Source organism: Nelumbo nucifera, chromosome 4 (genome assembly GCF_055504915.1).
Source record: "Nelumbo nucifera cultivar China Antique chromosome 4, China Antique-T2T, whole genome shotgun sequence".
Classification (NCBI taxonomy): domain Eukaryota; kingdom Viridiplantae; phylum Streptophyta; class Magnoliopsida; order Proteales; family Nelumbonaceae; genus Nelumbo; species Nelumbo nucifera.
Genome location: NC_142652.1, coordinates 25228746 through 25300393, shown reverse-complemented (window position 1 = coordinate 25300393; position 71648 = coordinate 25228746). Strand labels below are relative to the sequence as shown.

At 37.2% G+C, this 71648-nt stretch overlaps 5 protein-coding genes across 12 annotated transcripts; 2 read left to right on the top strand and 3 right to left on the bottom strand.

The window, feature by feature from the left end:
• The first annotated feature begins 3853 nt into the window (after window positions 1-3853).
• LOC104603026 (uncharacterized) lies at window positions 3854-15014 on the top strand. The gene is made up of 13 exons (XM_010266934.3): window positions 3854-4204; window positions 4297-4394; window positions 4484-4570; window positions 4670-4838; window positions 4983-5624; window positions 6975-7117; window positions 7216-7410; window positions 7497-7587; window positions 8156-8324; window positions 12209-12319; window positions 12446-12542; window positions 14200-14309; window positions 14755-15014. Exons 1-13 carry the CDS (start codon window positions 3980-3982, stop codon window positions 14772-14774), a joined length of 2157 nt encoding a protein of 718 aa, XP_010265236.1. The 5' UTR covers window positions 3854-3979; the 3' UTR covers window positions 14775-15014.
• Window positions 15015-20284: 5270 nt separating this feature from the next.
• LOC104603027 (uncharacterized) lies at window positions 20285-23712 on the bottom strand. The gene is made up of 5 exons (XM_010266935.3): window positions 23031-23712; window positions 22855-22899; window positions 22480-22755; window positions 22181-22362; window positions 20285-20843 (listed from the first exon to the last, which is right to left on the bottom strand). Exons 1-5 carry the CDS (start codon window positions 23257-23259, stop codon window positions 20634-20636), a joined length of 942 nt encoding a protein of 313 aa, XP_010265237.1. The 5' UTR covers window positions 23260-23712; the 3' UTR covers window positions 20285-20633.
• A 6766-nt stretch (window positions 23713-30478) lies between these two features.
• On the bottom strand, window positions 30479-46927 carry LOC104603029 (uncharacterized). Of its 8 annotated transcripts, none has more exons than XM_088904183.1 (8): window positions 45815-46927; window positions 43337-43633; window positions 43134-43235; window positions 42742-42822; window positions 41749-41807; window positions 41347-41428; window positions 41089-41233; window positions 30479-31064 (listed from the first exon to the last, which is right to left on the bottom strand). In XM_088904183.1, exons 1-5 carry the CDS (start codon window positions 46746-46748, stop codon window positions 41779-41781), a joined length of 1443 nt encoding a protein of 480 aa, XP_088760309.1. In that variant the 5' UTR covers window positions 46749-46927; the 3' UTR covers window positions 30479-31064; window positions 41089-41233; window positions 41347-41428; window positions 41749-41778. The 8 variants fall into 8 exon arrangements, with proteins under 8 accessions (XP_088760309.1, XP_010265239.1, XP_088760306.1 ...); XM_010266937.3 differs by having other exon boundaries at window positions 41089-41193; window positions 41305-41428; window positions 43134-43259; window positions 45815-46926; XM_088904180.1 differs by having other exon boundaries at window positions 43134-43259; window positions 45815-46926.
• An 8061-nt stretch (window positions 46928-54988) lies between these two features.
• On the top strand, window positions 54989-56748 carry LOC104603031 (zinc finger protein WIP6-like). The gene is made up of 2 exons (XM_010266942.3): window positions 54989-55940; window positions 56120-56748. The coding sequence occupies exons 1-2, from the start codon at window positions 55539-55541 to the stop codon at window positions 56573-56575; spliced, it is 858 nt and encodes a 285-aa protein (XP_010265244.1). The 5' UTR covers window positions 54989-55538; the 3' UTR covers window positions 56576-56748.
• Window positions 56749-67301: 10553 nt separating this feature from the next.
• On the bottom strand, window positions 67302-68365 carry LOC104603032 (allene oxide cyclase, chloroplastic-like). Its single transcript, XM_010266944.3, has 2 exons — window positions 67889-68365; window positions 67302-67796 (listed from the first exon to the last, which is right to left on the bottom strand). Exons 1-2 carry the CDS (start codon window positions 68255-68257, stop codon window positions 67395-67397), a joined length of 771 nt encoding a protein of 256 aa, XP_010265246.1. The 5' UTR covers window positions 68258-68365; the 3' UTR covers window positions 67302-67394.
• Window positions 68366-71648: the final 3283 nt, after the last annotated feature.

Genomic DNA, 71648 nt, shown 5'->3' with positions numbered 1-71648 from the left:
TTGTTGTTCCCATGCCAAAGGATTTCAATCTCCCTCCTCTAGACATGTATGATGGGTCTTTCGATCCAAATGACCATGTTGACACCTTTCAGTCCCAAATGACACAGGTTAGCGAGTCCTGCATATGCGTGTCCTTTTCCACTACTTTGAAAGGAGTGGCCTACACCTAGTACCGGAACCTCGCGCCAAGATCGATAAGAAGCTGGGCGCAGTTCGTGCAGGTCTTTGTCTCCCAGCAAGAGATGCCTATGAATTCAGGAAAGCCTCATCGGCATAGTGCAAAAGGAAGGGGATACCCGACCTAGATCCCACGGTACGCCTGTTGTCGTTGTGGACTTTGTGAATAGATTCTTGTTCCAAAGTGTGAGTGAGGGAATGACCATTCCCTTAAACGAGAAATGCCATTTAGAATGAAAAATGGGAATTCAAATCCATTCAACCAAATAGTTAGAATTAGAATAGTCTAATTCAGTCCCCTAAATCAAACGGACCATTAATGTTTTTTTCATAAGCGATATTGGCTGTTGAAAATTTTAGATTATAATATTAATCTTACCCCAAAACCAAGTTTTATTGCGTCTCGTTCCCAACTTGGATCCTTTTGAGAGGGCTTCTGCATTGGAGGTGAGTTACATTGATTGAGTTGTATCGTTGAGCACCTTACCTATGTTTCGGACAATCTCTAAAGTAGCTTTAATTCACAGTAGTATTTCTTTTGTTCGGAACACTAATATTCGCTTTCCAGATTTTCACTAAATACAATTTTCATGAAGTCCGTGTGAAGCCAACATCGAAATGCAAGAAGCGGCATTCAAGAAACCCTTCCAAACGGGCACTATATTGGATCGGTTAAGTGAACTCTTTTCACCATGGTTTTAAAAAATGATCCGGAAATATAATAATTTTTGTCACCGGTTTTTAGGTCGATAGTTCGATCATCCGATTTGAATGGATGGTCCGTTCTAACAATAAAAATAAAAAAACGGCCAAAACTGTTGAATGGATCGATAGGTTGATTGCCTAGTCAACAGGTCATTGATTGATTCAATAGTTTTTGGCTAATAACCAGGTTTGGGGTAAAGTGGAACCGATTGCTTGAACAGAATGTGACTCTTTTTTGACATCTCTCCTTTGGTTGAGATTAGGGGTGAGCATTCGGTTAAAAATCGAATTGAATAAATTGATTTTTTTTTAAAACCAAAATTGAAACCGATTTTCAATAAAACTGAAATAACCGAACCAAAATTTTTGGTTATTTCGGTTAAAAACCGAATTTAGTTATTATTATATATTATAACCTATAATATATTATAAAATTTAATTTCATTGTAATAGATTATATATAATATATTAATATATAAATATATAGCATATTATATATATTAAATATTAAGTATTGTATATTATATATTATATAATGAATTTTAGCTAATTTGGTTTTTTCGATTAATCAAATTTCTAAATCTGAAAACCAAAACCGAATTAACCGAACTGAATTTCTCAAAAACCAAAAAAGAAAAAAGAAACCAAAATTTTCGATCGATAATTCGATTTTAGCTGAATAATGCTCACCCCTAATTGAGATGATGGTGTAGGACTATTATTCGAGCCTTTGTATATTTTCTTTAATTCAGAGGGTGGAGTAGGACTGTTACTTGAGTGCTGGTGCTGGTATTATCCAGTATCCTACTATTTTGCATATTGGATTCAATAGGGGATTGGAATGAACATGGGACACCTGCTATAAGGTTTGGTTGTTTCTCTAGATTTTTAATGCTGTTTGGTCTTGGTACTCGCTTAAGAATTTATATGCTTGTAGGGATTCATAGTTTTCTTGACGAACCAATGCAATGCATTTAGTTGTCTCGTTTGTTGGCAGTGTGGTTGAGGCCTGATGGTGAATTTTCCGAATCCAAAATGGACGTTATGGGATTCACTATACAAATTACAAGCTATACCTTATGTTTGGGTGTGAAAGCTTTGTAATGGGATGATTTGATGATTGATTGGGGTGTTTTGTTGTGGAAGTTTGATAGCAAACTCAGAGGGGTTTTTATTTGTATGTTTCACTTTCATACGCTGTCTCATGGAGAAACCCTTGGCCTCCCCTAAAGCTACACCATATCTGTTAATTGTTTTCCATTCTTGTGGGAGATTTTTTCATTTCAACTTTCTATTGGAGGCATGTATCCTCATTTTATTTGACGTTCTCTAGAGGATTCATGAATTTTCTCTCCCGATCATCGATTGCTTCTTTTTTTTTTTACTGTTTATTTGTTTATTAGTCACTTTGCACGGATGACTTATTTGTGTATGTTACTTCATGGTTGTATTACGAGCATTTGTTTGGATGAATTTTGCCTTATTCAGGCTTACAAGAAAGAGCCATTAATCAATATTGATCTCGATTATCAAGGTCTTAGGGAAGGGTGGATTGAATACGTGATCGCATCGCCCTCAAATTCAAACCCATATGTTGATGCCTGTTGGGCTGAAAAAAATATTTCTATTTATTATTGTTCATAAATCATTTTTCGTGTTTTTATCATTTTTTAACAGTTTATTCAAATTCAACAGAAATTAATCGGATCGGATAAGATTCGGTTATGACCCCGAATCTAAACCCGATTTCATCCGTTTGCATCCCTCTCCACTGTTTTCCATAGCCTCCGTTCATCATTGTGGTCTGAACACGTGGAGCAGAGTCCTCCGGTAACACACTTTCCACGTGGCAAAATTATAAGTGGTTGACTTGAATAAGGGTTTATAATCTGATCTTTATTTTTTTTCTTATTTTTCATTGTTTATGGATTAGAAAAATAATAAATAACAAGGAATTAAGGAAAAAGGAAGCCAAGTCTAGAGGTGTAAAGTGGGGCTGTGTCGGGCTGGCACGGCACAACCTGTGGGCGTGTGTGGGCCGTGCCGCCCTCCCCAGTGAAAAATTTGGGGGTTGGCCTGGCATGGCTCACGACCCAGGCTAGTGCAGGCTCGTGCCATGCTGTGGACTGGGCTAGCCCGCGGGCTGAGCCTTGGGTTAGATCGGGCTGTGCATCAGGCCAAAGCTATTTATTTTAAAAAAATGATAAAAAACTTAAAATTTGAATTTTATATGAATTTTGTGTATAAAATTGATTTATATACAATAATTAAATAAATTAGTATAATAAAATAAAAGAATATTTATTTTCTTAATTTATTATATACTATATATTATTATATAATTATAATTTATATAATATTATATAAATATATAAATAATATATATGGGCTGTGCCAAGCCACACTGGGCCGGGCTACGGGCTGGGCCGTGCCGGCCCATGGACCTAAAACCCCAGGCCCAGCACGGCCTGCATGGTCGTGCCGGGCCTGACACGGCCCATAGACTATCGTGCCGGGCCGCGGGCGGCTCGACTCGATATACACCCCTAGCCAAGTCCCGCGGGCCGCGGCTTTGGCCTTCGGGAATACCTTCCATGACCGATACGGCAATACAAATAAGACCGGATATTCCATCTTCCACCTGTTAAATTGACAAACCGCCAGAAGGCGCGAAACGGCAAAAGTGAAATTTTGCCGCCAGATCGGATTCAGTCCTCGTAAGACGGTGCTTGTACAGTATTCACAGCCAATTTCAACCGTTTATAGGGAATATCTCCGTACTTATATGTTGTTATTAATGAAAGATATTCTCAATTCACGGCTGCAAGTGGCTGTGAGCACGGTGTATGCACGGCCTTGTGAGGATTGGATCCGAGTTCAAAAAGAGGCCCCATCCATTTCACAGTTGCTTCGCGCCTCAACAACCTTCCAAAAAAATTTTGATTAACCCCCTCCGTTCTTATTGAAATTTCGTCGTTTTCAATCCAATTTTCCATCTCCCGCCAATCCAGAGACATGAAAACTCACTGAAAATTCCAAGCCGAACTAATCGGAAGTCCGAAAGTAACTGAAATCTGTTCCTCTCTCTCTCTCAACTATGGCGGTGTCCCAGACCTCTGCTTCCAAACCCATCGTCTCTACCAAGAGTGAGGCCAAGAAGAAGAAGAAAAAGGCACAGTCAGGTGATGATCAGCAGCCGCAAGAACAGTCGTCGGTTCCTCAGCCTCCTTGTTCTTCACCATCAAAGCGCGCGAAATCCCCAGGGCTTCGTGTGGTTGGAGGTCGAATCTATGATTCTGAGAATGGAAAGACTTGTCACCAGGTCAGATTAAATTAAACCCGGAATACTCATTAAGGAAAATAATTTGTTTCTTTTATGAGTTTTTGAGAAGTAAAAGAAAAAGAATATTGCAGTGTCGGCAAAAGACTATGGACTTCGTTGCTTCCTGCAAAAATCAGAGAGACGATAAGCCCTGTACCATTAAGTTCTGTCACAAATGCCTCTTGAACAGGTAAAATTATCAGCAAATTTATAACTTATTGTTCTATTTTTCTATATTTTTATATATATTTCTCACTTAGTTTGTCGGTCTTGGTTTAGATATGGAGAGAAGGCAGAAGAGGTGGCTTTACTTGGTGATTGGAAATGCCCGAAATGTAGAGGAATCTGCAACTGCAGTTTCTGCATGTAATTGTTTGTTATCGTCGAAAGTTGAGTTTCTCAAATTGGATTTTCTTGTTTATCATGTCAACATTCATTGATGAATCCACACATATGCTTTTGCAGGAAAAAACGAGGCCACCAACCCACTGGCATCCTCGTGCACACTGCCAAAGCCACTGGTTTCTCTTCAGTTTCGGAAATGCTGCATGTCAAAGGCCCAGAAAACGTGGGCGCTGAGAAGATACTTAAAAATGTAGTTTCTTCTCCGAAAAAGCAAGATGCTTCAAACAAGGTATGGATGATAGTAATTCCATCTCACACGTTGGCTGATTCCAAATTCACTCATAGAGTGTATTGTTTGTAAACATGGTTTTCTTCCTGTTTTTCATGCTTTCTTTGCTCGTTTTTTAAATAAAATTGCACTCGCTTTTGATAGGTGACTGTCACAGCTTCACCAAAAAAAGTGGGGAAGGAAAATTTGTTTGCTGGAAAAGTTGATTTGAACTCGCAACCTAAACCCTTAACATCAGATGGTGACGATAAGAAGAATGGGAAGAGCAAGAGGAAAAAAATATTGCAGAATGATGCTACCGACAGTGTGGGTGAGGTCATTAGGGATGATGGTGCCCCTGCAGAGAAGAAGAGCACTAAGAAGTCTCGGATTTCAAAGGAAGTCTCTGTAACTCCCACCAAGAAAGAGGTAAAGACAGCAAATCAGAGTGGTAAGAGCCAACCTCCTGAGAAAAAGAAATCTCAGGTGCAGGGTTCTGAGGTGGTTCCTTCAGACCCCATTGCAAAAAACGAGAAAACGGATAAAAGAGATGGCAAATTGGCAGCCCGCAATAAGAAAGAAGTGCCGGATAGTGGAAATGCTGATAATATCAGTGCCAAGCAGAAGCCGCTGTCAGCATCTCGCAAACTTAAGAAAAATTGTACAAGTATCCACAAAGATGATTCTGATGCTGATGTCCCATTGCCTAATGGCATTGATGTGGCAACAGTAGCTGGAATTGATTTTTCTCCTGAGGATGTTGGGCATGCCTTGCAATTCCTGGAGTTCTGTGAAGCTTTTGGACAGGTAAACACAAAATTTGGTTTGCTAACTACTTGAATTAATGCAATTGGGAAAAAACAAAGATGTTGAAGGTTTTACATGCTTGAATTGTTGAGTGCTTAAATATGCTTTAAATGCTATGCTTGATTTTGTTTCTATAACTTAATTTTGAACATGTTTATTATATTATGTTATGTATTTTATTTTGAGCCAATAGGCCTTTTAAAACATTTAGTTTTCCTTTTAAATTTAAATTTTCATTTTAATTAATATTACTTTTTTGGTGCTTTGCTTAAAAAAGGTTGTGTCTCACCTTGTATCTTGCACAATGGGCACCAAAAGTTCCTTGTGCTTTTCTCGTGTTGTACTTCTAATTTCTAAAACACTGCATGCGATACTATTGAAATGAATAGAAAATGTTTTTCATTCTAAGCAGAGAACTTGGCAAATATTTCCCTTCTTGCTTTGTGTAGATCATATTACATCTTGAATGATAGTTGTGTTATAAACTACATCTTCATTGATGTAAATTTGTTCTTAATTGCAAACCATTGATTCTGTGAAGGTAATATCTGAAAGGGTTTCATGATGCAGGGGTTAAGCCGTGGTTGGTAGGTGGGAATTTCAATGTGGTAAGGAGGATATGGGAGATGAAAGGGGGAGGGATAGGAGAATGTCAGGGGCGATGAGGAAGTTTGGGGACTTTACAAGGATAAATGAGTTGGAAGAACTGGGGCTTATTGGCTCTAAATTTGCGTGGTCAAATGGGCAGGATTCTCCTTTCTTACTGAGGCTGGATAGGTTTCTCTGCAATGGGGCCGGGAGATGGTGCACGTTGAATTTCAGCTGATGATATACGTTTTGAATTTTATTCTTTTGAGTTTTTTTTTTTTTTTATGTAATTTTGTCAATAGTTGGTGATAACTTGTCACCACATCTTCTTGTACTTTTTATTATTATTAATGAATTTTCATCTTCAAAAAAGTTAATGACTATAACCTTCTAGTTCGACACTTGAGTCACTTCAATTGTGTTCACGTATTGGTTTTGAAGGAAGAGGAGCTTGAATTTTGACATTAAAATTTGTACATGAGGAGTGATTTTTGAAACTTGAACAAGCAAGTATGACATGCTAGTTCATTCTAAAGTTTATGGTGGAGTTGCAAAGGCATTCCTTTGAATTTTGAATATGTTGCCACTAATTATGTTTAATTCAGAACCAGTTGTTTAGCTAAAACTTTGGAGTTATCTTTCTTGGTTTAACAAGTAGGTTTTGTCAACTAGAATCATGTAGTAAAGCAACACAGACTGGGTGTTTTGCTATTATCTATTTCATTATGGTTTTTCAATTGAGGTGTTTTTTTTTTGTTTTAGGTTCTTGATATGAAGAAAGGGCAGGCCGAGTCAGTTCTCAGAGAATTAATGCGTGGGAGGAGTGGGCGTCGAGGAATGTATTCTTCAATTGTTCGATTCCATATCCAACTGTTATCTTTGATACTGAAAGATGCAGGAGAAGAGTATGCATTTTCTTCTAAGTGATTTTGCATGAGGGACAATTTCTTCTAGTTATTTTTCTGGAGTTACCTGTTGACTGCCTGCATTGTTTTGTTGTTAGGTCCCTTTTAAGTCCAACAAGCAGTGGGAATTCCTGGTTGAAAGCTCTTGGGAAATGCATCTCTGAGTCCCAGTGCACAGTGCAGGAAATTCCTTCAGATTGCTTTGATAGGGGTAGTGATGGGTATGACAAGCTAGATGCCTCAAAAAAGTTGAGGGTTTTGACTTTTCTATGTGATGAGACTCTTGGTACTGCGTAAGTGATAGCATTCTAGACTGTACAGTTCCATTTCTCCTTCTCTCTTTAGAGTTTGATATATGATTTTTTTTGTTGTATTTCAGAGAAATAAGGAATTGGATTGATGAACAGAATTCAAAATTTGTAGAAAAAGAGAAGGAAGCAAGAGAGAAGGTTATTGCTGCAAAAAATAAGGTAAATAATAATTGTGGTTAAATTTTTACCTTTAAGGCCTTGTTCGTTTTGCAGATTTTGGAAGGGGGAAAGTTGGTCAATGGGATTTTGATTCCTATTGACCAACTCTCCCATGCTCTTTTTCAAGATTTAGGTGAGATCCACAGTAAATCCCTTTCCCTTGGGTATCACTTACCTGGGAAAGTGTTACCCTTCTCCCACTTGGGAAAGTTTTCCAAGTGGAGAGTAAATGCTCAAAATATAACAAGTCAAATGCCCATTAAAAAATATAATTCAAAAAGCATGGATCTGGACCCAAGGGTAAAAATGACAAAACATAGAAAAATTAACCACTTGAGAAAGTGGGTGAGGCAAAAGAACATGGGGAAGTTGAAAGGTCTCATTTACCCAGGTAAATTTAACAAAAAAGAACATGGGTAAATACACTTTCCCGGGTAAATGTTTCCTGGAAAACACTTACCCGGGTAAGTGCACTTACCCAGGTAAATGGCCTCTTTCTAAACGAACTAGGCCTTAGTGGTGCTTTTCTTAAAATATAAGTTTATCTATTTATTTCCTTGTTAAATAGGAGAAAGGCATGAAGCAGAAGTTGCAAAATGAGATAGCAAAGGCTATTATTGAAAAAAATGGTGCTCCTCTTTCTATTTCTGAGCATGATGATCTTGTTGCAAATATAAAAACTGAAGCAGCAAAAGCTCATTCTGAGACACTAGAAGCAATGGAGATGGCATCCAAGAGTATGTGCTTGGTCATCATATAGTTCTTTTTCTTTCTCGTAATATATTTGTGGATAGTTTCTTTTTAATGCTTGATAATCAAATGTATTGTAAATTCTGAGCCTGACAGCCTGTTGCATTAAGGGCTGCCATGACATGAGGTCATGAGCTAACTTCTCTTGAGTTGGTCATTCATTGGTTCTTGTAGGGATCTTTGTTTCAGTTTGGAAAGCTAACTTGAAGTGAATTGATACTCTTTCTTTATAGGGAGCTCACTCCATTCAATGAGGTTGGTTCCTTCTTGGCCAACAAATTGAATTTGGGCTCTGTTGCTTTCCTCGTTCTTATCTGAGCCTGATGTCAATTTTGTGGTCCACAAACAAACCCCAAGCCTTTAAGCCTTGGTCATGTTGCTAGGGAGCCTTGAAGGGAATATCGTGGTTTTGGATTGGTTAGGGAGGTTATTCACAATTAAGTATTTTCCAGATGTTTTATTATATATTTGAACATAGCTAATTAGGGATGCAGAAGATGTATGATGGTATATGTGGTTTGCAAATGAACTGTATTGATTGATGAGTTTTTTTTTTTTTTGAGGGGGGAGGGTAATTGAAAATCTAAGCATTTGAAAAATGCTTTAAAGTATGTAGATTTTGAAGCAATCTCCATTAAAGTATACTATATGGATTAAATTTAGTAATGGGGATAAAATTCAGTTTAGATTTGGACCAAGAGTTTACTAAAAGCAACCGATTTTGCTATTTTAGGTCAATTACATGAAAGAGATAGAAGATGTTTCCAATAATATTAGACTATTAGAGTAAAAGGGTAGAGTGCATGTGTCTTAGGTGTGTATTGCAATCAACATGCGGTTCAAACTAAAAGGTTTTATAGGATGCTTGAAAATGAGGATTTTGAAAGCTAAGATGGACAAATGATTAAACAAGGCATTAAATAAAAATCTGTATATTAATGGAGCATGTTGGTGTTGTCAATTGAACTGAAAAATGCCTTCTCCCAGTTGTATAGCTGTATGAATCCTGTTTTGCCCTTCCACTTTATTCAGTGCCTTTGGGGTGTTATCAGGTGATGACAGAATAAGAGAAAGCAGAACTAGAGAGTATGGATATGTGAAGCAAGGACCATTGAATTTTCTAGTGAATGTGTAGTGTAACCCAAGTAAGCAGCAGGAACTTGTATAGTTGTGTTTCCTGTTTCCTTGCCTTACCAGAAGAAAAATATCTCTTAGTTTTTTGCATGGGACTACAGGGCATCCACATCGGAAAGGTTATGAAGATGTCTTTGTTCAAGGACAAGGAGCTAGCTGGCTTCTTTTTTGACTTAACATGTATTTGCACATAATACTGTATTTATTTTTTGTGTATAAGCATGTAAGTTCACATTGTTCTTTTGTTTCCTAATTTGCATTAGGGTATAGGGGATATGATGAATTCAGCTGTTGAATCAAGCCTAGTGGAACACTTGTTCTTTTTATTTTTTTTTAATGATAGGCACTGAGCCTCAAAATCTTTATGTCTTTCCAAGGGGTCTCTATGAAATTATTGATATGATGAACTGCAGCATGTTCAAAACTAAACAATTAAAAGACTTGATAAATCATGCACTTATACTCTTTGGAGTTGGTGAGTTTTTGCTCACCCAGAAGAACGAGGACAAACAACAGACTATATGCTGTTAACACTTAACAGATAAATGGTTGACCACAAATACTTCTCAGGCTAATATAGTTTCTTAGTCAGACAATAGGGTTAAGTGACTGAAACCGATAGCAGGAGGAATCCACTTGTACATGTCTGAGGCTTTGACTCTTGTGATAAAAAAAGATGGCATCATCATGTGCCTATATGGGAGTTGTGAAGATATTAGATACATGGCAATGGTATAGCCTTGGGATTTGTTTGGGCAGATCACAGATGATTACTTAGTAGTCTGACACATGGCTTGGCCTTTTATGGTTGTAAGCAAAAGAAAGTTCACCAATAAGAGGACAAAATGCACATTTGTTGAAGAGATTTTAAACATAAAAGAATGAAATTTCCAATGTTGAAATACAATAACAAGACTCATACCTCAAGAATCCCAGCCACTTAAGCTCAATGTTGACCACAAAAATTAGAGCCAAGTGCTTCTACATTAGTACTATTTCTGGATGAGCTAATGATCACCTGGCCTTGTGATAGCTCTTTACCAGGCCATGAGATTTGCAGTCTCAGTTTAGGTTTCTGTTGAGTCTAACTGATCAGGGACCAGGCATTGCAAAATCATGGTGACTTTTGTGTGATGCCACTTTTTGTCATATGATATAATAACTTTTATGATGCTCTTAGATGTCTTTCACTTGGTCTTGTTCTGATGCCTGAATACCTGTAAAAGAGTATTACATTGTGTTGGATACTTCAATTTCTAATGTAAATTCTTCATCTGACATATTGTCAGATGCATTGTTACCATACCTGGGTAATATAGGCTTTGATGAGAGTCTAATTGATGAATCAATTTTTGGTTATGTATCAATTTTTTGGCTAAGTATCTCGTCATTTGGTCTGCTTCCAAGTGGTCGGTGACTCAGGTCGAAGTGGAGAACTTTGGCTACTGAGCTAAGTCAAGTTGGGCAAGCTAGGTGGCGAGTTGACCAAGTGTCGAGTTGCCTGTGAGGTGCCTAGCTGAATTAATGAGCTTCGGGTCTCTTTAGAGACCTGTAAGGAACCAAATGTCAGAGGACCCGGGGTGGCTAATCCGGCGAGGTTGTTCCGATGCTTAAGTCAGTACTCTCATAGTAGACTACGAGCTAAAAATCACAAAGTCTGAGAACTTGAACTTGCCTACTTCCATTGGGGTTGGTGCCTTTATATAGGCATTGCTCACGTACTGCCCCCGAGATCTCTGTGAGGTTCGTGTCTAACTGGTCTGAGATTCTTGGAGGTAACCGCCATGCATGTTGACCACGTTCTAGATTGTTCGGCATGTGGGCCAACTTCCAAGGATCGTGGGAGTGTTTGGATATGCATGTTGAATTCCCCGGCGAGCACGTCTCGTGAGTCGCCAGGTTGGACACCATCAACTTGGCAAGTTGTTGTCTGAGTGGTTCCGGGTGTCACCTAGTTGTTCTGAGGTGCCATGTGTTGCAATGTCATTGGAGGGCCAAATCTGCCCTCATCACTAATGCTGTCAAAGGTTTAGATTCCTTCATTGCCAAAAAAACACCATTATCTGAAAATGAAAGAAAGGAAAAGAGAAAAGAACAGCAAGATGCCAAAATGAAAATTATATTGGAGCTTTCTTATACTACAGGCATGTTTATCTATGCTTTTGGCATTTCAAAATTGGTCATGATAGAATGGAATAGGGGTTGAGTCTATGATACCCTCATTCAACATTTTTTAGCCCATTTGTTTACTATTTATATGGAACAGGACAATTGCAAAAATGCCCCTTCATAGATAAGTAAAGAATTTAAGTAAGACAGTAAACAACTCAATACAAGAGGGCAAAAATAACATCTTAGCTTATATGCTAAATGATGATGAAGAGTTTCAACTTGTTATACCCTCTTATTTGATGGCATCAGTCACCAATTACTTTGAGTATTCAAATTAATAAAGATTAGATTGCCAATCCATTCCCTTCCCCTACCCCCATCCCTGCCCCCAATGGAAGATGATTAATCCTGATGAATGTGGCAAATTTCGAAGCCACCATGCTCATCTAACAGGAAGAATTTGGCCATGTAAAAATTGTTTAGATACTACTCTTATCCAAAATATTTTTGTATCATCTTTTCCTGTTGGTTGTTTTTAATTGTATCTCTATGGGCTTCATAAGTTCCAACAAAAGGTTCTCTGAAGAGCAATTTATTGAGTCTTCTATTTATAATATATTGACAGAGAAACAAAGATCAGACGCTGTCAGGACAGAGCCTACTCTTAGGGATGAAAATGGTCATGCATTTTGGAGATTAAGAAGCTATTCTGATGGGCCAAACTTTTTACTACAAGGTCTGTTTTAATTGCATTCTGCTAATGTTTTGAAGTAGTTCAGGGGATTGGATTGTCTTTGTTCTTTCTTTTTTTTGATAAATATTGTGTCTTTGTTCTTTCTATCTTTATTTATTTTATATGCAGATGTTGGAAGCTGGGATTCTTCTCCACCTCAAGAAAAGTGGTTTACTTTTGACGATGAACGGACAAAGATGATTGAGAATTATATTTCTTCTGTAAGGTAAATGCAATTATTAGTTTAGTTGTTAGTGTCAAATAAGTTGAGTTTATTGGCTTTTAAATTTCAGATACACTTGAGGTTTTCTGTTTGTTCTAGCTATAATCAGGAATAATGTTGTAAAAATTAGTTAATAATTAAATCTTCTGTGTAGAAGTGCATTGCACATATTCTTGTATTTATATGCTGTTAATGACAATTTATTTGGATGGTTATCTCATATTTGTGATCGATTACTCCCATATTTCCATGAAAATGAGCTGTATGGTTGTGCTGTAGTAGTATGGTAGCTCAGTCCTTGGTTCCCTTGTAAGGCTGTAACCAGTGTTTTAAAAGGCGTGCCTAGGTGCACAGGCGAGGCGCATTTTGGGGTATGCGCCTCACCTAGGTCCTTGGCATGCGCCTGATGTGCCTTAGCCCATGCGTGCACCTTTTTAAAATTTTGCACTTTTTGCTTTTATTGAGTCTAACGGCTGGGCCGGGGGCTCTGCCCCCGGATCCCTGACCACGCCCCTCAAGGCAAGTCCAAACAAGTCTATGTTAGGGTTTCCGGAGCTTCGAAAACCCCCTATTTGCTTATGTTCATTCATTCATTGCAATAAAATATCTTCTTAAAAGGCAATGAAAGTTATAAAATCATTATTTTTTATGTGAGAAATAAGAATTTCAAACCCTAACATAGTCTTGTTCGAGCTTGCCTCAAGGGGTGTGATACAAAGGCGCATAGAATCAAGACCGCAATATGTTTTACATCACATTAACTATTTGAAGCAATGCAATTAAGGAAAAAAAGAGATTGTGGGTTTTACATGCTTGAAAATGCTTTATTTGTTTGCTTTTATTTTTAAATTTTCATTTAAATATACTTTACATATTATGTTTATGTATTTTAATTTTAGATAATAGGTTTTTTAAATCATTTATTTTAAAATTTAAGTTTATATTTTTATTAACATTATGTTTAATATTTTTTAAAATTATTGCATTTAAAAAAAATTGGCATTTTTTGGAATTTTTTGACTTGTTTTTTGACTTTTTACCTTTTTTTTTTGTAATTTTGCGCCTTTCTTAAAAAGGCGTGCAACTCACCTTGTGCCTCGGGTGCAAATTGGCCCTTGAGCTTTTAAAACACTGGCTGTAACTAACATTTAAAAAAAAATTTTTTTGGGGGGGACTCCCCACCTTATGACGTTGCTCTGCCACTGTTGTCTACTTTCGTTTTGACTTGTTTTTCCCCTTGAAATTTTTGTTCAATGATATTATGTTATGGGTTTTGTGTAAATCCTATGATAAGGTGTACATTAAGTCTTCAACTTGACAAGTTTGCAAGGACCCTTCATGATCCAATAATGGTTTATGCTAGGGTCAAGTTAGTGTTTATGATGCCAAAACTACTTTCTTGAAGAGGTGCGAGGTAACTTGTTTGCGATGTATTTTCTATTCCAAGTTTTCTCACCTACTGCTGTTAGCAAAACTCATGCATTATGATGACCTTTCAAATTTCCACTAGCAAACAATAAATTGTAGTATATTTTTCATTGTATTTATTCTTATACATCATTCAGTTATTGTGGATAACATTGATTCCTTCTATGTTAAAAAGGCAACAGGAAGGCTGAGTACTTTTTCCTTTTCTTTTTTGCCAATTTTTGGAATGTAGAAGGAAAAGGCTCAGGATGAGGAAGGTTCCTGATGTATTTCCAAGTGGCAGTGATGAAGCTAAGCCAAAGCATGACAGTTCAGATGATTTGCCATCTCTTGTGATTGCAGGTACTGCATAGTCATTTCCTTCACAATGTGGCTATTTAACAGTACTTATTCAGTCCTTATATTTTAAGTAATTCACGTGTATTACTTGCCTATTTGAAGTTTTGAACATCACCAGGAAGTAAAAGCTATTTATATTCAAAACATAGGTGTGGCTGATAGAGGCCAAAACGAGGAGAATATAGGTTTAACAGCAGTATGGGTGATAGTTGTGCTACCAGTATGAAGGACAATAGAATTGTAGAAGGCAATTTTTTTTGAGTGCATAGTTATTTTCACTGATATTGTGGAATTAATTCCTTGTGGTCAAGTATTCGGTCACAGAGAAAAGGTGGTTGTCATATACTGTTGACCTGGGGGGTTGATATTATGATTTTAGAATCTAATTATTGGTTTAATGTGTATCTGACACTCAAAAGTAACATTACTACGTGTTGTTTTGGAGCAGACAGTGAAGAAGAGGGATAGGGGACTAAGCTACTGCTATGCTTCAACTGTTGCACTAGTGCTAACAGCTTGCCCTACACCAAATGGGCCTCCAGATTTTGCGGATACAAATCTCCAAATGTATATATGGATGTTGGAACCTGCTGCTAAGCTGTGTACAAGTCATATCACATTGTTATCCTGCACATTTTATGTGTTTTCACTATTTTGAGCTTCATTCAAAACATTGGCCTAATTGAATCACATTCTGTTTTTGGTAGATCCAGATTCCATATTAAATGCAGACGGAATTTTCTACCAGTTTCATCTTATTATATAAATTAAAATCTTCCAAATGGAAAACTCACTGCTGATTTATATTAACTTAAGGAAATGATAAGCGTTGGGTTTGCATCTGAACCCAAAATGCACTTTCAAAAGCCAAGCTATGAAGGATTGTTCGAGCCGAGAGAACGAGTTTGGTGAGATCGAGTAATTTGCCACCCAGGCAGAGAGATTCTTCCACTCAAGCTTTTAACATGTTTGATTGTAGTTACAGTCAACTGCAATGAACTTCAGGATTAAAAGTAGCTGTATTTGGATAAGCATCAGGCCTCAGGGTTTGTGCTTTCAAAGCCCTAAAACAGACCTACAATTTAAAATTTTGGGGCTAAAAGCATTTTTGTCTCTAGTTCGTGTTTTTAAAAGCAACTCTTACCAAACGCTCAAAACACTTATCTGGTTCATTTTTGTTTTCAAAAACAAAAGTTTATGATTGCCATTACACATGGAGGGCTTAACAAGAATGATATGGATTCTCTTTATTCTTCAGACCAACCTAACTCCACCAAGCTGTTGATGGAAAATTCATTTGGATACAAAGTATACGACGTTGGAGGAGGGTGAGGAATCTAATTAGGAAGGTGTGGAAATTGCATGTTCCCTTCCCCCCTAGGTTCAAGTTGTTCTTGTGGAGAATTTGCAGGAACTTTGTCTTAGTTAAACAGGATTTGATTCTTAGGGGGTATTGAGATTGATGACTTGTGTCCTTTGTTGTCAACAAGAACCTGAATCAACTATACATTTGTTTTGCTTTTGTTCCTTTTAATGATATTCTTTTTAACAATGTTAAGCACTCAGTTAATTGGGTTAGGGAGGCCTTAAATAATGATGCTAAATTCGTTCAGTGTGATGGTGGAGTTGATACTTGTAGTAACAGGTACATTTGGATTTGGTTGGGTGTTTTTACAATGCTGATCAGAAGTTTTGCAGAGCAGCATTGGTTGTGATTTCTGATATGCGACATGTTATTAATACTAGATTTGTGTATATATCTAGCCTCTAGCCTCAAATTTGTTGGCTCAATACTCAAGAGGCTACATATTTTCCAGACATGGTAGTATGTATGGTATTGTGGGATTATCCTCCTGTCCTGTGTGTGTATTGAACAATTTGTATGTTGACTTTTATAAATTATATTATAGTTGGGGTGGGGGTGGCTATCACGGGCCCTCATATTGGGCTGGGCCTAATGCTGTCTTCAGGTCCAACTCTTAGGTTAGGCCTGGACCAGGTTGGTCCAAGGTCCAAATGAACTTGCACAGGTTACATTACATATGCGATATGTCTAATAATTGTGTTTGTGAAATTCGTTCCTAAGGTCCCCCCAACCTTGAACCCAACCCAGCCCACCAATAGACTCCCCCATTTCTTGGTCAGGTTGGTCCCTGTTCAATACCATGTTCCCACGCTGGGCCTGAGCAAAACCCAACAGAAACCCAGTTGCTTTGGCCATTGCCCCATTGGCCGCCCTCCCTTAGCTCCAGGAATTTGGCCATGTACCAGCTACGAAAGCAGCAGTGAAAACTGGAAACTCCCATGCAACCAAATTTCCTATCAGATTGCAATCACAAAAGGTGAAATGGCTAATCAGATGTCCTCTCTCTCTCTCTCTGAGTGGCACAAGTTCTTGTCTTATGTGGTGATTGACACATGACACCACCTAGACCTCTAGCTACACAATCGGACTATCTCACTCAGTGCAGTGATGGGTACATGAATATCAATCAGACTACAAGGCAGGGCTGTGGGAAGACGGTTCTCTCCACTTGGGGCCTGCCAGCACTAGTAAAGACTCTCAATTTAAGGCACCCAACCAAATAAACAGTGGCCCTGGGAACCGCCCAACTGGGCCAGTATTTTTTCCAATGTAGGTGGTGGTGCTGTCTGTCATCTCTTGCAGGGACGACCCCTCCACTCCCAGTCCCAGCTACCTCCCTATGGTCTATGGAATGAATGGATGTGAGAGTTTGTGCAAATTGCACAACACAAAGGAGGCATCGCATCACAGCATCAGTATTGAATAGGACCTGCTGATGAGGTGAATGTTGTCCGACCCAACAACAGCAACAGGACCACCTGGTAAAATATGTTGGAAGGGAAATGACCATGTTATGTAAAGGAGGAGGAGGAGGAGAAGGAAGAAGAAGAGCTAAGTGAAAGTACCTGTACCACGTGATGCTGTATTAGTGGTAGGTGTTATGACTTGTGTATGTCTAACAGCTGCAGCTTCACATCACTGATGTGATTCTGTGTGTAGGACCCTTCACATCAGCTTTGTACACCACTGAATCCTCACCGTGGATTGGTCCCCCCATGTGCCAGCTTCCTTTCCTTTCTTTATTTTTAGAATTCCAATCAGGCATGCTGCATGCATGCTTGGTCGTACTTGTAGACAAAACGAAGTTGGGACTTGGAATATCAGTACACATCATGGCTGAGGTGGCTGACCAAAAGGTGTCCACATGTTTCACCAGTCTAAGATGAGACCAGCTTTTAGTTTTGGATTTTACACTTGAGCCACGTGGCAAAAAAAAGCCATTTTTGTAAGCCTATGGCTTGGATTTTTTCCCTTGTTCTTTCCCACCCGTCACATTTATCTAATGCTCTTTTGAAATTTCATATTTACACCTTGCGGTGCATTACCATGCCGGTGTTGAAAAGATGTGGGAGTGGGAGTGATTACATTCTTCTTGGCAACTTGGAGAGTCATGACATTCACTTTTCTAATACAAGGAAATTGAATTGGTTTGGTTGTAGCAGATGGATGTATTAGGTTTATATTTATAATGTTTTTCTTTTTCTTTCCTATTTTACAACTTTTTTGTTTCCCTTGCACATTTTATCTTCTAATTATTATTCTAAAATATTTCAGCACTTTATGAAAATGATGAAAAGTTGGTCTAGTATGACTTTGATTCACACACCGGGTCAGCCTGGTTAATGTACTTTTATAACCCCACTGTTAAATATATAATATGGAATTAGTATAAGGAATGTTGTTGACCCGGCCGGTTGAACTGCTCATCAAATTATCATTCAGTCAAGATTTTAAGTTCGGTTTGAGTAAAACTCAGAGAAAGGTTAAAAATTGTTTGAATCAGACGGTTGGATCGTTGAGTAATTTTTCAAGACATATGTGTCCATAAGTGTGACTTGTCCTATTATTTTCGTCAAAAAACTCATTTTTTAGTCTCAAATTACAATTTTTAATATTTTTTATAAATAAAAAAATTAAAATTGAATTAAAAAACATAAATTAAATATAAAATAATACATATATTATATGTAGAATATAATTTTACATTATTTATTCATAAAATACATGTTTATGTATATCTTTAAATTTCTATATGGCTGATGTGGCACGGTCTGACCTGTTCAACCCGAACGGTCGAACTAGTGACCCACGACTTAGAGGCAAAAATGGTTCAACCTCTGGGTCAGTTTTCAAAACATTGGGTTTAAGGCCTATTCGTCTTTTGAATTTTGAGACGGGGGAAAGTTGGGTAATGGGATTTTGGTTCCCATTGACCAAGATACCCATGTTCTCTTTTCAGATTTATGTGGGGTCCATGAAAAACTTTTTTCCCTAGGTAAGTGATACCCATCTCCCAGGTGAATAAATAATTTTTCCACTTGGAGAAAAAGTTGCTAACACTTGGACATGACAAAATTGACCATTTTAAAATGAAATTTTCTGGCTAAAGTGATCATTATCTTATTTACTTGGGAAATAAAAGAACATGGATAAATGCACTTTCCCGAGTAAATAACTTCCCAAAAGCAAACATGGCATAAGAACAATACTGAGCTGGTTCTTAGCGGTATCATTTCTGGCAGTTGGTCCGTAACATCTAAACCTTCAAAATATGCATGGGAGTTCACAAACACCACAAAGTAGGGGTGAGCATTTGCTTTATTAGGTTAAAAAAATTTCTATTTGGTCTAAAGCTATTTTGGTTAAAACTGAATTTTCAATTATGAAAATGGAAAACTGATTACTAAAATACTCAAAAAAAAACCAAATCGAAATTTCCTAAAACCAAATTAACCAAATCGAAAAACTGAAACTGAAAAATTTTATTTGTTTTTTTTTTTGGGTTTAACTTTTAACCGAATAATGTTCATCCCTACCACAAAACCTTACTCCTTAGGCATGTTAAATGGTTAAGGGGCTATTTGCAAGTTATGTAATATTGTCAATTTTGGATCGAATTAGACTTAATTTTGGGTCATTTAATAGAATGCCTCCTATAGTTTTTATTTTACTAAAATACCTTTGCAATCTATTCACTTAATCGACCTTTATTTTTTTTAATAAACAACCTGGGGGATCTCCCCAACCCTCAATGCTCATGATTCATGGAGGTGGGATTTGATAACAAGTCCCTACTAGGACAAGACAAAGATCACTTTGAAATTGGGACTGATCAAAATTTGGTCTAATTATAAACATTTTATTGGATTGATTTCGATGTTAGAAGTGACTGAATATTTCAATGATGCATACAAATTAAAGGGGTGACATGTTTGCATCCACTGAAGGTGACATGATGATAGTGTTAGCAATAGAACAAAGGGTGACTTCACTTGACAGTGCAATGTCTAAGGTGACATATGATAGTGATTACTGTAAAACATGGAATATGAGCCCCTGCAAGGTGAAGTGGCTGAAAATATGGATACTATTTTGCAGAGCAGGAGCAGCCCTAATAAAATTTTCTATGAACAACCAAAACTCTTGTTGAAAAATGATCCTAGATGCCTGCTTGTGAATGTTTAAAATTAAAAAAAGAGTTCTATCACAAATTTAGATATATCTATCTAATGCCAATTTTGGGTAGGAACAGAACAACACTAACACTTGAAGGAACCACTGAATATGAATATGCAAGTTGGGCATCTCTCTCTCTGCTCTAAGACCAAAGTCAAATTACACAAATTGAAATGGTTTGAACAAAGTAGCTTATGGTCCAAGTTACGGTCCTGGAATACAGGTAAGATGAGCAGTGATTAGTCGTTAGAAGGTAGAACCCATTTTGGAAGTAAAGTGTGTCGTACGAACCCTCACACACCCACAGACACTTTCTTTAGCAAATTGTGCACTCATCATCTGCATGGATCAATGATGACTCCATTTTTCTTTTCCTTTTCCCCCTCTCAGTCTCTTTTACCACGGAACTGTTTTTGGGGTAAACGACCAGTGAAACTTTTCAATATAACAGCTTTAATTTGGAGCTTATATTCAGAAACCAGAACTTTAAATGACACTTCTGAGCTTTGGAGAGAGACAGAGAGAGAGAGAGTTTTGGTTTGTTTGCACGTGAACCTAAGCTGTCAGCCTTTGCATCAAAGCAAGAATAAAACATTACAACGCTTAACCAAACAGAAACAAGGATACCACCCTACTCTGCCCTTGCTTGATTGCCCTTAATTTCTCTATAACTCACTCACTCACTCCTCCTCCCTTGGCAATTTCGCATATCCCTGCCAAAAAGAGAGGGGGAATCTCTCCAATCTTTTCTTCTCTTCCCCCAACTCCTTTCCATCTTTAACTCCTTACTTTTTAGATATATTCCTCCTTCCAAACAAAACCTGCCATCTCGGCCTGATTTGCTTTCCTCTCTGCCTTTTTCCCATCCACAAGCTCGTCCACGATAAGCACCCACTTTGCCTGCACTTGTACATCTGCTCCTCTGTCCTTGTCTCTGCTTCCTCTCTTGTTTCCTCCTCTTTCTCTTTCTCTTTCTTCTCCCTCCCTTCTTCAATCTGCACCATTCTTACCCATGTTAGTGTCAGAGATGTAATATGATGCCTTTTTTTTTTTTTTTCTTACATAGAATTCAATTACTTGTGCTTACTCATGCATATATATGTGGAAAGTTCAATGAGAGTATTAGCATGGTTGGGCTGCTCCTATTCATGAAAACAATAAAATACAACCAAAACCCTAAATGGGTTTTATTTTATTTACCCCCTTCCCCCAAACATTGGACCCACATGGTATCTGGGTCTTTGTTTTGGCTTGGTTGACAACTGAAAATTACAACTGTTCCTTTGACATCTTTTGTCCAATGGACCCACACTATATCTACCACTCCCGGTGAACAATCACTTAGCTGTCTTTTGGAAGGGACCTGGTTGGTACATCCGCTCTTGAATACTCAAGTGTCAGGATATTCCTTTGGTGGGCCTTGGCCCAAGCAACGCCAACAGGGGATTCTGATTCTTTGATCTAAAGGTAACATCTAGAAACTGAAAGGTAATGTCGAACATACTAGTAAAAACCCATGTGAAAGATGGTCCATTTTGTCAAAACAATCAGGATTGTTGATGGGTGGGTACTACGTGATGGGCCTGATGGTCCATCCATGGAGTAATATCTAGACTTATTGCTGATTTTGTAATGTAAATGTGCCATGTGTTTGGCCTAGATCCCATTAGATGGCTGGGGCCCAGGTGTCCAAATGGCAGCATTTAATTGGGTGTTTTTGAAATTTGTCCAAATTGCAGCAATGGTGATAGTGACCAATCCAGGTTCCAACCCAACATTCGAAATTTATCCAAATTGATCATCATAAAATTTTGAGGATCTGGTGGAGAGGCTCCTGATTGGAGAATCAAGATTGCCCAAAATATAGTGGGCTTTGGTTTTGGGATGGGTGGTCCACACTGATGAGCTTTTTTGCCATTAATGGGGTCCATATATTTGCAATAGGGAAGTTACTAAAGAACAATGAGGATGATCTCTATTCTCTGGGCTAGAGTATCTTCCAATTGGATGATGGTCCACATGGATGAGCATGTGAACATGCTTGTACCAGAACCAGAGACCCTTAACTGATCTATGAGTACTTAACCTGCAGTTTGATGCCCTCCCTCCAAGGAAAAAAAGGACAAAAAAGAAATATTATGATTTTTCTTTCTTTCACTCTTCATTGAATAAACTTCTGATTGAGTTAAAATCTTTGAAAGATCATCAATGAGTTTGGCTTCAGAAAAGAAAGATTATCAACCCCAGTTTACTAAGATACAAATTTAGTATTCATCGTAAACCGATGAACAAAGACAACTTCATGCCATGCGTGTAGTTTTCATGGACATACCTCTTCCTCAGGTTTCAGTTTTGTACCGCAGTTGTTGGGTGACTCTCCACCTTCAACTTCACAACGCTTTAATGATCTCTCTTTGATTGGAGGGGTTGAAGCCGGGCTTGGACTGCTTGAGCTAAGATCAGGTGGTGTACTTTGAATGCCCACATCCCTAGTTGAATACTCAACTTTCTTCTCTGCAATCCCAAGAACAAGAAAATTATTAAGTTTATTAATTCAAGCAACTCGCTCACAGCAATTAATGCATGCAACTGCAAACGAGAAAAAAATGAGAATAAGCTAGCGGTTTGGACCTTGAATTGCAGGTTCAATATGGTCATCCTCTGCTATGGTAGGCTTTGTTTGGATATGGCGTGCATGAGAGTAAACAAGAGGTCCTGACATTGTAGCTCTGCTTGTTAAAGTTGGGATAGACCTTCCACTGAGTGTTTTTGCAGACAAACACTCCATTGGGACTTCTCCTGAAAGTGGGTTGCAGATATACTTCTCTGCATCATTCCATTTGGAGTTCAAAGCAAACCCATCTGGTGATAAACATTCCCAACTGTAACCCGATCTCATCTGCAAAGCTGCATGAAGAAGAAGAAGAGCCACCGGGTTCATCGACGGCAAAAGCGATTAATTTAGACCAATCGATCGTCACCTTCACCGTTGAAGTTTAATCTTACCTTTGAGAGCAGTGGTGAACGAGTAAGTAGCTGGGTCAATCTCATCTGTGGAGAAATGACGATAGAAATTGAGAGAAGGAAGCGTTTGATCAAATGCTATATATATATATATATATATATATATATATATATATATATATGGAATCAAGCTAAGTTAAACAAGCAATTAATAATACCTCTTAAAGTGTAACCAGGAGAAGAAGCAGTGCTAGAGATGGTCGCGTTTGATCTGAATGACCTTGCTTCCTCTCTGAAGCTTCTGATATTCGAAGCAGAAAACCTTCTTGAATTGGTGTTCTCTCTGCTGACACGAGCCTTGTGAGCCCATTCTCTTAAATTGAAGTCAGCTGCTGGTTCATCTCTCCGCCGGTAGTTCAGAGAAGCTTGCTCCACGGTAGTGGTCATGGGGGTGTTCTACAATTGTAGCAGAAGGCCTAGTTCTCTGTCTCTTCTTCTTCTTCTTCTTGCTATTCTTCTCCACCTTAGTACACTGTTATGGATATATGGACCTGAGGTCAATCATTATCAATAGACTGTATACACTACTAGCTAGGCCAATTTGACATGGCTAGGCATGGCCCGCCAACTCATGCATAAATGAAAGCCGTTGGATTTGTGGGTAAGCAACTTGCATGGGCACTTGATGCACATGATCATGAACATGCCTCATTACAATGCAAAACAATTCTACTATTACATTGAGGGCCCACATGAATTTGAACGGTCCCGATCAATGGATTGAAGGGCCACGTGTATCAGAACAAATTAATGTGTGTTGTGTTGTATGTGGTAGGATTCTCATTGAGATAGAAGTTATATGGGTTTCATCAAGTTGATGAAGTTGATGTCTCTGTTGGGTTGTTTTCAATGTGGGTTGGATAGGGGATTAGAGTGGATCGACTGGGGGGGGGGGGGGAGAAGGTATGGTTCCTGTGCATGTCATGTGGTTGTCATCATCATGTGAAAATGAGTGCAAGGGACCGACCTTCCACATAATGGAAGTGGTGGGGTCCAGTTTAGGTTCATCTTGGCCGTAAGATTTTGTCTTGGTGTGTGTGAAAAATGTAGGTTTCACGGAAGGGAGAAGTCAGTCTTGGGGTTGGCTACTTTCTGGCTTCATTTAATCGGTAAAGTTTTCTTTTCTTCTTCTTATTTTTCTCCTTCTCTCCTCCTCTTCCTCTCCCTCTCCCAACTTACTTACTTTTAGATATTTATCTCTTCCCTTTTACGTCAGTTGTCCTATTGTTGTTATCTTTGTTCGATGGAGTTGGTTCGTTCTCATTCATATAAAAGTTAGCTTGTAAACTCAAATGGAATTTAATTTGGTGTTTTTTTTTTGGGTAGTATAAAACGAAATTATTCAAAATTTTATTAATTATATACATATTTTTCAAAAATATAATAAGGGGTCATTGATGGGCATTGTTTGTTAAATTGAAGGGTTTAAGAGATAAACTAAAAATGTTAAATAAAAATAATAAAAAATGATTTAAACACTCATAATTTAATAATAAATATGAGATTAAAACAGGATTCACATAATCGATCCTATATAACTTAAACATACATGGCTTAGATGATGATTATAATGATATTTGGCTGCCGCGACAACATATATAAAATACCATCACCATTACCTTTATTTTCTTATTTTCCTTTTCTTGTTGATAGAATGAATGACAAAGCATGGTTTGTGTGGGTAAGACTTTATTGAATTGCATTATACCCAATGTTGTATTAAAGCTCAAAAGAATATATATTCTCATAAAATTTGTATTAACTTAGTCATCATCATGAATGAAAGAAATGTAAAACAAATATGACTTTTTATTAAATACTTTTGTCTCAGATAAACTTTTGTGACTTGTGATCTGATATCATTCTTTCATCCCAAATAAGGCTGTAAGGAAATTATAGCAGTAACTAATGGAAGGATACAGAAGAAAACATAATATAGCCCAGTGTATTAATACACACAGAAATAGAATTTCTCAGAGAGAGAGAGAGAGATGAGGCCAGCTGAGCCCAAGATATATAAAAGATAGAGAGTAGCCCATTGGTTGAACCGGTGGGCATGCAGATGATACACATCATCAAGCCATCAATAAGCCTGTGACAGATGATGACGCATGAAGTCAAGTGAAACCTACTACTTATATTATTTACTCTTGACTGTAGTGAAACGTCTTTTCACTATCAGATCAGCCTCTGATGATGTTCTCATTGGAGGCCCTACACAGAAGTATTCTCATGACTAGACTACATTGATAATTTGGTTCTAGTATATATATCTCAGCTTAACTCTCTTGTCTACACTACCCAAGATTGATTATTGAAGCAGATCTTCTTCGCTATTGCTTGATCGGACTCCTGATTCATTCATTTGGGGAGTGTTTGTGTGTGCTGTGTTGTTCACTCTCATACGACATCTGCCCCAGAATTCCAATCTTCCTAGCTTTCAGAAAGAACACGTGCGCCAACCCACATTTATTGAAGAATCAAGAAGCTCTGGAGTTTTGATAAGATTGTCTTTCATCAGCCTTCAATAATCAATAGAGGGGGTGGGGGGTGATTGATGAAGAGATGCATTAATGGTGACGATGGGGCTTGATGGAAGACAGTAGCAATACTCGGTACATACGATGTGAATGGATCGAACCAAGACCCAGATGCCATTTGATTAAGTGGGCCCGGGTTTTGGATGATATATTTGACTGGTTGTGCTACTAGGAACAATTCTTGTGTGGTTTCAGAAGGGATTGGACCAGGATCCAGATGTCTTCTGATCACAGTGGTCCGAATTTTGGCGGACATATTGACCAATTATGCTTCCAATCGCTTCCTCAATAAGAATTATAGCTAGAGAGGTTATGTTGATCCAACTCATCAAGGCTTCCAGTTGTCGAGGACCGGTGGTCCCCTAAATCTGACGTGTAAAATTCTTGGGTGGTTTCTGATTCTTTTATCTACGACTCTACCAATTTTGTTTCATTTACAAGAAACTTATGGTTAGTGTGTAAATTTTCAAAAATATTTAAACTGCCTTTCGTTGCAGTGCAATTTTATTTGCACTAAATACAAATGCATGCATGAGAGTGCAAATGAAAGGAATGCAAATTCTGATTTATTTTTTGTTTGGGTTTTACTTTATTCTACTCTATTTGTACTGTAATCAAACAAAGTGAGATAAATTTTTAAACAAAAATAAATCAGAATATGCATCCAAATCATTTGCACTACCATAATTTTGCATCCATGCAAATAATTTACAGTTTTGCACTGCAACTGAAAACAGCTTTAAAGCAAAAGATAATGGGACCTTCCATGTGAATGTCAAGTCATCATCCGGAGGTTTCCCTCCAACCAGTACAGAAAAATGCATTCCATCACATTAATGGCTTTGACTTTGAAGATGGTATTGTTCTAATCAAATTCATCAAAATCATGGAGCCATGTTAATAGGAATTTAGGTGGGTGAGTATGTATCATTCCAATAATAGTTATCTTTAATTGAAGGATTTCAACTAAAGGTAAGGCATCTTGATTAGACGTTTGAGATCAATGATTTGGTAAAATGATATAGTAATTAATGCTAGAAAAACTCCATGGGCACGCCCATGTTATTTTTACATTGTTGTATAATATTTTATCTCAAAGTTTAACTTATTTATTCAATTAATTATTAATAATATATATGGTATGATACTTAGATTTAACTTCTACGATTTATACCTAAATTAAGGTAAATATCTGCTTTATATAATATTATTGAGAGCATATGTTATACATGTATGCAAGTAGTATATAGTATTTGGATTTAATTTTTAGGCTATGTTCGTTTTTGGTAACTCATTTATCTAGATAAGTGCATTTATCCATGTTCTTTTATTTCCCAGGTAAATAAACCAATAACCATGTTAGCCATAAAAATCCATTATTAAAGGGACATTTTTGTCTCATCCAAGTGTTGACAGTTTTCCCCTAGGTGGGAAAGTTATTTACCCAGGTAAATGATACCCATGAAAATAAACTTTTCATTATCCCCACATAAATTTGAAAAATGAATATAGGTTTCTTTTCCCACTCTCAAAAACCCCAAAACGAATGCCCTATAATTTGCATGAAACTTGAGGGAAATATAGATAGATATATGAAATATGTATTATTTATGGCAAATGTTTGTATGTGCAAAGGATTTTGGCAAATGTTCTTTTATTTCCCAGGTAAGTAAACCAATAACCATGTTAGCCATAAAAATTCATTATTAAAGGGACATTTTTGTCTCATCCAAGTGTTGACAGTTTTCCCCTAGGTGGGAAAGTTATTTACCCAGGTAAATGATACCCATGAAAATAAACTTTTCATTATCCCCACATAAATTTGAAAAATGAATATAGGTTTCTTTTCCCTCTCAAAAACCCCAAAACGAATGCCCTATAATTTGCATGAAACTTGAGGGAAATATAGATAGATATATGAAATATGTATTATTTATGGCAAATGTTTGTATGTGCAAAGGATTTTGGCAAATGTTCTTTTATTTCCCAGGTAAATAAACCAATAACCATGTTAGCCATACAAATCCATTATTAAAGGGACATTTTTGTCTCATCCAAGTGTTGACAGTTTTCCCCTAGGTGGGAAAGTTATTTACCCAGGTAAATGATACCCATGAAAATAAACTTTTCATTATCCCCACATAAATTTGAAAAATGAATATAGGTTTCTTTTCCCTCTCAAAAACCCCAAAACGAATGCCCTATAATTTGCATGAAACTTGAGGGAAATATAGATAGATATATGAAATATGTATTATTTATGGCAAATGTTTGTATGTGCAAAGGATTTTGGCAAATGTTCTTTTATTTCTCAGGTAAATAAACCAATAACCATGTTAGCCATAAAAATCCATTATTAAAGGGACATTTTTGTCTCATCCAAGTGTTGACAGTTTTCCCCTAGGTGGGAAAGTTATTTACCCAGGTAAATGATACCCATGAAAATAAACTTTTCATTATCCCCACATAAATTTGAAAAATGAATATAAGTTTCTTTTCCCACTCTCAAAAACCCCAAAACGAATGCCCTATAATTTGCATGAAACTTGAGGGAAATATAGATAGATATATGAAATATGTATTATTTATGGCAAATGTTTGTATGTGCAAAGGATTTTTCAAATGATATGAAAATAACTACAAACCATACATTAGCCCTGAAAAAGAGAATGGATATATATGTACTGGTCTGTATCTACAGATTTAGAGGGTTCTTGTATGTTTAAACTCTAGAACCCCTCCTAATTTATCGATCTCTAAATGCAAGTTTTGCATTTTGCTTCAGACTGATGTGTCAAGGATTAGAATATTAGGAGGCTTTTTTTATGTTTAAAGATACAAATACCCTAAATCTATGTAAACGATGTTTCAGTGGAATAAAAAATTGATACGGGGCATGATAAGCACTCATACATTGTGATATTTTAAACCTTATGTTGTATCGTAAGTATAGATTCTATGAATCATGTATGTATATCAAATATGTACTTAATATACAATTGGGTACTTTTGATCCATTTTTTAAGTATGTTTTGTGCATGTATTTATTCACATACACTTGTTAACTGGATTGCTTACATTTACAGATTTACTATAGGATAAAGTACATGAATCCCTCTCTTTCTCTCTCTTACACACACACACAGGCTCTGCAGCAACATATGCCATATGTATTGGAACCTTTACAAGTAAAGCTAGTGGCTGAAATTTAGAATTTGTGGGTAACAGAGACCTAGGAGAAAGAGCTCTATTTTTCCATTGGACAGATAGGAACAGGTTGACGGTGTAGTGAACATGTGGAGCCTTTATGGGCCACAAGGAAGTATCCTAGGTTGTCTAGGAGCAAACCAATCCAAATTTGTAGTTGTTCTTTTCATGTTTTTATCTCTAGCAAACTTGAGCCCAGATCTTCCAACCTAGCCCTTTGAATAGGAATGGCAACAGGCCCCGAAGTCATGATACTTTGCCATACCCGCCCCGTCCTCAGTGACGGGGCATCCATTTCTCATCGGGGATGGGAAATCTCTGAAATTTTCTCGTTTTAAGGCAATTATTTAAAAATTATCTATTTTATGGACAATTTATACATAGGATATTGGAATTTGGGGGTATTTTAGAATTGAAGTATAATACTTGGGTAATTCAAAAATAAAATTATGGGATCCTAGGATTTTAAAAATAAAAAAAAAACTTAGAGATATTTTAAATATCAATATTAAACCTAGAGATATTTTACTAATTTACGTTTGGGTTCGGGGAATTATATACAAAATCCGTCCCAACCCCGTATCCGGTTCGGAAAAAAATTATTTTCCGGGGAAAATTGCCATCCCTACCTTTGAACTTTGTACTGTGCCTGTCGGTGCCCATATTACCTCCTCTCATCCATGTTAGGTTCTTGGAGCTTGTACTTAGATAACCCACTTCTGCATTAGCCTTCTAACACAATACAACTAGTTATTGTCCTTATCAGGCGCGTCCATCAGGACCATCACCAAGCTTCCAATGCGTGTTTTATCCAGGATGCTCCATGTCCTCTTCTTCATTCTCGACTAACTTTTCAGAGAATGTCATCCAAAATGGCCAAAAGGAAAACTAGATCTAGAGCCCTTCTACTAAATTATTAGGTAAACCTTGGAACATCCCAATAGACTCTCGATAAAGGTTTGGACTGTAGAGGTGATCCACATAAGTTGAGCTGTATGAGTTCCATTTTTGTTATTTTTTCTCTGTATTAAAAATCCCTATTCTCCATGCTTTCAGGGTAAAGGAGTAATTGGGCTTAAAATTTCACAAAATGGGAGGAGGCTGATATGTCAAACATGATCCCTTTAAGCCACCACCCACCAGATCAATTGTCATTCTCATACATGATAGAACAAACTTTTTGCCCGAACTTAAAGTGACTTATCATACTACTTTGCTTTGTGAGAGATCAAACTCTCAGATCAGTTGTAAGAGGACCACTTTGAATTTCTCTCATTCCAATTCCCACAAATCACATAATCTGATACATCCATAGTACCAGACTTGTCACGTTTAGATAAAAAAATAGACAAGTTTAATGAAAGACACAATCGAGCTATCTGAATCACTGTAAGCTTTTCAGAATTGTAATGTTCATCAAAATCTCTAGCAAGGTAGACGCAGACGTGGACTCCGTTAAATTTGAGTGGTCCAACTGCCACGAAGTGTTCCGTGTGCGCAGGCACAGGAAGAATAAACCCTGCAAGGGGGATGGAATCATGGCTCTAATTGCCAATAGAGGCATCCCAGTTTACTTTGCAGTTACTGGTTGTTTACCTGTCCCAGTTCTTGACGAAGCATGTTCACCAATCACCATTCGTGTCAAACATCATCAAACCACGGCGGCATTTGTCCTCCAGCTACAAAGCCCAAACAAATTACTAATATTCGTACCCATTTGAATTTTATCTTGGCTTCATCTCAATTAATACAGGAAGCTATCAATTGAAAAGTCCACTCTAATCTACCCTTAGGTATGCATACAGAGCAGATCCATGCCGTACTAAAAACTATTATTGACTCCAATAGTGCGCAACACATTCAAAGAGAAATCAAAATTGTATAAAATAAAGCAGGTAGAATAGAAAAAAAACAATGGTTTATCTAGCCTTTCTCCAACAATGGAACAAACAGGACTGAACAGTTTAAGAGGAGCCTTTTGCTCTCTTATCATGAAAATGGAAGCAAAATTACTTTAAGCAAATTTTGTTTTCATGTTTTCAATTTAAACTGGTGAATTTTCTGAATGTCACTAATCCAAGAGCTTGAGTAAAATGTTTCTATGGGTGATAACAACCTCTTGACAAATAGGCCAAGGCTATAAGAATTAGTTTGTAATGCTTCCCATCTTTCCAGTTGATGGCACAAAGGAGTAGGTAACTTCTGCATTCATTGGATCAAAAAGCCTTTATGTGGCATAAAAGCAACCGAGGCTGCATCTGACCTTTGTAAACATGGTTGTCTGCAGGTACTTTATCTTCCAATAGGTGAACTGCAATGTAAAATTATATCTTGAGGCAGCTAGCAGTATCCAGCTTCGAAGTCCTGAATCATTGAAGCAGGATGGGCATGACAGGTGACTTGTAATTTTTGTAACGCCCAAATGGTGTTGAAGGTTCAGGATTCCTGTGACAGACATTCAACAGTTAAACAAGGAAAACAAATAGAACATATGATATTGTGTATAGATTCTATTCTCTGGCCTGTCCCCCACACCCCCCCCCCCCCCGAAAAAAAAAACCCAAAAAAACAGAAGGGGAAACAATCCCGTAGAGGTACAAGAGCAGCAATCTTGTAGACAGTTTGCAAGGGAAGGGATGCCGGGATATATTCTCTAACTACAGAAAAAAGACTCTTTGATAGAGTGACATATTAAAGGAGAAGTTTGATTTCTACAGATCATCATATAATTAGTGGATGACAGTGTATGGCTTCTTCTTCAGCTTCTAGAGATGTGCCATCATAAACATGGATCCCACCTTCACCAGGTTATAAAACAGAAGTCAGTGGGACCCAGGAGTGTCAAGTATTAGTGGTCTATTTAGAAAATACTCAAGCAAACATCATGTCAGTACTCAAGGCAGATTTTTGGTTTCCAGAATGAACATATGGTTCAGACAGATTCCAAGGTCCTCTAATAGGTAGAATATGAGCTCCTTAAGAGTGGAGTATCGAGGGAGACTATGGTCCACTTTACTTCTTTGCTTTGCTTTTGTGCTAGTTCTTTGGGTCACTTCTCTAGTACCTGGTTAGCCCAACATTCCCTTTTTCTGGATATTGATTGCTGTTACATCTTACGGAAAGAAAGAGAAGCAACTTATAATTAGAACCCATTCAATCTATTTATCCTTTCCATGCCTAGAAAGTAGAAACTTGCTGCCATCAGGAATGCAATGGGAAACCCATGGAGTCTAGGTTTTTACCAATACAAAACTTTCTCCTCAGAGTAACAACCTTTTCTTTTCTTTTTTTTGTTTTTTCTGTAACATAGAAATAAGCAAATTTCCAATGCAGAAGAGTAGGGCTTCTCATAATCTGAGGAACATACCAATAAACAAGGATTTGACATCAGTGGCTGGAAAAGAAAATCAGATTATTGGCTTGATCCATCATAGCAACAGTCAGTAATAGGACAGTTTTTTATCAATGTCAGTAATCAAGGAGTAAAATATCGACACGATACGCCTGATACAGGGTGTATCGTATTGGTATCAGACCAAACTGATACAGGATATGCTACAAGTGGAAACATATCCTGTCAGTCATGCGTATCGGTCTGATATGCCACCGTATCGGCATGTATCGTATAGTATTGGCCGATACACACTGATACAGAAGCGGATTGAACCTGAATTCGACAACAAAGGTGATTCATGATTAAAAATTGAACCTGGCGTCATTTGAACCCAGGTCGTCTAGTGTGGCAGTGCCCAAGAGAGCATGCAAACCTAACCACTAAGCCATCTTCTATTTCATGTCAATAAATGAAATAAATTAAAATTTAATAACATTAACGTCTACATGCAATCTAAACAAGCAAAATACACTTGTATTCAACAACTCCAACTACAAATTAGAAAAAATAATATTTAAAATTAGAATTTTATAAATCGATGGAATAAATAATTTATCAAATCCACATATATATCAAAAAATAATTTTTAATTTCATAAGTTTATACAAATAAAGAATGTTAATAATAAAATAAATATTTTAATACTTAAAATTTAAAAATTTGCACATGATATGTGTCTTAAAATTTTTATAAATTATTAATTAATATTTTAATTTGCATTAAATAACATTGCATTTATTATTTACAAAAATAAAAATATTGTTTACAAAATATTTGAGAATATAATATAAATAGAATACTTCAAATCCACTAGTCTACATTTATATAGAAAATTAATTTTTTATTTTATAAAACTTATAAAATAAAAATATTAATAATTTATGAATTTTCACATGATATGTATCTTCAAAAATTTCATAGGTTTGATATATTTTAAGTTAAGATTATTTGTTTGTATAAATTATTAATTGATATTTCAATTTACATTTTATAACAACATATTTATTGTTTACAAAAATGAAAATATTGTTTACCAAACATTTGAGAGTTAACTTTTTAGTTGATCTTTTGTTAATGTTAAAACTTAAAAATAGTAAAATAGAAAAAAATTGATATAATAATTCAAATGTAACAGTTGCATATATTTTGTGCCTTGGACTTTAATAGAAAATCAAATAATATTGGCTTTGTACATGTATTAATTTGTAAAAATCCATATAATTTGTGTCTTGGACTCTTGACTGATGCATTATCAATAAAATTGTGTAATATTTATGCATCCTGCTATATTAATTGTAATATATTTCTTCATATATACCATTAAAATGTACAATTCCTATGTATTTATACATTATTTATAGTTATTCTGACATTAAACTTATTGTTAATAATATATTTATGGAATTTGTATACATTTTCCTACCATATCCAAGCATTTCCATATTTTTCATGCGCATCCATGCATTTCCTAAGTGTATTTGTATCTGTATCCAAGTTGCCAGATACGATACCCGATACCGATACTTTCATCCTTGTCAGCAATAGGGCATTTATAGAATGTCTTTTTTTGGTTTAGATAGATTAATGGCCTATTTAGACAAAAATATATCAATATAGAAATGAATTTGTTCATGCCTTAAATAAGTTAACTATCATTTCATAGGAAAATGTTACATCTATTAGTATTCAAAATTTTCATTAATTTGTACTTTGAATATATCTGGTTCAAGTATCCATAAGGGGAAAGGTTGAAAATGGTGTCACCCATAAAATTAGGGGAGGTTAGATAAAGTGGTAACATGCTTTGGGGTAATAGTATGACTAACTAGTACTAATAAAGCTTAATTGAAAGTAATGTATGACCAACTAGCACTAATAAAGCTTAATTGAAAGTAATGTATGACCAACTAGTACTAATAAAGCTTAATTGAAAGTAATGTATGACCAACTAGTACTAATAAAGCTTAATTGAAAGTAATGTATAACGGTTACAAGGTGAGGGATGCTTCATGAAACAAAATGTTGATCAATAAAAATGAAGGAACAACTTCATGAAATGAGGTTAACAGTTGATCAAAAAATGACGAAATACACTATAACGAGTGTATTAAAAAAATAGGAGTTGCACCAATAAGGGAAAGTCAACTGAAATGGTCTGGCTATGTGAAAAGAAGACTAGTGCCAAAGTGAACAGAGACTATCTATCTATCAAAAGAAAAAAAAATGAAAAAAAGTTTTAAGTTATTTACAAAGCTAAGAGTAGACCTAAGATCTCAACACAAATCACCAAAGGCCAACAATCACCTAGGACAAACCTTCACCAATCCCAACCAGTACAGTCACCAACTTACCATCATATACCTGAGACTTTCATAAGAGCCAAGACCCAACCATTTAATGAAGATAGTTCATCCCTTGTATCATTATGATGTGATTATAATGATACAGGGGACTTTCACTAGTGAAGACTGGATTATTAAATCACTGAAGGCTCCAGGCAAATTCCTCTCCACCTAGAAAGAACAGTTGCAAACTCTTGGCAACTTATACTTCCATATCAACCACCCCATTTAAATCCAATTTTCTTTCTACTGGAGAAACTTCCTGTATCAAGAATGAGTTCAGAATCATGATGCTCCCTCCTACTCTCCATGATTCTGACTTCACCAAAACCACACTCTTAGTATCTTCAGAAACCTTGATGCTTAAACAGGTCCCATGTTTCAAACCTTGACATCTATCTCCTACCTTAGTAAATTAATTTTCCCCTACTGAAGGCAGAACCTCACCATTGTCATGAGACAAAGCATCTATCTGCTCTTTTTCTAGATACCTCTTGGTCTTTCTCCATAACCCTTTCCAATCTTTCTTTTGGACCCCCAACCAAGATTGTATCTAAAGATGCTCTCCATATGATTTGATGGAAAACCACCAACTAGCAGCTTAGGCAAGTGGCTACACCTCTTCACACCATCCCTCTTGGTCTTGTACACCCTTTTAAAACTCTCAGACCTCTCCACAAGCTGCCTCTCAACCGAGATAAGACTATAGTGACATGAATCAGTCTAACATTCTTGGATCTCTTAAATCTTTTCACTGAACTTTCTCTTCCTTTGCAATAGAATCTTCTATAATCGAAGACATAATCTTTTAATACAAGTAAGAAAAAAAGAAATTTTCATTAAAATAAAATAAAATAGACTACAATCTGGATAGGTGATAAGGTTAGCACTTAATGACAATAAACAGAACAAGAACAATACAATTTCAAATCTCCAATCCACAATTTTGAAACCCCACCACCTCCCATAAGCTTTCTCCTAGATCCTCTCTCTTGAGCTGAGAGAACTCTGGCAATATCAAAACCCAATCTGCAACAGATTTGCCAACAGTCGCCACCAGTTTATCCAGCTTCCATTCCTTCTCTTCAAAGATTCTTCTATTCCTTTCTTTCTAAATTTTCTAGCAGATCCAAATGGAAGACAACCCTAAAGAGCTGCCCAATTTACAAAGGGAACAAAAGCTTTCAAGTACATAGGCCACCCAGTTTCTTTTTCACTGCAGCAGTACAGCTTAGCCCAAAATAAGGTTGGTCTATCCACCCCCTGTTTTGCTCAAGCATCTGCCATTCCGTTTGCTGTTCTTCCTACCCATCCGAATTCTGCATTAACCTTTCTTGCAAGATGATCAATCTCCCTGAACGTAAATCTGTATTTCCAGGGTGCTGACTGTATATTCTTTTCCCAAGAAATCACCAAAAGAGCATCTCCTTCCACTTCCAGATCTCTAACTTCTAGTTAGAAAGCTATTTTTAAACCTTACAGCAGGGCCATAATTTCAGCCAAAACTGAGTCTCCAAAGCCTACTGGTCCTGAGAAGAGAGCCTTTACTACTACTTGATGGTTTCTGATAACTCCCCCTATGCCTGCCCTTCCCGGATTGCCGAAGAAACTACCTCCAAAATTTAACTTTAGCTTATTTACCTCTGGTGGTTTCCAATCCATTCTCGCTACTTCTTTATGCATGTTTATCTGTACCATTTCAGTCCAGTTCTATAATATGTCATTTGTAGAAACGTCTCTAAAGAGGTCTAATGTTTTCACCTGGTGTGTTGATCTAACTTTTATAGATTCAATCACTTCCTCTTTAGATCTTATCTTTTCATTGAAGATCCGGTTATTTCTTTCCTCCCAGATAGTCCAGACCAAGGCTGCCCTTACTGTCTTCAACAAACATCTTCCCCTTTCTTTTCTGTTGCCTCAAGAAGTTAGGATTGAATAAACTAACCACATCTTGCAAGGGTTCCCATTTGCAACCAAAGAGAGAACAGAAAAAGTCTCAAATGCAAGACACAAAAGAGCAAGAGATTAGTGAGGAAGGGTCTCACCACAAGCCTTACAATGCACATGTGAAGAGAGAGTCACTTATTTGACCTTTTTTGTAGCACATCACAGGTGTTGACTTTTTCCAAGGAATACTTCCCAGCAAAGAGTTCGAACTTTGGGAGGAATTGGTTTGCACCAGATTTCTCTCAATGAGAAATTTACCCACAAAGAGCCTGAGTGAGTGAGTATGTTGAAAAAAGGCCATTTGGGGAAGCCAAACCTTGCCATCTAGAGAGTTTTGGTCCAGAAACACCTTTTCCAACAAAGAAAGTAGCAGGATAAGTGAATCATACTCATTATCCCTCAAACCCCTTTTGAAGCCAAAATCCTAGTTTAAACCAGAGTCTGATGGCACCCCAAATCTAGAAACAAGTTCTGCCTTGAGGTTTGATAAAGAAAAGAGTCTAGGGAATTCTAGGTTAAGGGGGGTATCCCCAATCCAAAGGTCCTCCCAAAATAAGACTCGATCTCCATACTCCACCGTCCAACCAGATAAAATTAAGATTGGTAATACCTCTTAGATTGCCTTCCATGGGGAGTTTGAGGTTGCATGAGGCGTTAGCTTTGCATCCCAGCCATTGTCCACCACACCGTGAATGATTTCAAAGCCTATCTCCTTCTAAGGGGAATCTCCAAAGTCATTTTCCTAGAAGAGCTGTGTTCCGTTTAACCAAGTTCTCAATACCTAGTCCTCCTTGCTCCTTTGATTTACATATCTGCTCCCATTTGACCAAATGATCTTTCTTTTCATCTCTTGGTTCCCACAAGAAATCCTTCATCAATTTTTCTTAGCTGTCTTGTTATTTTCACTGGGATACTGAAGGTTGAATAACAGGATTTAACAGTAAACTTTCCATTTGAGCATTCTTTCCACCATAACTCATCCCTAAATTGGGTTGAGATCTTCACCCTTTCCAACTTCTCCAAAAGATTTAAACACTCTTCTATTTCCCTGTCAAGGAGTGGCCTTCTGAATCTTGGACACCATACAATCTGCTCCCTAATTCTTTCATAACAGATTAGAATATTCACTCCTGGTTCCGACAGCCTGAGTGATCTTGGGCAAACCTCACACAATCTTCCCACCCCACTCGAATCATCCTCCCAGAATCTTATTTTAGCCCCATCCCCAACTTCAAAGCTTGTTAGAGTTCTGAACTCCTGATCAGTGTTTTAAAAGCGCAAGGCACAGGGGTCAATTTGTGCCTGAGGTGCAAGGCGCAAGGCGAGGCGTGCGCCTTTTTAAGAAAGGCGCAAAAATTAAAAAAAAGGTCAAAATTCAAAAAGAATCATAAAATTATAAAACATAATATTAATAAAAATATAAACTTAAATTTTAAAATAAATGTTTTAAAAAACCTATTATCTAAAATTAAAATACATAAACATAATATGTAAAGCATATTCAAATGAGAATTTAAAAATGAAATCAAACATATAAAACATTTTCAAGCATATAAAACCCACAATCTCTTTTTTTCTCAATTACATTACTTCAAGTAGCTAAAGTGACATATTACATTCCTAATTCTACGAGCCACCTTTGTGACATGCCCCTCGAGGCAAGCCCAAACAAGTCCATGTTAGGGTCTTAAATTCTTAGTTTCCACACAAAAAATAATGAGTTTATAGTTTTAATTGCTTCCTAAGAAGATAGTTTATTAGGATGAATGAATGGACAATATTACCAAATAGGGGGTCATCAAATTTTCAAAAGGCGGACGCCTGGGCTGAGGCGCAAGGTGCACCAGGCGCACGCCTAGGCACACCAGGTGTGCGCCTTTTGAAAGGGCTGCGCCTAGGACCTAGGCGAGGCGTCTACCCTACAATGCGCCTCGCCTGTGCGCCTAGGCGCACCCTTTTAAATCACTGCTCCTGATTAAAGTTCAGAATTCTTTTCCAAACACTCATCCCATATGAAGAGCTAACTTCCCTTGATTCCTAACCAAATCTCATCACCCCATATCTGCTAACCACCACCCTCCTCTATAAAGAGTTTTCCTTGTTATTCAACCCAAATCTCCATAACCATTTCCCAAGTAGGGCTTTGTTAAATAATCTCACCCTTCTAAACCCCAAACCCTCTCCCTCTTTGGGTCTACACACCTTATCCTAGTTAACTAGATGGAGCTTTTTACCCCACACTCCCCCACCCCTTTCCATAAGAAATCCCTCTGGATCTTTTCCATTCTCTCTGCAATTTTGGTTGAACCCTTAGCAAGGACAACTAATATAGTAATATGTAGGCAGACTTGATAACACACTTGTTACAAGGGTTACCTGTCCCCCCAAGGATAAGTATCTCGCTTTCCACCCATCCAGCCTCCTCTCTACTCTTTCAATGACTTGACTTCCAGATTGTAATGGAAGCAGAATTGCCCCCAACCAGCAATCCCACATAGTAAAGTGGGAGTTCCACGATACGCTGGTAGGGGCATATTGGCCTGTATCTTGGCTCACCTTTTATTTATTTATTTTTTTAGTTTTTCTTTCAAACTGGTTCAGAGGGGTCGGTTTAAGGCCTGTCTACCCCCTGAACCAGGTCAGACCCTGAAACGCCCCCTGTAGGGGTGTATCAGGAAGCCACCGATACGATACGTATCGGCTAATATGGCCCGATACATATAAAAAATTTGAACCTTGCCAACCCCTATCAGGACACTATTAGATAAATTAATTTTCAAACCTGTCAACAGCTCAAAGTTAGCAAGAATTGCCCTCAGATTCAGCACCTGATTCACAGAGGCAATGAGAAATAACAAGCTCCCCCATCCCCACCCTGTCAATCAGCCCCAGCTGCATATTTCTTTCCAACAACAGATTCAACACCTCCATAATTAACACAAAGAGGAGTGGGGAGATTGGATCCCACTGTCTCAAAACTCTAGAAGATTGAAAAATTTTTGAAAATACACCATTCAAAAGGATTGAATATGAAACTGTTGACACACATGCAAATATCCAGCTCCTCCACCTCTCTGGAAACCTCATCAACCTTTGAATTTCCTCTAAGAAACACCATTCCATCATAGGCCTTTTCAATTTCAATTTTACACACCTGCTCTCCCACTTCTAATCTAGAATCAATACATTCACTAGCCACCAAAACTCCATCTAATATGTAATATGTGCTGATTAGATAAAATTTTAAGTTCTTCCTTATTGGTTCAGGTTTTTAAGTCTTTCAGGGTTCAATACAGCATTTAGCAATGTTTGTGTTGATTAAACCCCAATAAATAAGAAATTAGTATATAAACACACAAAATGATTATTTTAGTTTAATAATGTCTATTTTATAATTATAATCTCAAAAAAGAATGAATAAAAAAGTATTTTATAGTAGGAAGCAGAAAACTGCTTGGTGATTAGGCAAGGCGAGCCTCAAAGGGCGCCTTGTCGCCTAGGCGACGCCTTGACAACTATGGTACACCCTTTTGAAATTCTTACACAGACCTCCCAAAAAACTGCTTTTCAATTGAGAGAGGACTTCAGTGACATGAATCAGCTGAATATTATTGGAGCTCTTAAATCTTTTCACTGAACTGATTTTCTCCTCCTTCACTACAGAATCTTCTAAAATCAAAGACATAATCTCTTCAATACTACTTTTTGAGGTAAAGCCCTGACTTGGCTTTATAAAATCAAAGATGTACTCTCTTAATGTCCTTCTTTCAATGTTGTCCTTTTCTTTTTCTTCATTTTCGTTAACTTTTTTAACACATAGTTGATCCTATACCTTTTCCTTCTTTTATACCCTCAACATAGGATGTACCTTGCACGCTATCTCCTGAATGGCATGTTTGTACTTGCCCATGTGCATACATTGTTATAGGGTATTGTAAGAGTATCTAGTTGATGCCTAATATAGGATAAGGGAGGCACCATAATGGGCTCAACCTGTTCTTTGGCCTGTTCATTTAAAATTTCCCTAGGGTTCTTACTTTATGATAAGAAAAGGCAGATAATGTTGTTGGTGATGATTAACAAATAAGCACCGGCATAGAAGGTGTTCATATATATATATATATGTGTGCGTGTGTGCACATGTATATTTATATTTGTGTATGTATATATGTATGTATGCATGCATGTATGTATTGGGAAAGGCTTAGTATATTGTATCGATATCAAAAGTATGATTCTCTGTACAAAGAGAAGCTGTACATGACATCCAATTAGGGACCCCCCAAAAAATCCACCCTCAAAAAATGATGAAGAAAAAGTATCATATTAAATTCGAAATACATTATGGACAGACAACCATCCCTTTAAAAACCCTACTGCTGCATTAATCACTCCTGATTCTGAAGCCTGGCTGCTGTTAAAAAATCCTGTGTTCAAAAATTTTTTGAAAAGGTGCTCATAATTTCAAGGTAGCTTATAGCTTTTTTTTTTTTTGAAAAGCTAAAGTATTGTATTAATATTAACAAAAAAAATTCTAGGTAGTTTATAGCACCATTACACCAATGCATATACTTAAATAGCAACCATATGAATGTGGAGATCACTCTAGCTTCTAATTTTATATTCTCTTTGTGCCCTTTCTATAGCTCACAAAAGACTTTAAGGATTCAAAGTCACTGCATGCAATACCCTGCAGCCCAGCACAAGCATCTCCATACATGTAAAATTATATTGCTTACACCATTTTATTCTTTAACTAAAGGTGATAAACTGATAACGAGCATACCTTTTAGAGCCCAGCGTTCTTGAATCATACTTCGAACACAAAATGGAAGAAGACTGCAACTCATGACTTCAATATATTGATAAATGGAGCCATGCTATAGCCAAACTGAAATTCATGATAATCAGGGAGAAAGCATACTGGCCAACTGAAACTCATAAAAAAAGAACAGGTATAATCAATTTCAGCACAAAAAGCACCTAATAAATAAGGGCTTACAAGGCAGCAGCAAGAATGCATGCTACATATCAGGGAACTCACTGCCTAAACAATTTGATTCAGGGAGCCAACTCCATGGACAAATATCATTTAAGGTTCTAAGCTGGCTTGGAAGAGAAATGTTCTGCAAAATGAACAGTTACATTACAAGTCAATTATTAGGAATGGCAACTCATGATAACCCACAAAAGTATTTTTTATCAACTTGACAAGCAGCATCTTTGTGATCTTATTCTTTTTTCTCTAGTAAATATGTTTCTTTTCGGTAGCTTTACTAACATCATCACCACCATCATCATCCAAGCCTCATCCCAACTATATGGGTTGCAATTTTATTTTACTAAGAATAGAATGATATTTAAACATCCCGAGATAGAATACAGAAATCAAAATCATTTATGTAGTTTTAACATTCAACAGTAACTTAAAAGTCACTGGTCTTACCACTACAGAATATATAACCACCTATCAAGTTCAGGAAACTGCATATGCATACATGGTTCCTGCAGCACAGAAATAATGACTATCAAGTATTTCATCTAACAAAACAAGAAGTGGTGTGCATCTGGGAAAAAATAGTTGAAATTTAGTATAAAAGAACAAAAAAGGAAAGAGATAAAAAATACAAATACAAGGCCAATACAGTTTTTTTTTCTTTTTTTTGCAATTTTATGAGAAGACGAAAATAATGATACTGCTAGTCCAATAGCATAGGAAATTACAACACGCATGGTGTACACAAAAAGAAAAAGAAATGTCCGGCCATGACAGGTTCCCATGGCGAAGAAGAATGATAGTAGATTTTTTTTTTCCAATTTACTGTTCCTAACAGGCTAACACCAAGAATTCCATCTTGCTAGGCCATTGACTATGGTATTCAGCCCCTAAAATTCCATCTTAAGAAAGGAAAATAAGAAATAAAAGCTAACCCCAAGAAAACCAATATACTTTTACTGACATTGCTTCATGATATTGTGTTTTTGGCATTATGTTCTGTTGTTGCCACTTGCCAGGTCTTCTAAAGCCTACACTTGGTCACAGGGGTATATGACATGGCATCCCAGACTATCCATCAGATGAGGAATCCTCTAGGTGAACCATTTTTGTCTGGATTAACCACTTGCATCACATTGTCCATGTCTGCAACATTCCTGTTCATTCATTTTATTTCACCCTAAAAATAATAATTCTTAATGGTTATTTTAATGACCGAGGAAATTTGACTTGTTTTATTATCACAAGGCCATTGAGTCTAAACTTGCATGACAGAAGCAAGGTGACAAGAAGAAGCATGTTAATTTGGGCTGCAACCTCAGCTTTTTTGTGTTGAAGTCCTTTCTTCCTATAATTTTATTTATGGAATAAAATGGTGTAGAAAAATTTCAGCCATGTCATGAGAAGGTGAAGAAACTACAGATGAAAACAAAAACACCTCACCTTGTCCAAGAATTAGAATTGCGTTTGCAGCAAGAAGAGCAATATCCTGAATCTTTTCACTTGCAAATATTGCCTGAATGGCTAATAGATTAAACCGAGAAAATGTCAGTAACATAAGATGGATGCTGGAAACAAAAGAATAAACTCAATAAGAATGAGAATGTCATTGATAGGAAGAAAACAAAAATAAATGTTTTACAAAGTAGCCTTCATGATATAACTTCATAAATACCAAATAGGTTATAGATATACAAATGCATCTTAAGCAACCTCAAAGAAGTCTGAAAAGAAAAAATAATGGTTGGCTTCATCCAAAGCCAATAAGCAACTTTTTATATGCCAATATCTCACATATAAATGCTTAACTCAGCATAACAATAGAATGTACAAACCTGAGATTTGTATTGGCTTTTCTATGCCATCAGCTTTCCCATTCTCATTGATAGGGATGTCCATGTCAGAAACTGATATAATGTGTACAGAATGGTAACCATCTGATACCCAGACAATTTGTGTTCCTACAAAATGATAACAACTATTTTTAAACTTGAAACCATCTGAGAAGATTCTGATAAAATAAATAACAGTAGCATACTCATGGAAATATCAGGAAGCACAGCCAGCATTTGCACTTTCATGGTATGATTGAAATGCTTCATGTGACCATTGATTTCTGATCCAAGGACATTGTATAGGATCAAGAGGTGTAAATCTCCAGCTGAATCCAAAACTAAGAACTTTTTTGAGGACAAAGCATGGATTGAGACAGCTTTTAGTGACAGCAATGCAACTGTCATGGGTTGTGGACTTTGGACCTCCAAACTCTTAAATGCTATAAAGCATGAGCCTCCTTCACATGCATCTTGTCTCAGTTTCAAGGTCCTAGTCTTCTCTGCAAGTTAACAAGGAAAAATAAGCTATCTACCAAATGCCAAAATGAACATTTCCCAACATCGAGACAATTGGATTTAAATTTTAGGGATAGAGAACCAAGTTCTTTTTTTTTAGATCATAAGACACCAAGTTTTGAAAGCACAGAAATGAATTTTCTTCACATAAAAAAGTGCTGCAAGCACAAAAGAACAATAAAAGATGAAACAAACTAGTGATGCCATTTGAATGTAGGATAACAGTGGCAATATGTAATCCAATGTTTTTTTATCGATGAATCATCTTTATTAAATTATTTAAAGAATCGGTATTACAAATCTACCGATAGGTGCTATTGACAATACAATTTGTGCCCTAGCAGGCTAGCACCCCAGAGTTCATTTTAGCTTTGCCCCTAATCTGACTCATGGTTGGCATTTAGAGATAGTCTTACATTTTCTTTTACCAATGTTTCCAAGTTAAAGTCTCTCCAAATTTCTTATCAAGTAAGAAACTACTAGTTGTTGTGCATCTTACTGTCTTCTTGACACCAGGTTCAACCATTTCAACTATCACAAATGGTGTTTTCTATTTTCTCTACTTCTATTGCTACATCTAGCAAGTGGTTAGCATGAGAAATTGGATTAAAGACACCACTTGCTAGAACTAATTCTGATAAGCAATATGTAGAATCTTGAACATCCTGGAGAATAAAGCCCATAGGAGAATGGTAACTTGCAGCCTACAATAGTAATTTGAAATCCACAAAGACCATGGAGCAATCACTAGTTACTGGTTCCCAAACTTAACAGCCATTGTAAGCTTATAGATTAGTGGCAAAGAAAGGGACTTCTGCACTTGTTCATTCAATTAACTTTGCATTTTCAGTTAACCAAGCATTTTTCTTTCATGGCAGCATCTAAAAGCATCTGAAAAAAAAAAAACTCTAAAAACATTATTAAAAATGAATTAAAAGTTGACCTAAAAATACATGCTATGCATGAAATAAGTGATGTATTTTGTACTTTGAATACATTTACATTTAAAGAGGCTGGTGAGTGTACAGAAATCCATAAAAGATGAGGGGGTTCTGTTTAGGCCAATTTGCTTAGAGAAGTGTATTAAGCATGTTGAGGAAATTTACTGTCGTCAATTGAAAGAAAGATCTTTCCTGGTTGGGGACAGAAGATAACAGAAATAAGATCTTGTTGCCGCCGTTGCTACTGAAATGGAGAAGAAAGATATACTTGCTACAAGTTCAGACACATGCACAGTGGACCACAGGAGCATGTTCTCTATCATCCACAATTCCACATAAAGCAGTGGAATCATCTTTGGATCCAGTGATGCCTAGGTATATCAAAGGCCCAAATTGATTTTCATGGGATGGAAGAAACCCTCACATAAGGAGAGATTTATATTTTTTGTTACATCCTTGTTTCTCATTCTTTCCATGTTATCTCTATTCCAACCTTCTCTTCCCAATTCTGTTGCATATCTGTTTCATATGCATTTTGTTCCCAGTGCCCTAAAAGCCAGGAAAAAATTTAGATTTTTCAAAGATCCACACAAAACCTTATTTCTTGTTTTATATGGAGCTTATAAAGGTCTTTCCGTGACTAAGGAAATAACATTTATGGTGCATCACTTGGGTAAATGACATGATAATTGCAATCATGTTTATGAACTTCATAAAAAGACCATTACACAATGTTGGTCCTGGCTATTTGGGGCCATGGGAGGGGTGGACCGGATAAAGTCATACAGAACAACCTTTGACATTTTGTTTATGAGCTTCATCCCTATGGCAACATTGATCACCTGGTGTTTTGATGCCAGTTGTTCTCTGTCTTGTTAAATAGAGTTTCTGATTATGCTAATTCACATATAGAGAACTATGGAATATTTGACTTTTAATATGTAGGAGAGATTGCGGATGGATAATTAGTCGATAGATAAGAAGAAAACCAACTGGGTCATTCCAGAATAAACCCATATGGATAGGAACTACAGGTGATGGGAAAGAAATAGAATTTCTTGTTGCAGATAAACTTGCAGTCCAATCAGTAGTAGTTTAATTATTGATAAAGAAATCAGCAATAGTTTAATGCTATAACTTGAATGTACAAAATGGTATTTCTTCCACCCAGCAATAAACATAAATAAGCAAATAAGAAGTAATGAATAGGGTTTATGGACTTACCAGAAACACGATGAACCTCAGTCTTTATGGTGTAACCATTAGCAAAGATCTCGGAAGTCCCTTCCAGTCCAGCAATTTTACCATTCCGATCACTGATCCCATGCTTGGAGTATGTCACCGAAGTACTAGATAAATCGTTGCTTCCGTTCGTAGTCTGAATCATCTCATTCTGTAAATGCAGTTCCCCAGTCTTCAGCACATCACCATTCAAACCACCACTTTGGTAGTGTTCTCTTCTCCTGGCCAATTCCCGCTGTCTACTAGGCCGGCCTTTCACTAGCGGCCTCAATGGGAAAACCCGAACCCCATTATTCTCCCCCAGAAGTAAAAACCCAAATGAAACAGTAATAGAACATATCGGCATGGTACAATCAATAATAGCACACTTCATCAAGTTCACGCCCAACCCATCATCCGCATCACCCACAGTTTTCGCGGCAAAAACCCAAATTTTACGAGCAGAGATCGAATGCAAAGCAAAAACATTCACAGAACCAGAGAGCTTAACGGAAAACCCATGTGACAGATCAACGACAACCCCCAATCTATGACCACAATCCAGACTCTTTTGAGTGCAATTCACTCGAGCTTTGGCGAATCTCTGGTTCTTTCCAAGGATCCAGAAGCGGAGAAGAATTGAAGAGCCACCGTTATGAGGTCCAGCGACGACGAACAGGACGCGGCCGTCGGTGGAATTAGGGTTCGGAAGGAGGCGTAGGAAGCAGGCGGAGGTGGAGTTTGGAGGAATTAGGGTTTGATGAGGAAAAGAAAAAGAAAGAGAGGGAGAGAAGAGAGAGGGAGAAGAAGTGAGTAGAATAGAGGAATCAGAGTGCATCAAAGCTAGAGAGTTGGAGAGAGGCTCGAAGAGAAGAGAGGTTACCTCCAATGAGGGGTCAGAGTTGGGAAGTTTGAGTTTGCAAGCCAACGTAACCATCACCACCCGCTAAAACATTCAAGATTCAACCCAGACCAACCTAAACCATCTCTCCTCTCTCTCTCTCTCTTGTGTTCGTGAATTTTCCTCAGTGGAGATGATCGGAACTCGGAAGGGATCTACGAGCTCCACACAGTTGACGAGTCTTGTTTGTATGCCCGTATACGGGCCAACGCCCAACGGGGTGGTGGTCTTTTCTATGTTCCCGTAACGGGTGACGACAAACTTTGGCTGAATTGCAGCTGAAGTGGCTGAATACGAGGGCAGAGTAAGAAAAAACGAAAACAACTGCTCTGTCAGAAAGAACAACTGCTCTGTCAGAAAGAACAATACGGTTTTACTGACGTGGCAGTTGTTTTTGGTCTAGAAAACCACTATAGGCCCGTTTGATTCACGGGACTAGGGGTTTGGAATGAGAAATAGAAGGTAATTTGAATTCCAACAGTTTAATTGAAATTCTATTGGTGGAATGGCACTCTTCCGATCCCATTTATGGGAATTGCCATTTTCTCTCTTCCCTTTGGGAATAAAATTTCATTTCAACTGATTTTAATTCCTATTCAATTCTTATCTAAACCAAACAGATTATTAGAATAATCATTCTCATTCCAATTCCACTTCTGATTCCATTCCATTCCTATTCCGATAATGAGTCAAATGAGCCCCACATCATCAACGTTGAAAAACACCCCAAAGTCATTGGCTCAGCCACTTCAGCTGTTATGAATCTCATGTTACACATCTTAATTACATCTATCTAATCTAAACAATTTTAAAGCCTTAAATTTAACTTTACTTTAGGGCCAGCCTAGATGGGCCCATCTTAATTTTTTTCTTAAATAAAAACATAAATAGAGAAATTTAAGCAATTTAGGGTGGTCCGGACTCTGGAAACTCTCATTTTTATGGACTTATTTTTTGTAATTTTGCAAAAATAAAGACAGCCACCAACTATGCTCCTAGTTTATGTATACCCGCTTTAGTGCTTTACCATTCAGCAGGAACCGGATAGGCTGGACTATGGAGACAAGTCAGTGTTGCATAGACCTAACGTTTAGGTCTCCCCCCCCACACCCCACACACACACACAGTCCCCATGTGTATTGAATAATATGACTTTGTTCAGCCGGCTGTCCATGCCGACAAGGAAAATTTTAGCATAGCTTGAGCTGTCAACAGTGGAGTAGGATTAGTTTTCTGGAATTAATGATAACTCTATGATAAAATACATGGAACTATTAAATTGCCAACAGTGATCTCCTCTCATTATATGTGATGTGAGTCCGAATCACCTACCAGCAACAGATTAAATCCCAACAACTTACCAACATCATCTTTAATACATGGCGAGTCCCAGTTTTATAGTGAGGTGTGCAGTGTTAGATCAAATTGGTAGGGTGTTGGAATATACTTTGTTGGTAAGAGATCCCAATTGAATTCAATGTATGTTAAAATCTTTGTTGTAAGATCGGGTTTGGTCCCAACAGCCATTTCATTTGTACAGTGAGAACATCTTACCATGAAGGACGATGGAAATGTTTCTGATGTATGATTACAATGGCTGTGGACATGATCTATGTCCACACATCTCACACATGGTGGGTCCCAGTATATGAGATGCGGGGACACAGATTGTGTTGTAAGTGCGTTGGAACAGTTTTTTGATGGGAGAGATCTCAATTTGTGACAATATCAAATGCACTTCTGGATGAATGAACATGTTACACAAGGAGAGAAACCAGATGGCATTGAGGCATGCTCCCAATGCATGGTTGGGATGTGCTGTGAGGCTTGCTCTGTGGGAGCCAATTCAAAATTCCTGTTAACAGGCTGTCAAACATGGACAACCAAAATTTTCTTAACTAAGAATATATTCATGACTTCACCAAAGCAAATGTTTGTGAGATGACCACAGAATCTAATCCTGTTACGCACATGTAAGAGTAAGACTCTGTTCCACAATTTATTATCATCCATGCGAGAGATGTTTACAATTTGCTGTCTGATGCACATAATGTGGCCAGCGTTTTGTGTTCAGCAGATCCGAGTTGTATGTTCCTTTATCTTGGTCAATGGTGTGAAGAATCGGCTGTCTGACATTATTAGCTGATCAATTTTCCTTTGATAGTGGACTCAACAGGTGAGGTTTTCATTCATGTGAACCTGGACCCTTGTATGTTTCAGGTTCTGGTACTAGTGGCAGAGGGAAAATCATATGCCTGACTTATTATGGGCCCTGGTCCCAATGTTTTTAGGCCCATGCCATCTTTGTTTGGGCTAAGTTGGGTACCCAAGTATTCAGTAACCCATTCATCCTCTTCTTTATCAACAGTGAATAGACCAGGCTTTTTGGTTGATTAATCCTGAAAAAGTAAAGCTTCTACCTGTTCAATTTTTCACTTTTTTATACCAAATTTCAATTAAAAATTCTACCAATAACTTTTCTTTCTTAATTAAGAGTCTAAATTTGAAACTGAAAATCCAATCAAAAGCAAAAGGCAGTGTTCGAGTTGAATTGCTTCAGTTGAGCTGCTTAATTAGAAGAAATTTCTATGAATGACTGAAAAATATAATTGGCTCAGGTTGCCTGGAATTTTCACAAAACATTGCTTATAAGCTTTTGGATGAGGTGGGCCTCACCTCACAAAGCCAAGAGCAGCAACATGAAAACCCTGCAAAATAAAAAGAAACAAAAAGTTTGAATGTAAGAATATACTTGAGTACTTAATATATGTACTCTCACATAGAGGGTGATCATTACTAACCTGATGCAAAAGGCCCAGCATGCAGTAAATTACCAGGCCTGGGCCTAAGTTTTTGTTCAAGCCACAAACACACAAGAAGTGATTGATATAAGCCTTTCCCTTTCCCCCCCCTTTTAACAACAAAAAGGTTGCTGTCTCATGACAATCAAAATATATACAACCTAAATTAAAAAGAAAGAAAGTGAAATTTTGGGTGATATATACAGGTCAGTGAGGCTTCACTACTACTTACCTATGGACAACCCAAAGGGGTTCCCTATCTTGTTAATAGAGAGCCTTGACAAATAGTACCTATGTTGAGGGTTTTATCCTCGATAGATTATTCAACTAAGATTCAAGCACATGAGAGTGGAGAATATTGGGTGCAATTATTCGAAAAAATAAAGACGTAGTAAATTTGGAAGGATGAGTAACATGAGTCCATGATAAAATGTTTTCTTATGAGGAAATAGGCTTGTCTATTCCAACCAATTAAGCTTCAAAGTTGGAAACACAAAGAGTATTAGAAAGACAAATTTAAGAGACATATTGAGATTTGGATACGTATGAATATACCATTAAAACTCAAATAAATAAAAAAACCATCAACAACGATAAATCTAGGTTAAGATGTCTATAAATAAATTATATAAAACACATAGTATATGTGAAGTATGAATATATATATATATATATATATATATTTTAATAATCAATTATTTTTGGACTTTATTGATAAGCATGAACTAAGAAAAAATTAAGTTAAAATCTAGAACTAATGCCTTCTGGTAATTAAGACAGCTGGTCTCCCAACTTACTTGGGCTCAAATCTCCTTGACCCTTGTTTGTAGGTTTCGAATTTTGAGGTAAGAAAACTCCTAGAGGGTGTCCCTAAAGGTTTCTGTTTGTGGTTAAATTTTTGATTCATGATGTGCAAATATTGACTGTTTGACTCGTCATATAAACATGTACTTTCACTATATAGTTTTGATTGTATGATGATCATTGAGGCTCAGTTTGGAAGGAGTACAAATGCATATCTGTAGAGTGCAAAACCTTTATATTTTGTATGTATTTACACTGTATATATTAGCATTTATTCTCTTTCCAAACTGAGCCTTTGTACTCCTTCCAAATTGAGCCTGAGTAAAAAAATCATGACCGGAGAGCTTCATTGGTATGGGAAGCACACATAAATATCATGTCATGCTTACATCAGAAAACCATATTTTTTTTTGTTAGAACATGATAAATCAACATGTTCACTGTGTGTGTGTGGTGGTGGGGGTGGGGGGGGGGGGCTCTTTGTCCTGCAGTCCAGAAGGTGGGTTTAGTTTTAAATCTTATGTCTCTGTTACAGTCAAGAGGAGACCTTATCCAATTACTAATATGCTAATTAACTGGCACAAAATTTGAACATTTGTTGATTTTTTTGTTCATGAACACACATAACAAGTTCATATATGTTAACACTTTTATATACATGGGTTTTGTAGTAAAAACCAAATGTTTTCTGTTCCAAAATAGGTGGGCCCACTGTTTGCTGTTGTGGCAATTGTTTTTGTTTTGAAAAACAAAATCATACATATTTCTGAACACCCCAATTAGAAGGTGGTTCCATCGGCAAAGAGCTAGCATATAGTTTAATATCTTGGGACAAGGCATATCTGTACTATATGATGCCATGTTTTTCTTGGCCTCACGTCAAGATGACCATCCCATAATGCCATATCTTTACTACCTTAATTGGTAAACTTGTCATTGCTTTAGCTCTAAGCAACCCTTTGTATGCATACAATAGAACATATAACCCTTTGAGCTTAAGTACCTTTTTTTTTTGCATATTTAGCTTCTCAAATGAGTCCAAATTGATGAATCCAGACTGATTGAAAAAGAATTAATTCAAGTAGATTTTTTGGAAAAAATAATATTGAAGATAATTAATAAGGCTATACATATAACCAGATTATGAAATACAAGTTGATATATAGAAGCTGCATGAATTGAGTTTTCACTAGCACATAAGCATTTATTTCACCTCAGCATAGGTTGAGTTGCATCCACTAGTTTGTGGGTTGCACTTGCTTCCACTAGTTTGGGTGTTTCCTTTAACCCCTTATTACACTTTTGGGCATTAGGAAGAGTCCTAACTTGGGCCATCCGTGACCAATGTTCAGTCCTATTTTCTGCCAATCTTAATCATGTCTTATGACTCCTCAAGGTAGTACTTTTTGTCATGCAAGAAAGGAAGGTCATGAATTGGGAATGCATCTGAGAATTGACGGTTGGAATTGCAAGCTATTTCCAAGTGTTTCTCGTTACAAAGCACTTCACTTGCATGCATGAATTGTACTAACACCACCTACAGGATGTATTGCTTACTCCAATTAATGCATAGGTGAAACAATTCAAACTTTGAATTCAGCCCCATCCCCCATGAGGAAAAAAAAAATTATTCCATTACATTCCTCAAATTTCATTTTGGCTGTTTTTTTTTTTTTTTGCCATTTCTTTCAGCACCATGCTTAATAAATTCGTTTTTGAATAATTTGAGTGCATCAATTTTTTTTTTCCTCAAATGAAGATTATTATAGTCTCCGGCCCGTTGTTAGTTTTACAGACTTGCATGCAAATGGAATGAGATTTAACTTCCAATGGATCCATACGTGGTGTTTAATATTTCACATAATTTTAGTTTGATATTTGGTGTGATTAGGGCTCATTTACTTGTGTAATGGTGAAATGTCGGGTTGGTATGCATGGGAATGCGAGTTTGAATTTGAGAGTGGCCACTTTGTTCATAAAAATGCCAAAGGTTAGAACTGCATCTAGCCTATCCCTCCCAAAACTAGGGGTGAACAAATGGATAGGTTTTACCCAGAACCAATTGGAACCAACCTCAAACTGACCTTAGGTTCTCGGGTAAGGTCTGGTTCCAAATTATTGGAACTAATCCCCACCAGGTTGGTTCCGGTCTGGGGGTTTATCCTATGCAAATCGACTTGTTTAATTGGCCTTGATTTGTCTTGGTGGAATATTGTGTGTGAAGTTGTATTCTATTTTGCATTGAAATTGCATTTAATTAATTTGTGGAAATGTAAAGTTGGAGTATGGAATAGTAGTGATTATGCTAGATTGTTAATGGATTATGTGATGTTGATATATAATATATTGTTGTCCAAGGCCAAAGCTTTGAAAGGGAAAAACATAATAGCATACTATTAATTATTATCTCCTTAGAGATTAGGTGGTTCCATGGATAGATCTTAATTGGAACCACCTAGGCTAGAACCGACCCCTACCAGATAGGTTCCAGGTTCTGGCTTGGGACCCATGCTCACCCCTATCTAAGACCTCAGATGTCTAGGACCAATATTGGTAATGACCTTTTATTTGAGATGATTCATTTTGAAATTTTTGTGGCATGAAATTTAGATTCTTTTTTTTTCTAGAAATTATATATAGGTTTAATGGATGGAGATAAGAAAAGCAAGGGTTTCACTTATAATTACAAAATTACAAGATGCAGTATATATATATATATATTTAACTTTTGATTTTTTTTCATTAAGATCGAATGAAATGGAAAATTTTAGGGCAATTGAGAACCTATTGAAACTTGGAAGTTTTGCGTTATTTGACCAACCATTATGAAGAGGACCCATTAGCCAACTAGTAGTGGATTAGTACATGGGGAACCCAGGAGTGCAAATTCATGAGTCTCATTAATTTTATACCATTTGGTAGAGATGTAATGGCTAGCTAGCTGTGTAATTAACTGATAATAATATGCTTAGTACAGGATGAGTACTCATGACTGATACTTACCAAACAGCTGAATTGGATATATTTTTTTATGGCAGAAACTAAGCAAATCCCACAAGTTACCATTTCAGGAATTTGAGTACTCAAGTCATTCCAATTGATGCACATCCAAATAGATGAGAGCTCCAAGATAGAACAACCCACTGGTTAGGAAAAGATGAGCTAGGTCAGGAACAGTACCTATGAAAATGAAATAGTGGGCGGGCCACATTTTAGTTGGGCATGGATCAAATTTGTATTCAGTGGTTCAACATGAATTAATGTATGTCTCACTTAGTTTGGCTTTGTTTTTGTATTATTTTGTGGAGCTCAGGGGTTATTGGAATTGGAATCAAATGTCGTTTCTTCATATCATATGGCGCAATAAAACTCTACAAGGGTTGGGCCCCCCTCTAATGTATGTGCCACATGGATAACTTATAAGAGCTATATATCAAGAATCAACTCTCATCACGGTGGTTGCATTATGAGATGTTACTATTTCTTTTTTCTGTTTGGAACTGTTTGTGAGTAGAGACAAAGAATTAGCACATTTTTCTTTACTTTTTCCCCAATAGTTAAGGATTTCCTATTCTGTAGCCAAATTGCCCAGCATAGCAATTTAGTGGTACATCTGTGGTTTGTATATTAACCTTGAGTCAATTTTGCTACAATATTAATTGATGGAAACATAAAAAGGCCCTCCCTCTCAATTGGGTAGCCTGTGTTTGTTTCTCACTAAAATGGATGGAAACAAATTTCATGTTAAAAATCAGTGAGCTATTGTTTCTCCCTTTTACATGCAATAATAATAATAAAATCGTTTTCATGCATTTGGCTTTCAAAAACAAATATCTTTTGATTTTGATGCAAGTGGCTAGGAAAGCAAAGTTTTCATGGTGAAAGGGACAATTATATATAGCTCAAGGTATTTGGACCTGAAGAACTTTCCGTCCATTTTTACATTGAAAAGGACAAAGCCATATATATATATATATAACAGAAGAAAAAAATTGTCCAGTAGCTCAAACTTTGTTATTCCCATTGCCTTGTGATTGAATTTATTAATTAATTGAGTGTAAATGCAAAAGGAGTAGTCGACCCCATAAATTGGGTTTTGCAATAGGGGATAGCTGATCAAATTGGTAGCTAGCTAGTAGCTAGATAGCTTGTGAGTTGTGAGATCCTATATGGGTGCAATGCAGTACACAGCAACCAAAAGAGCCAGAGCACAGAGAAGAGCCATTAGATGATAGTTCTACAGGGCCTAACTATGATGGGGAAAAAAGTATAAAAATAAGGTCAACCAAACATGTGCTTGAATGGTGCAGCTAGCTAGGTTTGAATTAATCCTGTGAAGAGGCCCTAGCTAGCATTCCTGCCCAACCATGTGATCCTCCACTTTGCCCAAATCAGACGGACCACGAGAATGGACAGCACATGCGACAGGGGCTCACTGAATCATGGCTTGTTCATAGCCAGGCTGTGACCCCAATTGAACTTGGATTTGGTCGTCACCAGCCAGCCACGGAGCGACATCTGTTGAATCCTACACCATATATATGGCCTTTCTTCATGGATTTTAGTTTTACCTTAGACAACGTAACGTTTCTCTATCACTAAAGTGCGTACTAATAAATACTGTCCATAACACCATGCATCCCTATCAGACTGACTGACTGAAAGGTACGAGAGAGAGAGAGAGAGAGAGAGTATGAAGATAGAAAGATGTGGAGATAGAGAGGTAAAAGAGAAAGAAAGCGGGAGTAGAGAAAGCAGAAAAAAAAGAACCAAGGGAGGGAGGAGTGAGAGAGGGCTCGGAAACCGAGCATCTGAGCATTGAGAGCGTGTTACGGTACGCCATTCCATGCATCTCTTCCTCTCCACCTCTCCTTCTTTGACGGTCTCTTGTCTCCCCCATTCCCAAACACGCCAAAACTAATATATCAATTTCCATCCACTCCACGTGCACACCGCCACACACACACTCTCTTCTCTCTCTCTCTCTCTCTGAACCATGTTTTAATCCAAATTCTAAAGAGAAAACCCTAGCCAAACAGCTATTCTGTTTATTTATTGCCATCTCGTTCTCATTCTTCTTATCTTATTCTTCCACCCTGCAAAACCCAAAACCCCAGCATCAGCATATCCCTTTCTCTCTCTCTCTCTCTCTCTCTCTCTCTCTCTCACTTACACGAGCTCCTGCATACACATATACATACAATACCATAAGTCCATAACCATGCAAGCTCCTTCTCTTAGCCACTTCTCCTCCACAGAGACTGATCAAAGTACTTATTTAGAAGCTGAGGAAGAAGATGAAGAGTCTGTACTCCTCACTCTTCGCCCCCCTGGTCAACACATTTCCAGAGTGGGTCTGTCTCATCATCATCACCACTCCTCCGAGCAGGCCGAAAGCAGCTGTGTGAACCACAGCAGTAGCACTGAAGATGGTGTAACCGTAGCTCTTCATATCGGACCCCCCAGCAGTGTAGGTGTTAGCACAAGCAATACTAGCAGCAGCAACGGTGCGCCGGTGGAGGGAGAGTACTGGATTCCCTCGCCTGCTCAAATCCTTGTCGGCCCAACTCAATTTTCTTGCACTGTGTGCAACAAGACCTTCAATCGATACAACAACATGCAGGTTGTAGATAAGATAGCTAGAGAATAAGCAATGACAACATGAATGCCATGACCAATCAAAATGATCATCAGTTTATTTATAGTTAAATGGTTTTAGCCTTTTAGGGGTTAATTTGCAACTGCACTACTCATTCTAATTCTTTGGTTGCTTTTGCTGGTTCTCTGTGTGTGTGTGTGTAGATGCATATGTGGGGGCATGGGTCGCAGTATCGAAAGGGTCCGGAGTCATTGAGGGGGACGAAGCCGGCATCGTCGATGCTGAGATTGCCGTGTTACTGCTGTGCGGAGGGATGTAAGAACAATATAGAGCACCCGAGGTCGAAGCCATTGAAGGACTTCAGGACGCTTCAGACGCATTACAAGAGGAAGCACGGGGCGAAGCCATTTGCGTGTCGTAAATGCGGCAAGGCATTTGCAGTACGGGGGGACTGGCGCACTCATGAGAAGAACTGCGGAAAGCTCTGGTTCTGCATTTGTGGCTCTGATTTCAAGCACAAGAGATCCCTCAAGGACCATATCCGTGCCTTCGGAGGCGGGCATGCACCCCACGGCGTAGAGTTTTGCGAGGATGAAGATGACGATGACAATGATGAAGATAATGCTAGTAATGGGGGCCATGGCTCTGTGTACTATTGACATTGATATTGATATGCATGGACTTGTGGGTTTTGTTAATTGCTGCAGCTCTTAACTAAGACTTTTTTCCTTTTTGTTAATATATGGAGTGCTAGAGAGAGAGAGAGAGTACAGAGGACTATAAGGAGTGCACAATGGAATGGAAGCCCATGGTTCTGTGTATTATTAACGGATGAAACTTTAGATCGATACTAATTAAGATTGATTAACGTCTGTAGATTTCTCTTTTACACACACAGAGGAGAGAGAGAGAGAGAGGTATCTATTGCCAAGCTAGGAAGATGAACAGCAGAATCTGAGACTGTTTTGTACTGGTATCTGTTGTTGTCATCTGCAGTCACTGAATTATTTACTTGACCACCTTCTAACATCTCTCTCTCTCACTCTCGTTCTGAGCTTCGACTACCACTACTACTAGCACTTTCATCGACCCTTTGTCAGAAGGCCAGTTACTCCTTTAGGTTACGTGGGACCACTGAATTCACTGTTTTTGGGGTTTCACCCAAAGAGCTGCCTCTTTCCTTTTCAGGCCAACAACAAACAGAAACTACGAAAGCGTCTGAGACATCTGTTCTTGCCCGTTAAGCAAATAATGTGCATGGGGAGCAAGACATTATCATCATCTCTCCTCCCTTGGATTGCCCCTCTCATACTTTGATCTTTTCTTCTATGTGCATGCATCTGTGACAACGCATGTGGCGATGATTATTACGTTATGATCACGAGGGTTCTTGATGATGTTGCGTGCTCTTCATTTCTTATTTTTATTTTAAAAGAAAAGAGAGAGAGAGAGAGAGAGAGATGGTTTATTGATGCAGTAAGAGTACGGGATCCAAGGCACGTTCATGCAGGTATATATGTTCTTTAACATTCTCGTCACCCTCCATGAAATCTGTTAATAATTAAACTATACAACCTAAATTTGTGGTGTGTGACTTTACTTACTTAAACCCAAATCTATACTTTTTTAATTACCTCTTTATGCAACTCTTTATTACTTATAATGAAGAGGAGGACTGAGTTAATATTTAGCTAGGGCATCTCCTCATCAACCCACTCATATGGAGACACGTGGAAGGGTGCTCACGGGCAACTGGCCAAAAGTTCATTATTCCTTATTTGTTGATACTACCGGCCCCCTCTCATGTATAGGCATGTTTCCCCTCTGTAGCACAGGTTGTAGGGCTGTAAAAATGGCATCCGGCCCCATCAAACTTATTAATTAGATGAGTCATATTTGTTTATTTTATAAATGATGTGAATATTGGAGAAAATATATGATGCCGGAAGGATATGATACCGGAAAGGTTTTGACCAATTATATCCCATGAATTTTGATGAAAACCCACCTGATTAATTACTATTTTCATGATGATGCTTGATTGGTTGTAAGTTTTTCTAGTATCATAGTGGAACCCAATATGAATTCACCCAAATGAGAATGTTTAGGGTTCCTTCTATTTCAATTTCACTTGACAAAGCCTGATGGATCACATAAAATAAACAAATAGTGCTTATTATCAATATATAAGCTCTGATTTCTTTTATAAATGGAGTAGTACTTATTAGTAAGGTTGGATCGGACTTTGTACAAATGTTCATTAAATTCATGGATATTCAATTCTCATAGAAGTTATTAATTTCAAGTCATTTTATTCATGATTTACAATAAAGTCATTTTTATTCCATTTTATTAATAATATATAATATAGAAAATTCCTGATTAGTACACTGTACTTTGGGTCTAGTGCCACTTTGGTCTCTAAACTTTAAAATGCGACAATTCAGTACTTGAACTTTCAAAACATGACAATCCAGTACGTATTGTTAATTGGCTGTTAACCGGCCGTTAAGTGGCATTTGAAAAAGACACAAATGCCCTTCAAGTGTCATCTAATTTTCTTTATCAACCACCCAAACATTGACAAAAAAAAAATAATAGTTTCAGATCTTTGCCTCTTATATTCAAGAAAGTTGGGGTCACCAGAATGTCCACTCAAACATGACCCCAACTTTCTTAAATGGACAATGTAAGGATTTGGGATTGTTAATTTTTGTCAATGTTTAGATGGTTGATAAAGAAAATTAAATAACACTTGAAGGGAATTTGTGTCTTTTTCAAATGTCACTTAACAGCTGATTAACAGCTAGTTAACGGTAAATACTGGATTGTCACATTTTAAAAATTTGGGTACTGAATTGTCGCATTTTAAAGTTTGGGGACCAAAGTGACACTAGACCCAAAGTACAAGGTACTAATCAGGAATTTTCCCTATATAATATTATGATAACTTTTGGTTTGATCGTTAATGATATTCAATATTTGAATTTGATCCAAATCTGATATGAATCTGAACGGATAAGACTACTAATAAATCAAAACTAGGCATATCCGATTCATTTGCAGCCGTTTTCCAAAAAAGAAAAATCATTTGCAGCTCTATTTAGTAGGTTGCCAAACTTTTGGAAACTCAACTAATGTTCTGTTATTGATCTGGTTTAATGGGCACAATTCAGATAAAAAAAATTAAAGAAATATGTTCTAGAAAAAATGTTATTTTCCAAAATCTCAAAGAAATGAGTAATATTGAGGAGGATTGCATTAAATATCAAAGAATTTATTTGGAGCAGACCACTGTTCTGATGTGCATGATTAGGCAACTTAGTTACTGGCTACAAAAGTAGTAAATTGTCTTGTATAAATAAGATATTTACTAGCTACAATAGAACAACCATCATATAATGTAGAATGCTGCACTAGGCACTTAATGATAAGGCAAAATCAGTGTAGAAGAAATATATGGACCTATTGGATTAGGTTTTGCTCATCAAATTTTATACATGGAACGGTATTTAGTTTTCACAGTGACAGAGAGAGTGAAAAGCATAAGTATAATTACTGTTATAGAATTCATGAATTAACTATAGGGAATCACCCAATCCAACTTACATCAATCCAATTCTAAGTCAGATTACCCACTAGTTATATTCAATTCATCAGGTTCAGAGTTGGTTCTGAACCCATATCAGCCTATTTAGTGAACTCTTATAAGTCAGAAGCAGATTATTCAACTTATTTTGAAGATCCTTTGTTTTAGTTTTATATTCTATGCTATTTTAATATTGTTTGTTATTATTTATATATTTATTCTTTTGTGGTAATTTCATCTGTTTTTTATTTATCTGTGCGTTGACTTATGAGTTGATCATCAGTTGGTTGAACAACTAATCTACTCATCGACAGCTTTGTTAAGTTAATCAAGTTTTTGAAGCTTTTAACAGCATCAAGATGGAAAAGCAAGTGAAGGAACAAAGTGTTTAACTGCAATTTCCATACACAAACGAAGTTATAATTGAATCATTTCTACCCATTACAATAATGTATACTAGTATGTAGAGCAGGTTTTAGATGAATGAAAAATGAATAAAGAGGTGTTGACTTTAAAACCTTAAAAGCATGGTCCAGGAAGGAAGAAGAGAACCCCTCTCTCTCTCTCTCTTGATGCGTGGAAGACAGTAGTCCTAGCTAGGGCCCTATCATAAATAATATAGGGCATTGTGTATTATTGGTACACACATAAGAAAAAGTTCAGAATGTAATTACCCTTTTTTTTTTCTTTTTTTTCTTTATTCTTTTTCCTAGTTAGGTTAAGCAAGCTAGCCCAACAGAAATTTTTAGCGAATTCATCAGCTAATAACCCTGGGTATATACACAACCTAGCTTTGCATCCTCAATATTCATTATATTAATTAAAACAGAAAATATATGCGTTTGGCCCTAATCACTAATGATCCTACTCCTACATAAACAAGTTGGTTCATTATGAATTAATTTCTTTTTCTTATTTAGCCTAATATATTAAACTACTTATCATAGATGTTAATAAATGGAAAATTTAATTACTTGTAGCGTACAAAACACCCCTAGATAATATTCTCATGTACCTAAGATCTAAGCTAGTGAGCTTCGTCATCACACTCTTTTAAAGACAGCAGGTTATTCTCTGCTCCAGTTATGATGTTGGAATGTTGATTTGTAAATAAAAGCAACTGTTAAAACAAAATTTCCCTTCATCCTTAAGTACCAAGCTTTTCTAGGCCTTTTTTAGCTTAAACCACTAAACAACTAACCCATTTGGCCAGGAGAACTCAAGGCTGTGTTTGGTTTCCCTTCATTTCCCTACCTTTTCTTTCATTTCCCTTCATCTCTCTCTCCCCACCCAAATTATTTAAATTATTTTATTTCTCGAAACTTCTTCCAGTATTTTTTTTCTCTTCTTTCTAGCTGTTACAGGCTAACCTTCAGACTAAGCAAACCTGCCCCTCTTCTCAGTACGAGAGAGAGAGAGAGAGAGAGAGAGAAGCATATTACGAAGGGTACTCATCAGAAAAACAGACAGTTGCTTTGAGCGTACGTATTTGCAGTTAATTGACACAGCCATAACCATTTGATATATAGAGGGAACTGGGGGCTATTAACAACTTCTTCCAGGACATCCTCACAAGGCGTGGCTCTAGCTCTCTCATTCAGCTCAGTCAAAAGTGATCTATTATTTCCTACAGAAAGGAATCTTTATTGGCAGAAAAAGAAGGATGGACGACTAGCTTTAGAGCAATTAATGTTCCATTCTCGTCCGATCCGTAATTGCAGCAGCTGTGATTTCCCTTCACAAATAATTCATTGGGGGGGGGGGGGGCGTCTTCAACCGACACTTTGACAAAATTGCAGAACTCATGAGTAGGAGAGAGAGAGAGAGACGAAGGAAGAAGAAGATGTAGAGGAAGTTATAATTTGCATGCTAATTAAACCACAACTACAAGTAATTCAGTTCAGCGAAACCTCAGCAGATAACTATTTCTCCCTTCTGAGTTTCTCACTAATCGTTTCTGCTCCTACTCTTCCACGGAAACACATGCAGGAGCCTAGCTCCAATCAACTTCGTAATTGGGAATAGCATGATGGATGCCTTATCCATCCTTATTCCAAAAAACAAATCATCGTGGGTAGGTGTCAAGTAGTATCAGAGTCTACACACAAGATATATTCCTACAACGTTAACGATGTGATTGGTTACTGTAACAATTGACAAGACTTGTATCAGTAGTCAAACACTCCTCCAGTTAGAACTCAATGAGTCAATTCCAAAGTCCACAGGGCCTTCACATATATATGATGACGTAGTAATTCTATCCCTAGTGCTTTACTATAAGATTTTCTACTGTGGGATTCATTCGGTTCTTTTTTCTTTATTTATTGGGAGATGACTGTTCTCTTTCACTCAAAAAGATTCAATTTTTAAGTTGGTATGTTCATCCAATTGCATTGATGGATGATGTGGTGGTTTCAGATGCATGGTCCTCCTTAGGTGGCCTACTGTATTTTTGCCAAATGGAGAGATGAAATGGTGAATTCAGATGGTCTGCCACAAAAGGGTACCCTATATAATTACTTAACCAATGCTCAAATTTTCAGCCATATCAGCATTCTCTCAAACAACCATTCAACCTAGCTTAAGCTGTTAGGTGAAATCCTTGAATAGATTGATATTCTCTAATACTCTCCTTTTTCTTCTTTTTATTTGGATGGGGGTTGAAGAAAAAATAGAGGTTTTGTTTATTAAACACTTGGGAATTAGGATGCCCAAACCAGAAAGCAATTCTGTAATACAAGAAACTTGAACCAAATTTGTTTTGCAGTGTAATTAGAACCAAATGTGCAGAAAGTGAAGATTTCTGGGCCTTTTGTATCTCCTTCTATGCTTGCTTTCCAAAAGCTCCTAACAAATCAAGTGTCTATAGACGTTTGTGTAGGACATTATTGCTGCTCTTGGGGTCCAATGTTTTATATATAGGACCCATTAAGCTATGATCTGCAACCAGGCCACATCATTTGCCATAAGTTGCATTTCCAGAGCTTAAGCGCTCCCTGCCTGAGTGATTAACTTGGTCAAAAAGCAACCTGGGCAGATGATCATACAGGTTCAATTGGAGCTCGAAAAAAGTCAGAAGAATAATTGTGTGCAAAAAGATGGTAAAGAGAGAAAACCATTTACTGATCATACAGACTTGGTTGATAGAGAAAACCCTTAAAATGAGACACATCAGTGAGACCCAATTAAAGATGGGGCAACTGCTCAGAAATAAAGCCATAGCTAGGCCCATTTACAAATCCTGTAAGTCGATCTAGAGTATCTCTAGAGTAGAGTCTGGACCAAGAGATCCCTAGGGTGGTAAATGACTTTTGTCATGATTTCATGTATTGGTCCCTGTTATACGGATCAGGTCTGGGCCTAATTCAGGATGCTATAGTATAGGGAGGTTCAGAACCTGAGCGGAGTTTCTGGGCTACATAATTGGCACCATGCATTAGATAATCCCTAAAATTGGATTGTTTTTTTTTTATTATTATGAATATAGGCATGGAAAATAATAAAATTTATAAAACTGGTTTGCTATACAGGTTACTCAGCTAGGGACGCAACTTGGGCTAGCCCCCCAGCCCAACATGAGAGTATCAAATTTTAGTGTAGGCTAGTCCACACTTGGAACTTGACCTTGGGCTTGGTTTGGACTTGGGACTCGGGCCTTAGGCCAATTCTGGGGTTGGGCCTGGGTTGAACTCAAAATTAGCCCACCCGCCTAACTTCAACCTCTATGTTCATTTTAACAAGTTTTCACAAAAATGATCAAAGAATCTTCCACGTGGCAATTTAATTTGGAGCTCAAGAAGAACCTCTTTAATGCCCTTGCCATCCTTTAGTAGATGCATTCCATGACTAGCTATTTATGACTTATAATCCTTAAGTAGATGATTGGTTTCAAACTTTGTTTTAGAGCCCCAACCATAATAGTAAAACTCATGAGTTAACTTGAAATCAAGCCAACCTCAGTAGGGCAAAGTTTCAAAAAGATTTTGAACTTTTGTGCCACTATAGTTTTCCAAGTTAATTGATCGGACCATGGAGAGCTTAAAAAATATTGCCAAGCTGACTCAAATTTGCATAAATTTTCACTTTGGCTACATTTAATTGCAGTGAAAACCTGAATCATATACAAGTTTTGCACCTGATTCAGTTTTCTGTTTGTTTGTAACTATGACTTGCACTCCTACCTGATATAAAATTTCTATCATTTGTTTCATTTGCATTTGTTAGCAATGTAAATTTTATATCTCAAAAAATTGATGTAAAATTTGCACCACCTTCCTTATACCTCAATTCTCTCTCATATAAAGTGGTAACCACATTATCTTACTTCCAACCTTACTCCAAAACAAATAAATCTCCTACTACGTTCATTCTTTGGCATATAAGGTGGATCACACCATTTTCCTTCTTATTTTACTTGTCATAGACAAATAAGACAAGGTCACATTTGAAGCAAAAATAAATCAACATTTATGCTCAGTCTATTTGCACTCCCATGCATTTACAGTAGTGCAAATATGCAACCGAATACAGTCTTTTGAACATTTTTAGCACATTTGCTACATATCCTCATTTTTCTTAAAATATTTTGATAATTATTTAGGAAAAGATTTATTCAGTTTGAATTAAGGCACTTTTCCTACATGACCCATTCTATTTTTGCCACATTGAATGAAGTGACCAATCTAGCTAGTCCATCTGATAGTATTGCCCTTTGTATACTGCATAGGTTGGGGGGTACATGATAGGGGTGTCCATGGTTCAGTATAGCCCTTTTTTGTAAACTGAACCGGTGGTATCAGTTTTTCCATTTCGTCAAATCGAAATCGAACCGGTACCACCGGTTAACCGGTCCGTCAGTTTCGGTTTTTTGGTTTTTTATATTTATAATATATATTATATAAATATATGTATAATATTATATTATAATAATTAAAAAAATATAATATATTTATAAATAGATCATTATAAATATAATATAAGTATATATTTATATATATAATGAATATATATTCATATAAAATACATAGAAAATATGTGACATATATTAAAAATATATATAAAATATACATATAAATATATATACCGGTCGATTTTTTATGGGTTAACCGAAAACCGAACCGGTCCTTCGGTTTTTTCAAAAATTCCGAACAAAAAATGAACCGATCGATTCGGTTAACCGCATTTTGCAGTTCAGTTTTTCGGTTTTCCATGGACACCCCTAGTACATGATAATGTAATTTGCACCATGAATGCTAGATCACATAAGCTATTGCTACATTTGCCCATGATACTCCTCAATCAAATACAATTAAAACTAAGGGGGTGTTCTTTTTTCAGATTTTGAGAGGGGGGAAAGTTGGTCAATGGGATTTTGATTAGGGAAAGTTTATTTTTCTACCCATATCCTAGGTGAGAAACTCACCTAAGGAGAAAGTTGCTAACACTTGAGTGAGACAAAAATGCCCCTTTTAATAATGGATTTTTATGGCTAAAATGGTCATTGCCTTATTTATATGAGAAATAAAAGAATATGGGTAAATGCACCTACCCGGGTAAGTGTTTTCCATGAAAAACTTACCCAAATAACTGCATTTACCTAGATAAGTAACTTACTGAAAAGCGAACGGACCTAAATGTCATCCATATGATGGAAAATGGATTGGATCGGATTAGGTAAAGGGTATATCTGATCCGACTCAATAAGAAATTTGATCAATCTAAATTCAATAAGTATCTGGCAGATTTCCAAGATTTGATTAAAATTCAAATTCAATATCTTATTGGTTATCCGATTTAAATTCTATTCAGTTTGGACTGTAGTAAAAAACTCAATGACAATATAAGTGATATATTATAATATATAATATGTAATTATATAAATAATAAATAATAAATAATATTTCACAACAAATGGATCAGATCTGGTCATGAACTCATGACGGATTGGATTGGGTATATTCGAATTTGATCTATTAACTAAACGGATTAACTTTTTCAATTCGGCTCTTACCCGGATAGAATTCAGATTCCAATCAGATCTGTTCCAACTTACTTGCAGCCCTAAATTTCATTGAGAGGTTATAAGGGAGTGTTGTGGCCATTGTCACGTCAGATGTGAAGGGTCAAACGAAAATGTATGTTGGGACTCTTTTGAGGCCAATCATGTCTCACGTGAATGATTTTTATGTCATTTTGAGTCCTTGTATTTGATACAATTGCTGTTTTTAGTTAAAACGTTTTGGATTGATCAATACAAATTATTATTTGTATATGAAGTGCCAATTTGATATTTCAACCATAAACATCATTTATAAATTCCACAGCATGTATTTTCTTTTTAGCTGAAAATGGCTTTTGTTTTAGATCAGTCGGTTGGTCAGGTGATGGAGTGGCCCATTCTGCTCATGGATTCACAGTAATTTGTTAGTCCTTGGTTAAGTTGGAGTAGTCCCTGGTGTCTTGTTTGGTGTGTTTTAATTTACTGTTCTCTGTTTTCTTGTTGGTTGTTTAACAAAGATTGTTTTTATCAAAAGCCAATAAAAAAGAAAAAAAAAAACAATACAAAAATGATCTGTTGTTTCATATAGAACAACAATGATACCAAACTATATATTAATGTTTGTCTTGATGTTATCTACTTTTTTATTCTATTATTGTTGTTACCTAGAATGGGGCCGAGGGCAATAAGGTAATTTTGTTTTTAGTTGAGGCTGATGTGTCCAACTTGAGAGCAAGAAGAAGTGAATACACGTTAAAGGCCTCGGGTAGAGACTCCAACGATCAAGTTAGTCAAGTGCTTGAAAGGGGTCGGATTAGGCTTGAAACAAGGGCTCAGATAAGGTCATTCGAGAGAAGGAAAAGTAGAAAGCAAAAGTAGACAACATGATCTTACCTTGAAATTGGACACCCCCTTTTATACTTGACCTTGCCATGGAGTGGTTGGAGGCAATTAAAGATGGACGACTAGGATCTCATCCAACTAATACCACGTGGCACCATCCGGAACCCTACCATATGCACCTACATCAATTATTATTTTTTTATTTACTTTTTTCCCATTATTTGACAATTCTTTTCGCATAATTTTTTTAAGTTGGGAAGAAAAAAAAAAAGCTAAATACCAAAAATCAGGAAATCTCAAATAAAATTTCTTTTGATCATAAGGGCTTCCTAAAATACTTGTCAGACAACACTTAGTTTTATGCATCAAACAGAGAAATACCAAATTTTGATGTTCCAAACTTTCAAAAACTAAAAATACCACATCGAACTTACCGATCCCCATTAATAAATTGTTCAGTTCAACAATTAGAAAGAATAGCCAAAGCCGGCACTAAGATGAAAGAACCCTCTCCAGTAGATTCTAATCCACTGGTTAAAAGCGTCTCCCACGGTCCTTAATTCCTTATTGAAAAAACTGGTAGGTTCCACTCCCATCACCATCCATTCAAAAAATCAACTCTAGCTCGGAGGGTTAATGGGCTCACTAGTTACTACTATCAGGGGGTGGCATCACACCCAAGGAAAACACTAAAACCTTACCTTTTCTGGTGGGTCCCGTGGGCCCAATCTGACATTATGATTTTCGAATACAACGTGCTCTCCATCTCGTAGTGCATTAGTGCTTTGCTTTGTGCACTTTATAATTTGTTTTCATCGATACATAAAATGACGGACGAGTAACGATGTTTAGGGTGGAATATTTGACATTTTGAATTCTGTGGAATTCAAATTTCTATATGTATTTTTCCGAAAGAAAAATTGTTCGTGCTTTCCTGAAACTCTGAAAAGACTAATTTATTTTACAAAAAGACCACTCAATTGAAAATTTATTACCGATCACTACACATCAACAACGACTACCAATTATCGTCCATTGCCGATCACACTTAATTGGTAAAGTTTCGAATAGTTGCATGTGGCTCTGTTGCTTTTGCCGCCGGCGAAGGTTCGACCGTCGGAGACGGAGGAACTGGGGTGCATAACAGCTCCACCGGCAAGTCGGGGATTCCCTTGAGGTAGAAGGTGTAGAAGAGCTTGAATGGGAAGATAAGCTGCTGCAGTTTTACCTGCCCGGACGCCCCCTCAAAGACCCCCGATCCTCCGGTCACCGCCAGATAGGTGTCCTCGTAAGTCAGATACGCTCCCTGAACCGTTATGTGACCGTAATCCCCAAAGTAGAAGCTGTAGATGGCCTCGTATCGGTCTCCTTTCTTCTCCGGTACGTGTTGGATCAATACGCAAATGCCAGCCGTGATGCCCAGTCTCTTCTGCAAGTCCCCGCTGTAGATCTGCGTTTCACAAAATATACCAAATTATTCATTTGATCCGGAGATCAAAAGAGAAATTAAGAGAGACCCAGGAGAAGAAAATTAAAGCTTGCCTTGTTGCTAAAAGGTACAAGATCACCAAGGGAATTGACTTCTTTCTGGCTCAGCCGGAGGTAAGCAGGGCTGCCACGGTCCCTCTCGTTGATTTCATAGACGTGGAGTTCTTGAACTTTGGTTGAAGCAGGTTCTCCTTCCATTTTGCAGGAGAAAGATCGGGTCTTGATGTTGGTGGTGTGTTTCTGGGTAGAGAAGCTGTGATGATGGGTGGTTATAGATCTGGATGACAGCGTTGAAAAGGATCCCGGGAGCTTGAACCCTGAGAAAAACTGTTGGGAATGCGACGAGGAGAGAGACCTTGAGTTGGGCATTTTAACAGAGGAAGACAAGGTTCTGAGAGTTGCTAATGAGCTTGCGGACGCCATTGACGGGGAGCTAGACTGGAGAAGTTCGAAAATGACGAACGCAGGTTTGGTGAATGAATGAACCGGAGAGATCAGAAATCCCAAAGAAGCGATGCGACGAACTAGGTAGGTGTGGAGAAGTTAATTTATAGGAGATCTCATCATGCCAACACTGTAGTCTGGACGGTGGCGAGTCCACTCGTTTTCACGTGCGTTAATTGGGTGTTGTGCACTTGTGCTAGCGATTACCGAACACTCCACTCGAAGGGATAACGGCGACGGCTTGACTGTTTGTCTCGCCACCGTTAGAGGCAGTGGTCGGATTTCAGTTTTCACACGTATGGACGGAGCAGCGTGATGCATGCATGTGCCGTGCTGCTGGTTAGTGCTCGTTCGTGTAGTTAAGTAGTTTCTGTGAGTAAAGAAAAGCAAGCAGTCTCATTTGACCAATCAAGGTCCAGGTGAAAGGAGTCGATATCAGAAAACAGGAAAACCCCAGGGGCGGCCGACTCGGTGGGGGAGTTGATTGTTGATTTCGCATCAGCCACACCCACTCGCGCCCCACAACCCATCCCAACCGTGTATTGAGAACATCTCCCCTGACAAGTACATGGGAGATGTTTTCAACTGTACGCTGAAATGTGCACGTTAGCCAAATATGATTCAATGTTCATTTCCTTCGGAGAAATTTCTTCATCCATGTGATAACAATTGGTTCAAAAAATATGAAATTTTCAAAATTTGACACTTACTGTGAATCAGATTTGTCTCGTGTTTGGCATTATTGTTGTTTGCACATGTTTGGCATTATTGTTGTTTGCACATGAAACGTTTGGGTTGATAAGTAGTAATTGGTGAGAAATATATTTTATCACATCAACTATACAAATACATGTGTGGATCTGATCATTGCATGAGTTAATGTTTTAGGTGAAAACACAATGCTACCAAACACAATCTTGTTCCTCAATTTAATAAAATAAGCACTAGGCAGTTGGTAGTTACTATGCGAGTCATCCAACGTTTTATTAATCTTTCATTTGCATGACAATCATGTTTTGGAAGACTAATTTCATTGAAGAAAATTTTGCATTCAGCAACCAGAGGTCTAGAATGTTTAAATTAAATGAAAAGTTTTCATATTTTTAGGCCATGTTTGGTTCAATCCTCATTTTTGTTCATTCTTTCCAAAAATAAAATTTTATAACGGACAAGTTTTGGTAGAAATCGGTAAAATGAGAAAATGTTGCTATGAATTAACTGTTTTTCTAAATTTATTTATTTTTAATTTGTTGTAAGAATGAGAATAAATTTTGAATCCATTTGGTTACAAATTTTAACTTTATTTTTTGTTCTCATCAACAAAAATAATAATAATATAGGTGGTGCGTGATCTGGTTGCTCCTAGTTAGAGGGCAGCTCGAACGTCAGGTGCTTCGCTGGCTGGTCGAACCGTAAGATGAATGAGACTCAAAGGACTCGGGGTGGTTTACCCGAGGTGGTCACTCCGATGGTTAAGTTAGTACTTAATGATTGCGAGCTGTTAACTTGATAGTAAGAGAGCTAGAATGCAAATAATCGTGCGTACATTGTGTCATTGGAGTTGGTGCGTTTATATAGGCGTTGTTTGGCGTGGCTTCATGCATTGCGTCCGAGGTCTCTGGGAAGACGTGTCTAACCGATCCAAAGTCCTCGAAGGTAGCCATGCACGTAGACCAATATTTGCGCTTCGTTCGGTCTCCTTTGGAACATTCGAGGCAGGGGCCAACTTCCAATATACCCGGGAGTGACAGGATATGCATGCAGAATTGATCGACGAGCACATTTCGCAAGTTGCCAACTAGACTTTAATCAGGTTGGCAAGCCCTCGAGGGAGGTCCCTCCTCATCGAGGTCACCTTGACTGTATTGACGAGGTGCTACAGTCGGCCCTGGACGAGATGTTGCAAGACGCCCTGAGTTGTGGACGAGGTCGCCAGTTAGATTTCCTCCAAGTCGGCGGAAGAAGGTCGCTAGGTTGGTGGCAGAGGCAGGTTGCTAGGTCGGATTCCATCACTTTGGCTAAAGCAGGTCATTGCCTAAGTGGTGTCAAGATGTCATCCAATTGTTCCGAAATGCCATGTGTCATGATGTCACTTGAGAGCCAAATCCGCACTCATCAATAGGTATAAATACAATACCCATTAGTATATATATTATATAGTGGAAATATGCAAGACATATACCAACAAAAAACAAATAAATTATGTAGGCTCCACATCAATAACATAAATATGGAAAAGAAAAAAAGACAAGAAACTAGAAAAGCTTTTATTTTTGGTTGGATAAAGAAAATATAAAAGTAAATTTAAAGGAATCAATTAGCACCTATTTAAAACTAATTACTGAATTGATTAGGCAATAGTGCAAATGAAGAAAATAGTTTGGAACTTGTAAATAGAAATGGAATTTAAAAATCGTAAAAGTAAAAATAAAATGAATAACACGAAGAAATACAAAATGTCTAGTAATTTCATCAAATTGATAGTATATTCAAAAAAAATAATATACTAAGAAAATCAGCAAATATAACAAAACATCATATAGTTGTGCCATATGTTACTCATTTTCATTCTTCAAAGAAACTCTATGTTGGAAGTCGCAAACTTCCATCTTAGGTCTCCAATCCCTTGGCATAGATTTTTATTGGTGGTCAATGTATAACAAAATAAGTTTTTACAATAACAGTTGCCAACAATAGTTGACTGTTGGCCATTCCCAATAAAAATCTGCATTGACAGTTTTTGACCGTTGATGCCGAGCTTCTTTAAAGAATGAAAATGAGTAACATGGGGCACAATTATTTTTTATGCTGCAAGTTACCTCAATTATTATACCCTATGATGATTTTTTCATTCTAAAAGGAATGAGACCTTGGCAAGAATTTTGTAATCAAATGCTCTAATGTTTCGTTATTTCTCATTCTCGCATAGAATGAGTACGAATTGAAAGAATGACGCCTGTGGTAGCAAATCAAACATGACCTTAGTTGATTTTATCCGAATAATATGAACTCTTATCCATCCAAATTATGGTTTAAATTTTAAACAATATAGAATCAATTAAAGACGAATACCAAGGCTTTTTGAATGTAACTCATTTGATATATTAGAATGTAATTCATTTGTTATTTAATATTACCAAAAAAAGAAAAGTAAATTAGTTTGCGCCAAACATGCAAAGATTGTAAGTTCATCGCATAAAATCATTATGAAAACTCGATCATGCAAATGACTGGACTAGCTTCATTTTCCAGTTTTTAATTGGATCAATAGATTAAATACCAAATTGCTTCAATCAACATTTCTAATTAAGGTTGTGTTTGGTACCATTGTTGTTTTTAAGGCTCTGTTTATTTACAATACAAATGCCGA

Coding starts and splice junctions, on each gene's coding strand:
- LOC104603026 (XM_010266934.3), top strand. CDS start 3,980: ATGGCGGTGTCCCAGACCTCTGCTTCCAAACCCATCGTCTCTACCAAG. Junction 7,118..7,215: donor CTGAAAGATGCAGGAGAAGA/GTATGCATTTTC, acceptor TTTTGTTGTTAG/GTCCCTTTTAAGTCCAACAA. Junction 8,325..12,208: donor AATGGAGATGGCATCCAAGA/GTATGTGCTTGG, acceptor ATATATTGACAG/AGAAACAAAGATCAGACGCT.
- LOC104603029 (XM_010266937.3), bottom strand. CDS start 46,748: ATGGTTACGTTGGCTTGCAAACTCAAACTTCCCAACTCTGACCCCTCA. Junction 43,260..43,336: donor GCTTCCTGATATTTCCATGA/GTATGCTACTGT, acceptor ATCATTTTGTAG/GAACACAAATTGTCTGGGTA. Junction 41,808..42,741: donor AATTCTAATTCTTGGACAAG/GTGAGGTGTTTT, acceptor TCTGTGCTGCAG/GAACCATGTATGCATATGCA.
- LOC104603032 (XM_010266944.3), bottom strand. CDS start 68,257: ATGGCGTCCGCAAGCTCATTAGCAACTCTCAGAACCTTGTCTTCCTCT. Junction 67,797..67,888: donor TTGTACCTTTTAGCAACAAG/GCAAGCTTTAAT, acceptor TGTGAAACGCAG/ATCTACAGCGGGGACTTGCA.
- LOC104603027 (XM_010266935.3), bottom strand. CDS start 23,259: ATGACCACTACCGTGGAGCAAGCTTCTCTGAACTACCGGCGGAGAGAT. Junction 22,756..22,854: donor GTTCACCACTGCTCTCAAAG/GTAAGATTAAAC, acceptor TTCTTCATGCAG/CTTTGCAGATGAGATCGGGT. Junction 22,363..22,479: donor TATTGAACCTGCAATTCAAG/GTCCAAACCGCT, acceptor TTGGGATTGCAG/AGAAGAAAGTTGAGTATTCA.
- LOC104603031 (XM_010266942.3), top strand. CDS start 55,539: ATGCAAGCTCCTTCTCTTAGCCACTTCTCCTCCACAGAGACTGATCAA. Junction 55,941..56,119: donor ATCGATACAACAACATGCAG/GTTGTAGATAAG, acceptor GTGTGTGTGTAG/ATGCATATGTGGGGGCATGG.